Source organism: Nelumbo nucifera, chromosome 8 (assembly GCF_055504915.1).
Source record: "Nelumbo nucifera cultivar China Antique chromosome 8, China Antique-T2T, whole genome shotgun sequence".
Lineage (NCBI taxonomy): Eukaryota > Viridiplantae > Streptophyta > Magnoliopsida > Proteales > Nelumbonaceae > Nelumbo > Nelumbo nucifera.
The window spans coordinates 35,466,119-35,538,207 of NC_142656.1; the positions used below are offsets into that span (position 1 = coordinate 35,466,119).

A 72,089-nucleotide genomic window follows, 5' to 3' on the forward strand; every position below is an offset into this window, starting at 1 on the left:
GCTATAAAGATAAAGTTTGATGCTTCATGTTCTAAAAATGGTTTATGCTCCACCATAGGGATTGCTAGACACCATTTAGGTAAAATAGTTGATTACAAAGGTTACTCCTTGGGTTTCTCTATCATCTACGTGGCTAAAGCTTGCCCTACTTGGGAAGTGCATAATTTGGCAGCCAATTTTTCAGAGTTTCCCATTACCATTGAGGGTGATTCTCAGCTTGTTATTTCATGCCTTAAGGGTCAAGTTACCCCCATGGAGATTAAAGAACATCACCTAGGACTGCTTAGAGATGAAGGATTAATTCGAGAATGGAGTGTAGTACAAACATGTTTTCAGGGTAGCCAACCAAGCAGCTGATTGGATCGCAAATGAAGCTCTTTGTTCCCCATACGTACTATCTCTTTTAATCTTTATAAGCCCCTGTCGTCTTTAGATTTCATTTGTTTTACTGATTTGTTGGGACATGATACCTCTCGTCTTGTGTAGCCCCCTCTGTTTCCATAATAATGTAATCCCCATTTTATATGAGAGAATTGAAGTATGAGGAAAGTGGTGCAAATTTTGCATGAAGTTTTGGGATACAAATTTTACACTGCTAATAAATACGAATGAGACAAGAAGTACAAATTTACTGATCAAGCCATTGTTGGACCTATTCCACCACTTCTGATCTCAATATCAATTAAGGATGGCAATTTTTTCCATCCTTGCTGGGTATCAGGCCTCTCCAATCCTATCGGGCCAGGGATGGAGATAGCCTTGGCAAGGGCAGAGACATGGATGGGGATTATTCCTGTTAGGGGATGGGAAGTGAAGTTTCTACCCCTTCCCAACCCCGATTATATATTAAATATTATTTATATTAAATATATATTATCTTAAATATTATTAAAGACCAAATTTCTTGAGAGCAAAAAACCATGTGAACATTGTTATAATGCACGACATGCAACCCACACATTGGAGACGTCACCCCATGAATTTAACATACACAATGTTTTAAAACCAACTTGGAATCATAATCGTTTTAGCCACCAGTTTCTTGTCAGCGATTCAACCGTTTGGTTCAAATGGACATTCGTTCCAATTTAAAAAAATAAAAAATATAATTAAAATAAAAAACGGTCAGAAACCGTTGTCAATGATTAACCGCCTGGGTCAATGGGTTACTGACCAAGTCAATGGATTTTAGGCAAAGAACAGATTAACGGTGAAAGGGAACTGATACTTGAGCCGAACAGTTCGACCGTCCAAATCAACACCGGTTCGAAAATACTGAAGTATATATATATATATATACGGCATATATATATATATATATACGGCTGGATGTCGTGCTCTTGAACTGTTAGCACGGTTTTTGCTATGGGGACATAATTGATGCGGGAAAATCTTTGGATTGAATTAATAAAGGGAAACAAATAAAAAGCAAAAGCAACGAAAATGTAAGATGAGTCACCTACGTATGATCTAGTGAATCATAACCGTCATATAAAACATGTGCCCAATAGGATCACTTCAAACTTTTACAGATAGGAACCCAGTCGAATAAAATTTATTAGAGTATTGGGAATGATGGATTCGTCACACATGGTATGCTTTCCACCGTCGTTTCAAATATAGAAACAGGTTGGTTCATAGAATGGCGGGAGAGGAGACAAAGGCTCTGTCTAGGAAAAAGTTTTGAGTTAATTTCTTAAATTGTTCCTGTTTCTAAATTCTAATTTCTGCAAAATTTCTAATTTTCTCTTATTTAATGCGTTTAAATATGCATTCCTATAGCCCAAACAGCTCTCAAGTTCTGTTTCTTGCAGAAACTCTTGCTTCGAGCTCCTCCAAATTGTAAGCATCTCTTTGTACTTTCTGTTGCCTTTCTTTCTTTCTTCCTCTCTATTTTTCTTTTCATCCTTCAGTTCTCATTCTCTTGCATATCATTGATGTTTGGTTTTGCTTCTTATACTAACAATCAAGAAGCCCAGATATTTCTTTCTTTTTCTTTTTCTTTTCCCTTCAGTTCTCATTAACTTGCAATCTGTTGAAGTTCCTTTGTGTTTCTTTTAATAATAATCAAGAAACCCAGAAATATCTGAAGCCTTTGTGCACGGAAGGAGAAGGCTCGAGGGCGTGGAGGCTTCAGAATTTGCTCCCCAGAAGCCTTTACGTTAGCCGGCTCCAATCTGCTCTGTCTTGATTGTCTTGTAGCAAGCTTCCCAGCCATCATCCATACTAATGTTTTATTGTATTCTTCGTTTTGATTTTTCTTGTGTCGATCTTCTCCCTTTTCTTGCTTGTTTTGATGTTCACTGTCAGTATTGTTTTATTTGGCATTCTTATTTTCAGCTTCATTGTTAAACCACTAATTGAATTACAGTGTTCAGGGATTACTGGAAACTGTTGCTATCTTCTTAATATGGCTAATCCAGGCAAGAGAGAAAAATTTGGAGATGGTTCTCCCCTCAGTAATCCCACCCAGAAATCTGGGTCCAATTCTACTAAAAATGTTGCACAAGATACTCCTGGTGGGTCTAATTCAAATAATGAATGGGAGGACAGGAACAAACGCTTTACTGATGCAAGAAATAATTCAGACTATAGAGCCACAGGACCTGCTTGTATGTGCCTTCAAAAGCAATCCTCTTCTTCTAATCTATACAAAGTTTGCATAAAGTCTGAAGGGCAATGCTGTTGTAGCAGTAGTAGACAGGAAGTTCCAGGTATCTATCTTCTCTCTATTGTACATGGCATATGTTTCGGTTTTGGTCATTCTTTCTCTGCAAATCATCATCTACAGGTGGACTCCCCACCTTCAATGGAAAGCTTGCCTACATGGATGAAAAGCTAATATAGCTGTTTAATCAATCTAAGTGTTGGTTTCTTGGTTTCTTACAGGAAAGACTGAAGAAGCTGATTGTGAACTTAAATTGATAGAAAATATTGATGATATCTTGGGTTCAGCTGAACTGCAACATCTTTTATTCCAAGGACATGAAAATGAAAATATTGCTCGAAATTTCCTCCACCCTGAAATTGGGAGTAATGTTGCAAACCAAGATGATCGTATTAAGCATAAACTAGCTCCTCATTCTCAAGTTATCGGTATAATCTCTGCTCTAAATACTACTCATTTATATCTTCCTGCTAGTACCAATTCAGATATAAACCTGAAAATTTCAGGATATATCAAGAAGCATCATCACCCTGATTTGCTCTTTACAATCATTTGAGGAATAAATCACTAGTATACAAAGAAAAAGGAGAAAAAACTCCTTATATTGATCAGTGGGGATTCATGCAGTTGCAGATACTGTGTCTTTGTTTTACTCTCTCCTGGCTTATGTATATCCTGTACATCTGCAGATTTGTGGAGAAGGTGCATTTTCTGTTATCAGAAAACAAACAGTGATTCTGCCAATGTTTCTAAGCTTCCATGCGGTCATTATTTCCATACCCATTGTTACTTCAGCCTATCCATACATAAAGTAAGGATTAAAGAATGCCGATTCTGCCGCCTCAAAAAGCATTGAAAGTTCCAGAGACAGTGCTATTGAAGTAGAGTTTTTCTCGTCTTTTTTCCTCTCTCCATTATTATTCTATTTCATTTGCTCAACATGCAACCATCAAATTAAGAGGTTAATTGCAAATCAATAGCATAAGTTTGACAATTTTTTGTAGCTCAGAAGTTATATTGTTATCAGCTGTAAATACGAACTTTGAATTCTGTGAGACTTTCACTATGGATCGAGCCCGGTGTTTTAGTTCCAGTGCCTATATATATATATATATATATATAGAATTTGGAGGGGCCACACAATACGGGGTAGCCCCACCCCGCAAATAGATTTTAAGGCTGCGTTTAATGTGATGAAAAAACGCAATAGGTGAAGAGTGTAAAGTTTTACATCGATAAGTAGATATTGTATTTATATCAATAATCGATGTAAAACTTTACTTTTGATAGGTTTTACATCGATTATTCAATTCATCCAAACGTATACAGAACTGAATCGGAATGGAGTTTTAGGTCGATTATGATTACACTCTCCTTCCAAATGCGAACAAAATCAAATCGGTATAAACTTTTATATTATTCTTGATTTACATCAATTCCAAACGCAGCCTAAACAACTAAGAATATTATCAAAGAGAAATAATGACATTAGGATTAGAAAGAACTTTCTTAGCCGTCCAATCTGCAGTTTGATTATAAACACGTACTGGTACTCCACTCCACGCCACTGATGCTCACTGATCTTTCTGCAATTTTCTAAGATCGTCCCCATCCTCGATGGGCAGTCCAAATTCTTCTAAAGGCACGAGATGACTAGCAGTGAGTTTCCATCGATTAAGATGGGAAAATCTCTATAATTCAATGTGAGCTTCTCTAAGCTTTGTCCAATTGATGGAAGAAGTTCTTATATGATAAGCTTTGACTTCCAAAATAATGCATGCCGCGTTCCACACTATAAAAGCTACTGCACACGAACCATTTTCCCTCTGAGAAGCGTCAAAATTAATTTTGACAGCCTCCTCCCTAGGGCATTTGCATGCAATAAATCTCAAATTCCTTTGTTTAATCTCTCCCCTTGAAATTCTCATTTTGACCATCATGAAACAAGTTGAGAGCACGAGGGGCATTTTTATTATTAAAAATTTTATTATTTCTATTTTTCATAAGAACCTAAGTATGATACCCTTCTCCTTTTTTTTATTATTTATTCCTACCCCATCCAAAATTTCCCACCACATTTTAACATTGATATTATTCTCAGACCCACTATAGATTCTTCAATGGAAAACCACACTTGCTTAGCTATTGGGCAGGTTCTAAAAACATGGTCTACATCCTCCTCATCCCCACAAAAACTACATGTTATGTCAGTTTGAAAACCCTTGTTCCACTTTTTTTTTTTTTGTGTGGGGAGATTTTATTGAGAAACAAAAAGGATTTTATTTTAGGGGGAATATGAAGACCCCAGATCATACTCACTCAGTTGTCATTACCTCTAATGCCTCCATTAGCCAAAAAAGCTTCATTGTAAGCTGACTTCACTCTAAACATACCATTGGTTTGATCTTAAACCACTAGGAAGGGGGAATTAAGTCCTTTATTTTTCCTTCACGCCAAACTTTTCTTCCATTGTCAATCACTTCATAGACTTTCATTTCCTCATTAATGGGTTCAGTCCTTTGCACTACCTCACTCGAGATGGTATCATCAATCCATCAATCATTCTAAAAGTTAATGGCCGATCCATCCCCAATGGCCCAATCAATCCCTTCTAAGAAGGTATCTAAATTGAATGATACCATGTCATGCCCATGATATGGAATTGGGATCTGCTCCTCACACAGGGCAACTCATAATGACCTCATAGGCACATCCCACCATGTATTGGAAATATCTCCTGTAAATGATAACACCGTGTTGTGTTCCTGTGAAATCGGTGTGAGGCGCCATGTGTGAGGAGCAGATCCGGTCTCCATGATCTGCCTTTTCTCTCCTTGGCACTCCAAAAATCATTTCTTTCTAAATATTTATTAGATGCCACACGGACCCACAGGTTCTGGGGTTGATTCAGAATTCTCCACCCCAATTTAGCTTGATTTGCATCATTAACCCATCTTAAATTCTTAACTCCAAGACCTCCCCATCTCTTGGGAGCACATATTTTCTTCCAACCCACCTGATAAATCGGCTTTTTCTCACTCTTGTTTGACCAGATGAATTCTCTATTTTTTTTATTTATTTCATCAATAATATTCTGTGGGATTTTAAAGGAACTCATAACAAATTAAGGCATCATATTAGCTACCAAATTTACCAAAGTCAACCTCCCCGCATAGGAGATGTTTTCTTTTTCCAATTTGCCAATTTGCTATTTACTTTCTCCTTCATGTTTTTATAAGCTTCTTTTGTTATTTTCCCATCAATTAAGCTAATTTGTGATCATACAAGCCTCGAATATTTAAAGGACTGATGAGGTTTTGGGCTGGGTCCAACTCGAACGCTTGGGCCTTAAAACTCATGTATGACATAAACTTCGGTTGGAAGATAAGAACTTTGGCAGCTCAAGCCAAGATTGAGGCCCAACCCAACCCAAGCACGCATTAATTTATATATAGATATATAAATATATAGAGAGAGAGAGAGGAGCTACATAAAACTAGGGGTAGCTCAGACCCCAAAATCACATCTACAAATAAATAAAATATCAATAGGAAGATCAGAAGGATTAAATCGAAGAGGAGAATCCCGGTAGAGAGATTTGCGAGCAACCCAATCTGCAGTTTGGTTGGCGTCACAATGTATATGATGATGATACAACATTCTACAATATGTCACTTCTATTATTTTCATTAGAGAGCATTAGCAACATGTCCAGAACCTTCGGCTTAATCTCATTCGGTTCTTTTCTTTCTTACATTCCTCTTTTTTATTTTTCATCCTAAGGAGAGCATCGGACCTCGAAGAATACATACCACATGCATGAAACAATATGAAGGGAAAACCTACGTATGTGTGTGTGCCATTGGTAGAGTGAACGAAATCTAAGAAAATATGCTATGAATGACATGGCTGAGGTAGGGTAGGACCTATTATGGAGATAACATAGGGTTGTTTAGCAGGCATGAAGAGGTATAGAATTGAAAGGTTAGATAAATGAAAAGATGATTAATTGTCATTTCACTTGATTGGGAGACCTAATTTTTATTTTATTATCCTAATCGAACCCAAGCGCCACTGCCCAGGCTGCCTACATACCCCTCATGACGAATCAGACCGAAGGAGCAGAGTAAGCTTTCTCTTAACCCATTTATCTGATTGGGAGGTAGAAGCAAGACACTTATGACCCGAAGGTCTGACTTGTTGATAAGCAGCTTGTACTTCATTTACTTCACTAGGCGGTGGAGCATTTGTAGTTAGACCTGTTCATGGGCCGGGTGGCCCAACGGGCCGGCCTGGCCCCCGGACGGGCTTGAACAGGTATATGGGCCCGCGGGCTTAACCTCGGGCCAAAAAGCCCGGCCTGCAATAAATTCGAGCCGGGAAAATAGCCCGACCCGACCTATAATTAAACCTAAAAACCCTAGTCGAATACCCCTCTTTTTTTCACCACTTTCCCTTATTTTTCCAGTAGAACCCTTCTTCTCCACATCCTTTTTCCCTTATTTATATTCTTTTTTTAATGTAAATAAATTTTGAATTTATATTCTTTTTTTAATATAAATAAATTCTAATTTATATTAATTATTGAATAGGGAAAAATTCTAATTTTTTTATTAGGTCGGGCTTCAAGCTCGGGCTCGGGCTTCAGGTTTTTTATCAGGGCTGGACTCGGGCCCAAGTTGTAGGATTGTTGGTCGGGTCGGGCTCGGGCTCGGGCCTAACATATTTCCATTAATGAAGAGTAAAAGCCCGGCTTGAGCCCGACCCATGAACATGTCTATTTGTAGTCGAACCGCGCCTTTCCGATCAAAAGTCATGCCCAATTCTCTTACCAATAGTTACTATGCTCTTGAAATCCTTGAAATCCTAATACTTTATAAATGTAGATAATGGTGGCTCTAAGGTCCTCAGAAATAACCCAATCATTTCTTCAAAAGGGATGTGAATCTTCAACTGAACAGCAATAGATCTCCATCGGTATGCATATTCAGCAAAACTTTCCTCGGGTGCTTTTTGCATGCCTTCTATTGTCTCTTTGGTCAAAGCCTAGTCTATGTCGTAATCAAACCATTCCAAAAAAGTTATGGCCATCTAATTCTAGGTCTTCTTATCTACTTCAAGTGGTGTGAACCATGCTAGTGTTTCACCCTTCAAACTCCGCTGGAAAAGCTGAATGTTGATCTTCTCATTTGCTCCAAGTTGAAATATTTCTCCATAGTATGTGCTCAGATGTACCCTAGGACAACTTTTTCTGTTATACTTCTCAAACTCTAGAATTTTAACCCCTTTTGTCAGGTCCAACCCTAATACATAACTCATTAAAATCTGGTGTGGGAGGGAATATGCTTTAATTCCTCTAGATCTTGCTTTAACTTGAATATACCTTCACAGATGGGCACTACACTCAGTGGCAATGTTGTGCTTATTAAACGCTGGTGTTGATCACCTATCTCAATGTATGATTCTTTGGGATTCTCTAATCTCAATAACATGATGTTCTTTGAGACTGATGTCTTAACTCTTTTGGAACTAGATGTCATGGTCCTAAAGAAACTTTCTAATTCAGAAATGTGATCAGTAGTTTTCTTCCTTTTTATTTGTTTTTGCTCTTTTTGCTTTTTATTAAAAATTTGACAACTAAAGGAAATGAGAAAACTGCTAAGGACTATGTAGTGGGAGCTTTTGCCTAAGGCCACTAAGGCGGGATATGTAGAATGCTAAATGTATGTGAAAACCAGGCAATGACAACAAAATATCAAGAAAACAATGGTAAAACTGGTCTGCCCCAAGTTTGGAACCAAATAAGGTGAACACACGAGCAGATAAAGAAATATGCAAGAAGCTAGGAGTGGACAGGCCACCTATGAAGAGGGTAAACTGCTATGAATTGGCTATCTAATCAAAGAGTCCAAAGAGTAATAATGGAAAGGTGGAAGTTTAAGGAGCTGAGTATGATGGGATATTGGTTTATCGGTCTCTAGTTGCACTATGATGAAAATGAATTGGTTAAGGATGGCAGGTAGAGGCAATTAAGGAAGACGCCTAAGGCTGCTCTATAGAAGGAAAGGCTGCTAGTGCTTCTATTGCCAACCAAGCTAAAGGAATGCAAAATGCAATGTGATGCAAACAAGGAAAAAATTGACTTAACTCGAATTAAAACAATTTGCACTAAGAAATTTATTTGAGTTAAGTTTGAAACAGGAAAAAAAACTCAAACTATTCTTTGTAATCATCTTTTGCTTCACTTCATATCAATTTTCTTTTTAATTTAAAAAGAAAAAGAACATGATGAATTACTAACTAGCGGCACCCAATTTTATTCAAGGACCTCGAAAAGTTTGCTCTAGTCTAAAGTTCACAACTGTAACTAAAGCATACAAAAGGAATTTTATATTCTTTTTTATTTTGCCCATTTGCATCGCTTTCTCCCATTTTCTCCTTTTTATTATTATTGTTTATTTACTTTTATTTTTTATTTTGTCTTTTTCTATATATTTTTTTCTTTTTTTGATTGATTTTTTTCTTTCTTTTTCTTTTTTTGATTGATTTTCTTATCTTTTTGTTTTATTTGTTTTCTTCTTTTTGTATGATTTTTTTATATATACAATATTTACTTTTGGTTCCTAATCAAACTTTCTTGATGTCATCCTAGTTTAATATTATTTTTATTTATATATTTTTATTATTTTTATTATTATTACCTAGAGAACTTCCTCTACTATTTTACTGCTACTTTGTTTTCTCTCTTTTTTTATTGATTTTATCCATTTCCTCTTCTTTTCTTCCTTTATTCTGTATTCTTCATCATTTTTATTCATTCCCTCTTCTCTTTGTCATGTTTATTCTTTTAATTTTTATTTTATTCTCACAATTTCCTCTTTGTTCTTGATGTCTTTACTAGACCAGTAAAAATTCACACCCCTATAACCAGTTCTAACATCACCACTCCAAAGTAATATAAACCCTTTTTACAATGGACATCACGATTTTGTCCTTGGATAATTCTATCTAGAGGCATTTTGACAAAATTGATATCTGCAAAGATTTCCTCGATAGTCTTAAAACCATGTATGAGGAGCAGAGTCGTTCTACAAGACAAAAGGTTCTCAAACAATTGACGACCACGAGGATGACCGAGAGGCAACCAGTTCATGACCATGTCATGCGGATGATAGGTTATATAAATGAACTGGAGGCTCTTGGCTCCCAACTTTGACTCTATAGAGATAGATTGAAGAGGATAATTGGATTATCCCAATCTACTTACATTGACAAGATCGTTAATAGATACAACATGCAGAACTTCAAGAAGGGATTTGTTCCTTTCAGGCATGGAATCACTCTCTCCAAAGGAATGTCACCTAAGACTCCTAAGGAGATTGAGGACATGAGAGAGGTTCCCTATGCCTCAGCAGTACGGAGCATCATATATGTTATGTTGTGTACTTGGCCAGACATTGCTTAGGTTGTTAGTGTTGTAAGTAGATATCAATCATACCCAAGACAAAAGCGTTGGAATGCTGTGAAAAACATACTAAAGTACCTACGAAGGACTAAAGACTATTGTCTTATCTTCGATGGTAGTTCACTACAGATGGACGGTTATATTGGTGCTGACTTCTAGAAGATAGAAAGTCTATATCTAGATATTTGGGACCCAGTGTAGTAAGAAAAATAGTCCACAACCGAGGCCAAGCGTATTGTCGTAAGTGAGGCTACTTAATAAGTAGTATGGATGAAGAAATTCATCTTAGAATTTGGAATCCTACCATATCACCCACTCCACTGTTGTATGACAACAGTGAATTTATGAGAGATTGTTAGTAGAGGGGACATCCAAATTCAGGAGGTAGCATCAGCGAAAAATGTGGCAGATCCATTGACTAAACCACTGACACAGGAAGTGTTTGAGAAACACATGAATAATATGGGATTGAGGCTTGTTTCATGTTTATAAAAGTACACTATTGTTTCATGTTTATAAAAGTACACTATTGTTTCATGTTTATATTGGTATGCTTTTGTGAAATTACCCCTTAAACTAGACACTTATGAGACTCATATTAATTTAGATTGTTTTCAATCATTGGATAGACTTGGAGAGTTTATCCTGCCAAGGCTGATACTGATGTGCTTCCAAAGAAGTTGGGGCAGCTTGTCACAACTGCTAGGGTTAGACCCAAAGCACTCTGCAGTGTGTGTTTGGATGAAACACTAAATACGAACCATTTTCTAGTTATACCTTGGACCTTGGAGATTAATAGCAAAACTAGAAAGTTACACATAACCCCTAGACTTGATTATGGTGCTGCACTAGGTGTTGGATTAGACTATCTTTGGTATGTCATTCAATGAAATCCATCAAGGGTCAAAATCTGGGTATGTTGGTGCAGTCTGAGAATTCACTTGAGTGGATGATCATGGTGATAGGATTGGCCCCTTTGTCAGACAAAGTGAATGATAGGGCTTACACTCTCTCTAATGAAAGCCTGAACTACTCGTAGTGTATTTCAACTGTGTTTGAGATTTGATTGTGCAAAATATATTTATATGATATATATATATATATATATATATATATTAATGTTTTATGAAAAATGATTGCAAAATGTTTTAATTCCTAGGATCCATCCAAGCAGAGAGTGTGACACTGTACCTTGCAACCAAGGGGGAGAACATTCCCTGTCGGGCAGTGTTGTGATCATTATGGGCCAAGAGGTTAAGTATAAGAGACCATTACAGGGCTGATTACCTGATGGGGTTTATTTTACTAAAGTTCAATATCCTTAGGTCTTCATAGGATAATTGATTTCAAGTATCATTTAATTGTAAATGTTGGGCCCATAGTGATGTGCTTAGTGGTTCACTGCGTTTAGCAATAAATTCAGTTAAGCATTTTCATAGAGGTTGGGTCGAATCCATGTGGACTTATGTGAGGTAATTGTGGGGTCCTACGCCATACAAATCAGGCCTAAGTTGGTCTTGCAACATCTTGGGTCGTGAGCCTTTGAAGGAAATGGGCCTAAGGCCTAAAATTAATAAGATTAAGTAACCTGTCACATGACAACTTGCTCTGGGTCAAATCTGGGTTTGGAAATGTATATGGAGCACTCATCCTCTTAAGAGGATAAGGCTTATCTCTTAATAGAGTTCAGATCCAAATTAGATTTGGATAATTTCTTAATTTGATTAAGAGAGTGCTCAATAAGGAGATAAAAGAAGAAGAGGGCAAACCAGACTAGCTCTCTTGTTCTCTCTTCTTCTCTTTTGTCTTCAAAAAAACCCTATCATGACCTAGGCTTTCAAGGACTGATAGAGTTCAGTTTCTTCTGATTTTTGCAAGAAAAAATCAGAGGAATTTCAGGCTCACCTTCCCTAGTTCGATCCAAGTAATTGGGTTACAGTTTTGCTGAAAACTGTGTTGTTGAACTGCTTAACCTATGCACTATGCCATCTTCAGTGGAGGTTGGTTTTAGAACTGATTTGGGCATGAACTTCCACATTGGGATCTATGTTTGTGGTATCCGTATCAGGTATAAATCTCTCTCTTTGTTTGGTTTCAAATCTGCTCCAGTTCAGTGCAAGACCGATCCTGAAAAATGTAGTTTTTCAAAACATAAGGAATTCAATTCCCAAAAGGATTAGGAAATTTTGAAATTTCACCCAACCATCTAGGATGGTTCAGCCATCCATATGATGGATCCTAACTCTTCCTATAGAAGAGAAAGACTACCATCAAATATACAAGACCTACAAGAGCTTGGGAACTCTAGTTTATAGCTAAAGAGAAAGTCACGTTGTTGATCACATGCAAAGTTTGCGAAAAAGTCTGTAGGGATGTTACCTTCTCTAATAATATGCACAAAGGATACATGAAAATTCATCAACAAGCTATGAATCTTGTTCACAATGTAAAGGGATTGTCATGGAATGGAGCACTTTCCATTGAGAATGTCAATGGCTATCTTAGAGTCGCTCTCAACTACTAGATGTTCAAAGTGCATAGAACACGCTAACTGGGCAGCATGAGGATAGCTTTCAGCTCTACAATCAGATTTGTACAGACCCCAAAGAAATAAGAAAACCCCCAAAAGGAAGTCACCCATTTCATCTCTAAATAAGCCACCACAGGCACCTAGGCCTGGGTTCCCTCTTGACGCACCTCTAGGAGGGGTCCACAACACCATTCTACAACTGTGGGTCTAGGGATTGATACCCCTAATTTGAAGAGAGTCTTTCCAAGTTGGCTCACTTGAAGGGGATGACCATTGTAGCTCCAGAAGCCAATGACAGATCTTCTAGATAATTATGGGCTTGTTTGGCAAGTCTTTTTGGTAAGATCTTCTGGTAGATCTGACAGTCAGAAGACGTATTGGACCTTTGCATGAATATCTGAGCAGCCCAAAGCTAGTTTGGTAGTATCACATCTTTCTGTGCGTCTTTCTGTGTCTTTTCGTGCAAGAATAAAACGCGAAAGATGCGAAAAACTTCATTTGGAGCTTCCCGAAATCAGCCCAAAATGGGCTTCTCTCATCTTTTCGGCACTCTGGCTTTTGGCAACTAGATCTTCCACGAACCAAACGGGAATAGACTGGAAATCGGTCTATCTAGCTTGTAAATAGCCGAAAGACCACGTAGAAAGACGCACTAAATGGACCCTATAGTGTTCATGTCTATATGATTTCCAGATTTCCTAGATAATAAGCATGGGAATCACCTAGATCATTTGTCCATTCTGAGAATTTGACTGATTGCTATTGAACCAGAAAAGTAGGCACGTTTGAACTGACTAGAAACTTATTAAAGGAACCTCAAACATATTAGAAAAAAAAAGCCCCATATTTTAGAAGCTAGAATACCATCCACCAAGAGATGATTTGTACTTTTAATCTAATGGAGTGCAATCCGGACGCTCCCAGCCGGATGGTAGCTCGGATGTCAATTGCTTAGTTAGACGGTCGAACTACAAGGAAACAGAGCTCAAAGGACCCGGGGTGGCTTACCTGGTGTAGGCGCTCCGATGCTTAAGTTAGTATTGTATGTGTGTGAGCTAAAAGTTTGATAGCAAGTAGGCTCGTGAGCAATAAATCGTGCGAGCCTTGTATTATTGGGGTTGGTGCCCTTATATGGGTGAGTTGTCGTGGGTCTCATGAAACACCTCCGAGATCTTTGACATGTGCTATTAAGAGTTTGTTTCACACTAGGAAGTGGACTTTGCACAAGCCAATAAGACTTATCAAGTCTGTCCGACCCGAGCAGGATAAGGATAAGGCCTACAGACGTACGACATGATCCCGAAGAGGTCAAAAACAGTTGGCTTGCTTCTAGAAATGGCTATCTGTCACTTTGGCAAGTCAGGCCATCCCAAATTGCTCGAACCTTGGTCTTGGCTGAGGTGTCCGAGGTGACCAGTCTTGCTAAGGTGGCAAGAAGAGTCGAGTCAATGTCCAATTAGCAGGTCGCTTCAACGTGTCCGTACATGAATAGGTCAGGCCAAATCACCCCTCATCAATTGCTCCCCACTCCTCGTGCCAGGGGTCTTGACCCGGTACGAGGAGTTCATGGCGAGCTTAGGTAGATTTGGCCCGGTCTTCGTCCTCGTTAGGGTCCGGTCTAGAGATCAAACTGCGATGACCCAATCGACCCAACCACAGAACCAGATCACGTATCAGGGACATGCGGACGTCACTTGGATTACAAACTCCATAGACGTCAAAACGTGCGTTCAACCAATTTTGACCTTGAAGGTCGTCCGACTGGTGTTACAAGAGCTGTTAGATTACGATGATCTGAGCCGTCCATGATCGACTACAACAGATATAAATAGGAGCCTTGGGGTCCCATTCACCTTGTCTTATTTCGGATTTTTGCATTATGGAGGTCGTGCACTAGCTTCCAGGTCTGTGCTCTTTGTCTTGTCTCCAAGGTTGTCTCCTTTCTTGTTTCTTAGGTAAGTCGTCTTCCCTTGCCTTATTTTCCTGTTTTGAGTTCGCTTCTTGATATGAGTGGCGAGTCCGATCAGGCTGAGGAGGGCACCTCGGTCCAAGACTTAAAATCTGGCCCGACCAAGATGGTCACGTCGGCACATAACTCAGAGTCCAATCCGGTCGAGGCAGAGACCTCGGTTCAAAAGCAGAAAGCTTCTAGTAAAAAGGCTTTGTCTTCTCATCGTGTTTGTCCTTCTCGGGAGCCAGATTGCTTCAATCCTTCCATCCTAACACCCCAGAAGATTCGTGCGCTAGCGGTTCGTTATAAGTTCTCCGATCATTACGGTTATAGCTTGCCTTTGGAAAATTTTCCCTGGGAACACGATGACAGCGAAGTCGCCATCTTTGAGGGGCACTGGGCTCTGACTTCCTTTTCACCCCCTTTATTGTTGAAGTCTTGAACTTCTTCGGTGTCACCCTTGACCAACTTCATCCGAACTCGGTTCATACCATGGTCGGCACCATTTCCCTGTTCCATGATTGCGACCTCCCCCTAGACATTGACACTTTCACCACTCTCTGCTCTATCAAGAAGAACCCTATCAGTTCCAAGGGGGTGGATAAGTTTAGTTATTACATAGCTTACCGCCCTAGGTATAAGTTGCTCCATGAGTATCCTTCTAGGGTGTCAACTTGGAAGAATATGTATTTTACTGTGGTTGTTGAAGGGGGTGGCCTTTCCCAACTCAATGGAGAACAACCATCAGTGACCCTGGAGACAGCTTAAGTAGGAAGATGAGGAAGAAGATGCGATCCATGGTTGAGCTCGCCCTGAAATTGGAAGACTATTTGGCTGAGGACAAGCTTGTCAAGGCCGGGCTGAGTCCTCCGGGTAGGTCGCCACTTCGGTACACACACACTTTGCTTTTTCCATGCTATCTTTTCTTGTATCACTTTGTCTAATCTAGTACTTGCTTTCCACAGGCGTTATGACAAGTGTTTCGATGACTAACCTCTTCGCTAGCATGAAGAAGAGGAAGAAGAGAAAGATGTCCCGAGGTGACCCTTCCCAAGCACCTTCGGTCAAGCCGACTGCACCTGTTCAGACCGAGGACCCTCCCGTCATCAACTTGGTCGAGAAGGACCAAGAGAAGGAGTTGTCACCTCACCGGCCTAAGGCAGTTCCATCGTCCGAGCCTCAGAACGTCCATCCCAGGGTCGGTTCTTCTAGTGAGTGCCCTGAGATGGTCCAGAGTATCACGAATGCCCGAACCAACCTCATAAAGAGTAAGGAGGTGACTTTTCCCACGGAGGTCACTACGTTCGCCAAGCTGCCTCATGCTCAACTGGGTGCTAGGGCTTTGGGTCACATCATGATGGTATGTCCTCAATCCTAGTACTTTGCTTCTGTTCACCCTGTCTTCCGTACTTAGTAAAATTTTCTCTTTTTTGCAAGCAAACTCCATGATCCATTACCTTATGCAGCAGCTCGATGAGCATGCGAGGCAAAGGCTGAACGAGCTGAGGCAATGGTCACGGAGTGCCAGAGCAAGATGTTGAAGGTCGTCGATGCCATTCAGAAGGTAGAGGCCGAAGTGCTAGCAAAGAAGGAGAAGAATGAACAGCTGGTGAAGGAAGCCAAGGAGTTAAAGGTTGCCTGCCAACTGTGAGGCTATTCTTATCCAAGACATTAAGGATGTTGGGGTCACTAATGTTAATGCTTACAAATCCTCACTGGAATATAATCAGATGAGGGAGGAGCTCGGTTTGGATGCCTTTCAAAAGGGCTACAAATTCTGCCGCTAGTTGAGCAAGTGCAAGTTCCCCGAGCTTGACCTCGGAGTCGTCACCATGGTCAGAGTCACCACCGAGATGGTTTTGGAAGCTAACCAAGTGCCAGACTCTAATGAAGAGAATGATGACGATCTCAATGTGGGAGCAATGGAGAAGGGCCTGGATGCCGTAGTTGACGATGTCGAGGAGGCCGATGAGGTTGTTGTTCTATGGAAATTGACCTGGCGAGAGAATCTCCTGAGAATGCCAAAGGTGGGGCGAGGAGCCCCATTATGAGTAAACTTTTCCTCTTTTCTTGGACCTCCCTATATATATGATATCTGCTAAGCCATCAAGCTCGGTTAGTAGACTTTACTTTCCTCTCTCTTTTTTTTTCTTGTTGAATGTACAAATAACCCCTCTTAAATGAAATTCTCTTTTTTTTTTGCCACCTCATGTACAATGAATCAACGAACAAATTTTTCTAAGTGTGGGGTTGCCCCGAGGTACTAGGTTTCTAACACAACTAGGCATAGTAAGGAGTAACCCGAAGTAACTATAAGCAGCGGTGAACAGGCATTGAAGGGTATGTGACCCGAACTGCTTGTACACCAATGAGGCATAAGTGTAGTTGGCCCTTATTGCCCATATGCTTAGAAAGCGATTGGGTCTTAATTATTATTGGCACCGAGGTCATTATTAGTTTGGCACCATGACCCTTAGGCTTCCTGAGTGACTTGTAGTCCACTCTCCGTTGTGTAATTTAGCCGATGTGCGGCCTGACCAATTCGCCTAAGCAGGTGGTCATTTGGACTTAGAAAAATTTGGTGGATGTTTGGTTCCCAAGCTCACAAGTAGTATCTCCTTAGGTTGTCAATGTTCCAGGCACTAGGCACTTGCCTCCCTTCCAATGTCTCGAGATCGTACGTCCCTTCGCCAAAAACCCATCTTACTTCGTATGGACCCTCCCAGTTCGGTCCGAGCATACCTACATCGGGCTCAGGGACCATCACTTTCCTGAGTACAAGGTTGCCAACTTGGACCTAGGGTTGCTTAACTCAGGTGTTGTAGTATCAAGCTACTCATTGTTGGTAAGCCGCAGTCCGGATGTAGGCCAAGTCGTGTACCTCTTCGATCAAGTCAAGGTTCATCCGCAGCTCGTCGTCATTGGCCTCCTTGTCGTACGCTTCTAACCACAAGCTTGGTTCTTCGATCTCAGTTGGGATGACAACCTCTACACCATAAATGAGGTTGAACGGTGTCTCACCCGTTGCAATCTTCATTGTGGTCCTGTAGGCCCATAGGACACCAGGCAACTCATCGACCCGCAAACCCCTAGCTCGTGCAAGGCGTTCTTTCAGTCTGCGAAGAATCACCCTGTTCGTCACCTCGGCCTATCCATTCACTTGAGGATGTACCACCGTCGTGAAGTTCTACTGAATCCCCATCTTAGCGCACCAATTTTGGAACTTGATGTCTTCTTACTACTTCCCGTTGTCGGAGATCAACAACTTAGGCAGTCTAAATCGACATACTATGTTTCTCCAGAATAAATTATGTACATTCTGGGTTGTGATTGTTACTAAAGGCTTGGCCTCCACCCACTTCGTAAAGTAATCAACCGTCACAACCAAGAATCTTCTCTGCCAGGTTGCAGGTGAGAACGAACCGAGGATATCTATCCCCCATTGGGAAAAAGGCCACGGATTGGTCAGATACTTCAGGTCGGCGATGGGCTGGTGCAGTATGTTGGCATGCCTCTGGCATTTGTCACACACCTCCGAACGAGCTCTAGTGCATCTACTTTCATGGTAGGTCAGTAATATCCTTGCCTTAATGCTTTTTGGGAAAGCGCCCTGCCCCCCAAGTGTCCTCCACAGAGACCTTTGTGGATCTCATGTAGTACCCACTTGCTTCTGAAGGTCGTAAGCAACGCAAGTAGGGGAGCGTAAAGGACTGACTAACGCTCTACCCTATACAGTCGCCCATCAATGAGAACATACCGGACTGACAGACACTCTACCCTCCACGCTGCATTACGCTCTACTGGTAGGGTCCCGTGGAGTAGACAATTAACAAGCGGGTCAACCCAGCTTGATTTTGCTTGCAACATGGGATCGACCTCTTCTTCCACCCTAACAATGCTGGGTCAAGGCAAGTCTTTGATGTACACCATCCTCATAGTGTTGCCACTAGTGCCGGCCAACTTCGAGAGTGCATCAGCCTTGGCATTCTCCGACCTCAGTACTTGCCATATGAACTGAGTTGAAGCTGGGCAGGAGTTCCCTCACTTTGGCCAAGTAAACCATCATGGCAGGTTCCCGAGCCTCGTGCATACTCCAACTTCACTCTGCTCGACCCATACAATATGACTCCGGCTCCGCTTCCTCATTGATTAGACAAACCATTAATGTGGAATATCTAGGGCTCCTCATCCCAGGTTGGGGTTTCCTTGACTGAAAACAGTGCCGTGCTGGTTGAGGTCTCCGATGTGCTGGTCATCTTAACCACCTCAAGGATCGTGTGCTGAATGTGCATTCATCGACAAAATCCACCAAGACTTGAGCTTTAATAGCTGGGTGTGGCTCGAACTAGATGTCATACTCGCTTATCTCGATGGCCCACTTCCTCAATCTGCTAGAGACCTCGACCTTTTGAAAAATGTGCCTCAGTGATCTATCAGTAAGGATGACGATGGTATGGGCTTGGATGTTAGGGCATAGCTGTCGAGCTGCAATTAGACCTGTTCATGGGCTGGGCCAGGCCGGGCTTTCACTCTGTATTAACAGATTTTTCTAAGGCCCGAGATCGAGCCCGGCCCTCATAAAAAGCCCAAACCCCGAGCCTGGGCCCGAGCCCGAAATTTATCCTATGTTGTTACTACTACTGAAGTGGCTGAATAGAGAGAGAGAGAGAGTAAGAAAGAAATTATAAAGAAAAAAATAAAAAAAATGTATATATTAAATTATAAATATATATATATTTCAATAAATATTATATTATTTATATATTTTATATAATATATGTATTTATGTATTTTACATAATATATAATGCTGAGTTGGGTCGGGCTGGGCTTTTTTGAAAAATCCCGAGCCCGACCCGTAACACAGTCGGGCTTACTGTGTTAGGCCCGAGGTCAGGCCCGCGGACCTAATTACATGACCAAGCCCGACCGGGGTGCGGACCGAGTCGGGCCATGCCATCAGGCTACCCGGCCCATGAACAGGTCTAGCTACAATGACCAGGGCATAGGCCAGCTTCTCGATGTCAAGTATCTTGCCTTAGTTGCCTGCAAAACTTTACTTATATAGTAGACGGGCCTTTGGACCCGGTCTACTTCTCTAATTAGTACTAAGCTGACCACCTCATCACTCATAGAGAGGTATAGTCTAAGCTCTTCTCTAGGTTCAGGTCGGATTAAAACTGGTGGGGTACTCAGATATTTTTTGAACTCATCAAATGCGAGCTGGCACTCCTCGGACCATTCAAAGTCCTCGTTCATTTTAATAGACACCGACCAACCAATTTAGACATAAACCGGTTCAAGGCGACTACTCGGTTTGTTAGCCTTTGTACTTATTTTATATTCCGGGGTGGTCTCATATCTAAAATGGCCTTTATTTTTTCCGGGTTTGCTTCAATTCCACGCCGGTTCACTATATACCCAAGGAACTTGCCCGACGTGACCCTGAAAACACATTTGTTCGGATTGAGCTTCATGTTAAATTTTCTTAAGGTTTAGAGAAAATGATCTAAATCATTAAGAAAAGAAGAAGAGAGTTGGGTCCTCACGACCATATCATCAACATAGCATTCTACTTTATTGCTTATCAAAGGCTCAAAGATCTTATTTACAAGGCGCTAGAAGGTAGCTTCAGCGTTTTTCAGTCAAAAGGGCATTACTTTATAACAGTATAGCCCTAGTTCGGTTACAAATGTGATTTTGTCCTGGACGGCTAAGTCCATCCTGATCTAATTGTAGCTGAAATAGGCATCCATGAAGCTCAGCAACTCGTACCCTGAGGTCGCGTCTACCAGGTGATCTATCCTTGGAAGGGTGAAACTGTCCTTTGGGCAGGCTCTGTTTAGGTCGGTGTAATCAACGCACATGTGCCATTTGCCATTGGCTTTCTTCACAAGGACTGGATTTGCTACCCAGCTTGGATGTTGGACCTCTTTAACGATGTCTACTACAAGGATCTTCCCGACCTCCTCATCTACTACCCTCCACCGCTCTGGGGCGAGGTTTCTTTTCCTTTGTCTAACTGGCCTGACTAAAGGGTCCACATTAAGCTTGTGAGTTATAACACTAGTGTCAATGTCGGGCATTTCTACTGTTGACCAAGCAAAAACATCTAAATTACTTAGTAGAAAACTTACCAGCTATGACCGAAGCGGTTCGTTTAGGCAAGCTCCGATCTAGAAAGTCTTCATGGGCTCGATATTAGAGACTGTGACTTGGACTGTCTCCTCCATCGGGGCAGCTCGCTCCTCGGTGTGCTTAGGGGGCGGTTCAAATCGACGTCATCTGCCATCTTTGTATTGCCCTTCAGCACGGCCACGTAGCAGTTCCGTGACTCTAGCTAGTCGCCCCGTACCACCCCCACTCCATAGCTTGTCGGGAACTTCATTGACAGATAATAGGTCGACACCACCACACGAAGTGCATACAAGATGGGCCGACCTAAAATGATGCTATAGCAAGACGAGGTGGCGACCATGAGGAACGTGTGCTCAAATCGGACTATGTTGGGCCTGGTCCGTGCTTCTACTAGTACCATGATTCTTCCAAGGGGCTTCACCACGTCTCCGTTGAAACCAACCAAGGGAGTGTCTACTGCCTATAGGTCCTTCCGCTCCAGCTTTAGCTTGTTGAATGCTTCCAGAAAGATGATGTTCGTGGAGCTACCTAAATCTACTAGGATCCACTTCACCTCGAAGTTGTTGATTATCATCTTGACGACGAGGGCATCATTGTGCGGATACTAGATCCCGCGAGCGTCGTCCTCGGTGAAATAAATCACCTCCTCCACCTAAGGGTGCTTCGGTGGTTTCTCATCTTCATGCTCAAGCTCCCAAACTGCCGCCTTACCTACTGCTGTGCTACAACTCGCTACAATAAACCCGCCGGTGATCATGTTGATCACCCCGCGAATCAATCTATCTTCTATTGGTGGTTGTCAAGGTGATTGCTGATCGCATTCGTTCCACCTGCTTGACTCTGTCGCGTCTCTCCACTGCTCGACAGGTCGGTGCTCCACTTCTCTATCTTGATACCTAATGAATTTCCCCCAGTAACCGCGACGGATCAGCTCCTTGATCTCATCCTTTAGGTTGTGGAAGCTCTTTGTGTCATACCCGATGTCCCAGTGGAAGTGGCAATACCGGTTCCAGTTCCTGATGGCGGGGTCTCCTCTCATTCTGGGTGGCCACTTAACGTAACCAATATCTTTAATGGACATTAATATCTCTCCCACTTGGCATTCAAGGCGATGTAGTTGGATCTCTGAATTGAAGGGTTTCTAGATCGCCAACTTGACCTAGAGCCCCGAGGTGGTGACTTGCTCTACCTACTGCGCGGTGACCTACTTCGTGTCGGCGACTTGCTCTTTCGCCGTTGGTGTTTGCTGCTACTTGGCTCTTCCCTTGCCGTTTTCCTTTTCCTGGCCTAGTGCATCTCTAACCGGGACCCCAGAGTCTCTTCTGCCTTAATGGATTTGTCGGCCTCCTCGACTACCTACCGAGGTGGTGATGGATGTTGACCTAGTACTGAGTCCCGAGGTGGAGTCGGGCCCCGAGGAGGCGTTGGAACTCAAGACGGCACCAACCCACGGGGAGGTGTCCAGTGTCCAGGCTGCTAATTCTGGTTCTAGTTCTACTAATTCTAGTGAACTGGACTTCACACTAGCCGATAAGACTTATCGAATCCGTCCGACCCGGGCGGGATAAAGATAAGGCCTACAGATGTGTGGCATGATCCTGAAGAGGTCGAAGACAACTGACTTACTTCTAGAAATGGCTACATATCACTTCAGCATATCAGGCCATCCCGAACTCCTCCGACCTCGGTCTTAGCACTCGAGGTACCCGAGGTACTACTGAGGTGATATGAAATGCCGAGTCAATACGAATTAGCAAGTCGCTTCTACATGTCCGTACATGTATCCTTGGGTATCACCGCCTTCATAACTGATTTACAAGAGAATAAACGCAAGTTGTTCGACATCAATATCCAGCTATCCTGGCCAACAGTACTAAGCTTTATACCCCAGCCGAGGAGATTGAATTAAGGGTTAATAAAATCTAACTAACTCTCTACACGTGGATGTAATTGAATAAATAAATAAATGAAAAAGGAAAAAGAAGACGAGAAAACAAGTACTTATTTTTAAATGCTTAAAGAAAACAAATGACATGGAATAAAATTAATGAAGCCTAGATCCCATTGCTGATTGAGATGGATGATTTTCTAATTATGACGTAGGCACTAAAAGTTTATAATATGCAACTATGTCTAAGAGATTATGGAAATGAGTGCTACACTATGAAGGCTAAAAGTGGTTGCATCCAGTTCAATCTAACGAAGTGAAAGTAATAGTGCATATGTATAAACATAAGGAATAAGAACAAAGTTATCTATCAAGAAAAGGGAATAAGAACAATCTTAATTCAATTAACTAAACTACACTAACAACGAATAAATAATTTCAGAACATCAACTGAATATTTGCTTACATCTAGACATAGCTTATTTCGATGGAACTGTGATAGTTTTCTTGTTAGATAGTTTTGTATGCCCTTAGTATTGTATGCCCTTAGCTTCAATCAGAATGATGTACTTTATGAGTTTATTGTAAATGAATAAAAGTGCATATTTGATTCATGTTCCCTTTGTATGTTTCTGTGTAATACCCATAAACTGAACACTTAATAAGACTCGTGTTAGTTTAGAATATTCACAGCCAGTGGATCGGTCTGGGGAGACCTATCCTGACAAGGTTGACACTGTGGTGCCACCAAGTCGGTCGGGGTGGTCTGTCTCAGCTGCCAGGGTGAGACCCTAGGCACATACAGTGTAGGATTAATTGAATCTTTGAACTGGACCAGATTTCCAGTATTGCCCTGAACCTTGGAGATTGATGGGCAAAACTGGAAAGTTACACCCGACCCCTAGACTCGATTATGATACTGCACTAGGTGTCGGATTGGGGTGTCTTTGATGTACCATTCAGTGAGATCCTTAGCGAGGGTCAAAACCTGGGTATGTTGGGACAGTCTGAGAATTCATCTGAGTAGGTGATCATAGTGACAGGATCAGCCCCTTTGTCGGACAAAGGTAATGATCGGGGATGCTCTCTCACTGATGGAAACCAAGACTGTCGGCAGCCGATTTCAACCGTTGAGATTTGTTTTGCAAAGTATATTTTATATGAGATATAAAAGTATATATTATGGTTTCTAAAATGTTTGCAAGAAAGTTTTAATTCCCGGGATCCATATAAGTAGAGAGTGCAACACTGTTCCTTGCAGCCGAGGGAGAGGTCCTCTCTTGTCGGGCAATGTATGATCATTATGGGCTGAGAGGTTAAGTGTAAGACCATTGAGAATAATACCTGATGGGCTAATCTTGCATCTGCCCACAGTCCCTGGGTGTTACAAGGTGGTTTGGCCCAAGGACCACTTAGTGTAAGTGTTGGGCCCATAGAGCCTATTTGATGGGTTTTAGGGGGTGCATTGTCCATAACAGTGTATTCGGCCAGGCCTTGTAACAAAGGTTGGGCCGAACCCATGTGGCTGATGTGTAGATCAATGCTTGGGTCCCACGCCATACAAGGAAGCCCAACTGGGCAGCAGTTAGGAAGGTTAAGTGAGCACATAAGCTTGATGGGCCTAAAGCCCATTTCGAATTGGGCTATTTTATTAGTTAATAATGGGGCGAATTCTGAGATGGATTAGCAGATAGGATAGGGTCTTGACCCTATCCACTCATAGAGTCCAGATCTGAATGTGATTCAGATCTAGAAACCTCCTAATGAGATTAGGAGAAAGTTAATCTAATCTACAGATAAGATAAGGGTTTATCCCTATCACCTAAAAGGGGTCTTATCCAAATATGATTTGGATGAGCCGCTCCTAATTGGATTAGGAGCTGATCTTTTAGGTTAACAAAAGAATGAGGGGGCGGCAGCCTTTAGGAGACACACAATCAGATTTTCTTCAGTGCTGAAATCACAAGAAGAGAGAATTCTGCACCCTGCGAATTCTTTCTTGCCGCCTCCCTGTTCTTGCCGCCCTATTTTGCCAGTTCGATCTCCACTAGTGGGAGAAGTCAAGATTTGATCTTGACATCAGTTCTTGGAGGAAGAATTGATAGGAAGCTGTGCTCACGTGCCATCCTGTTGTTTCTTGCGAATGACAGAGTTCTTGGAGAAGAACATTGTTGATTCTGCTCCATCCTGCACTGCGTCATCTTCAATGGGAGCAGATTTTGGATCCTTCCTTGGGCGTGAACACCTCAATTGGGAGATACTGTTTCTCCGTATCAGATATAATCCTCTCCTACTCCTTTTGGTTCAGATCTGGTTTAGTTTATGGTTCAATAATGATCCTTGAAAATATGATTTTCTAAATAGGGAATGCAATTCCTAGTTGAAGGGAGAGAATTTTTTGAAATTCGCCCCCTTATTTGCTTACATCTACACATAGCTCATTTCGATGGAACTGTGATAGTTTTCATTCTTCCGTTTGTCTTACTTTTGTTGCTTGGTGTTCTTCTCAAAGTTTGCTCTTAATCGGTGTAATGTAACCCACTTCTCAAAGTTCGCTTTGTGTTCTTCTCTAAAGTTTTATCTAGGGACGTAATGAAGTCTCCCTCTCTAAGCTCTTGTTGTGTTTAATTTGGGTTGGAGAGGGCTTCTATTTATAGAGAAGTTTGGGTTTATCTAGCAATAGATTTTGATGTCTGGAATTTGGTGTTGGAAGATCAATTGTTGTGGTTAGAGTCCTTAGATTGGAAATGGGAGTCTTAGAGGTTCACCTACAAGGAATAGACATGTGGAATTAGATTGTAATTCTAATTTTTCTTGGATTATGAGAAAACTTGCAAGATAAGATAGAACACTTCACCTAAACTCCCCAAAAGATGAGATGTTTGATAGATGCATGGCCCATGCAGGTGTGTGACATGGCATAGGGAGAAGAGCAGCAGATTTCCTCCCTTTTCTTTTCATTTTCTTGTTAGTTTATTTTTGTTCTATTTCCTTGTAACCTGTATGTAGGAATAGGTCAATAAAGCCAAGGTGTTGGCCTTAGGAAGTAGTCAATTTGGTTAAGTAGTTATTACTTAAGAATAGGTCAAGTTGTTAGTGGTTAAGTAGTTATGTTCCTATGGCTTAGGGATAGGCTAATTACTAGAGAAGCTAATCCCTTAATCAGTGGCTATGTTAGTGGAAGGAAGTTGAGAATTTTCTTGTATTTAAACACCACCCATCCAACATGGGAGGGTAGTTGGAAGTTAATAAAATCTTGTGGTCTTATTCTCACCCTAAGCAGAATACTCTATCACTCTAGCTTTGACTGGGACCTATCATTGGTATCAGAGCTAGGCATCATGGCTACTAACAAGGAGAGAATTGAGAGCTTAGAGGTTGGACTTGGAGGACTCCAAGATAGCTTTAGTCGTATGGAGGCGGGAGTAGCTGATAAGTTTCATCAGTTAGAAGATGCTATCAACAAATTATCGAAAGCTCTACTCTCCAACCGTGTTGCATCGACTACCAACAGCCTCAAATTTAAGGCAAACTCTCCTACCGAGCGTTCTCACAACATGAGAGAAGAATCTCGAGACAACTCCAAAGTGGGACGACAATTGTTATCTTCCAAACTAGTCAAATTGGAGTTTCCTCGATTTGCAGGAGATGACCCCACCGAATGGTTCACAAGAGTAGATCAATTTTTTGAATACCAAAGCACTCTTGAATCTCACAAGGTGTCCTTAGCTTCTTTCCATTTGGAAGGCGAGGCTAATCAATGGTGGCAATGGTTGAGAAGATCCTATAAGGAAGAAGGCAAAGAGGTGACATGGAAAATTTTTCAAGAGGAACTTTGGGCAAGATTTGGTCCTACCAAATGTGAAGACTTTGACGAAGCATTGTCAAAGATTACATAGGTGGGCTCCTTACGTGATTATCAAAAAGAGTTCGAACGACTGGGAAATCGGGTACAAGGGTGGACTCAAAAGGCATTGGTAGGCACCTTTATGGGAGGTCTTAAAATTGAAATAGTAGATGGGATTCGGATGTTTAAGCCAAAATCCTTGAAGGAAGCCATCAGTTTAGCTAGGATGAGAGATGAACAGCTAAACCGTCAAGAGAAGGCTACATGTCCATTCAATAGGACCACTATCGACTCTTCTCCAACGAAACTGAAGTCTGTTTCACCAATGAAACGACTCACTTGGATGGAGATGCAAAGGAGGCGTGCTCAAGGCCTTTGTTTTAATTGCGATGAGAAATTTGTACCAGGGCACAAATGCAAAAGGCCGCAGTTGCTGTTGCTTGAAGGAAATTATGACGAAAGTGAGACAGATGATGAAGAGGGAGCGCACACCAACCTTCGACGAGCTATGGAACAGATACATCAAATTGGACCTTGAGGACAAGGTCCCTCTGAAAGACAGGGGCAATGATAGCATGGCCCATGCAGGTGTGTGACGTGGCATAGGGAGAAGAGCAGCAGATTTCCTCCCTTTTCTCTTCATTTTCTTGTTAGTTTATTTCTGTTCTATTTCCTTATAACCTGTATGTAGGAATAGGTCAATAAAGCTAAGGTGTTGGCCTTAGGAAGTAGTCAATTTGGTTAAGTAGTTATTACTTATGAATAGCTCAAGTTATTAGTAGTTAAGTAGTTATGTTCCTATGGCTTAGGGATAGGCTAACTACTAGAGAAGCTAATCCCTTAATTAGTGGCTATGTTAGTGGAAGGAAGTTGAGAATTTTCTTGTATACCACCCATCCAACGTAGGAGGGCAGTTGGAAGTTAATAAAATCTTGTGGTCTTATTCTCACCCTAAGCAGAATACTCTCACTCTAGCTTTGACTGGGACCTATCAATGATTTAATCTCATTCGTAGCATAAGTCACCTAATTTTTGAAGGATGACAAAATTACAACTATGCCATTATATGGGGGATGCTAATTAATGTTACGATTGACCAAGAATGGTTTGAGTTTGGGTCTCAAGATGGGTGGATAAATTGTATTGGATTTGAGTGATTTTTGTATCATTGGAATTATAATTTCAGGCTCTACATACTTACGGTTTCGGATTTCTGTCTTAATGTGAAATATGGTTGAGGATTGAAGTGATTCCAAACATACGATCAAAATCATTCTTCGCATTGGGTCTTAGGGCATTGGGTTAAATGGTGTTAGTTTTGGGTAATCATATTTGTATTCAGCATCCCAAGGTCCACGTATCTGTCAAGTCAAATTTGTAACATTAGGCTTTTGATTAAAAAGATTCCAACTAGGGCTGGGATCAGTTCTGGCTCTAGGTCATAAAACGATAGGGTGAACAATGTTTGGTTTAGGCAATCGTTGTATTGTTGGATTCACAATCTCAGGCTCTATGTATCTATCAAGTAGATTTTGCAATAATAGGCTTAAGATCAAAAAGATTCCAAACCAATGGTCAAGATCAGTTTTGGCTCTTTGGGTTTGGGCAATCATGGTATCGTTGTATTCAAAATTTCAAGGTCTATACATTTGTCCCAAGGGTTGGGATCGATTCTTGCTCTAGGTAATAAAGTGGAGGGATAAATAGTGCCAGCTGTGGGCCATATGGCCCATATTGGTATCATTGGATTCAAAATTTCATGCTCTACATATCTATTAAGTCAGATTTGTGACGTTAGGCTTGGGATCAAAAAGAATCCAAATCCGAGGGTTGTGGTCGACTCTAAGTCTTAAAAGAAAGAGGTTAACACTGTCAGGTTTAGGTAATTTTCGTACTGCTTGATTCAGAATTTTAGGTTTTACATATTTTTTTAAGTTGGGTTTCTGGTGCTAGGCTTGGGATCAAAAAGATTCCAAACCAAGGTAAGGATCGGTTCTAGCTCTAGGTCTTAAGATAAAGGGGTGAACAGTGTCGTGTTTGGGCAATCTTAGTATTGTTAGGTTTGGAATTTTAGGCTCTATGCATTAGTTAATTTGATTGGGTTAATTTGGTATTCAAATTTAGCAAAAGTTCCAAAATATCCTTAGGTTGACTGAGAGGTTGGCTGAAGCATTTCTTGTATATTTGTGTTGTAGAGAAAAAGAAAAAGATTAAAAAGTGCAAAATGGGGTGTTTATAGATTTTCCTCTTTGTAATCCAAATCAAAGTTTAAGGAAACAATCCATTATTTTGCAGAAATGGGATGAAATAGCTTTCTCGATTTCAAAATAATGCTAATCAAAAAACCTTTTCAAGACTATATGATAATTAAATAAGAAAAATGATGATGATAGGAAATGATGCCCTTCTATAGTATATTTGGATAGTTGGCTAACGCATTTGGCTATTGACAGAAAGATTTTAGTATCTCACAAGTCACAAGGGCCAACCTTTGGATCTTCTTGAATGAGTTTTTGAAATGAAATCTCTCACCCAGAACATTTGTGTAGCTATCTAGGACTAAAGTCATCCCTACAACCGAGGAATTAAAAATTCTTTTGCTGACCAATTCCTTAAAATTTTCTGAGATGCATGATTTGAAAATAGATATGGAAAAGAAAAAAAAAATGATTTTTGTCGATGAGAAAATTACATTTTGCAGAATGACGGATAAATTCGAGAAACATCCAACAAGTTCTTACACCCGAACCATGCATGTTTGACATGAACATGTCAAAATGGGCTTTTAAACTTGGAGACCAAAAAACAATCTTTAATATTGAGAGATAAATCAAGCACTTGGGAGCCAATGGGACTCAAGACTTTCATTAAAGTTACAAGGCAATGATAGCGCTTGCAAGAAGCAGCATACGTTATAAAGGCTTACAAAGGGGGAATAGAGCAGATAGCACAAGGTTCAATGATTCAAAAACCTACGATTGATTCTGGGATCCCATATTTCCATCTTCAAGAGGGAGTGATCAATTCAACGATTGGGTGTATTCGATCAATAAAATAAAATCATCAAGGTCATCCACCATATTTAACATATGCATTTTCACAACCATAGATTTAGCATGCCATATAAAAAAGTACATTTAGTTGGGGATGTCTTTGGGTCTTATAGGTAGAACCAGAACTGATTATTCATCGGGGCAAAAGCAAACCCATAATAATCCCAACTAATAATCGGGTCCTGTCAAATCTCACCGGATAGGCCTGATTATTCTGAAAATTATAATTATTTGAATAATAATTTAAAAATGATGGGAAAATACTGCATTGTTTATATGTTAAAACATATGTTAATATTATCATATGCATATGCATTATCTATCAAATTTACAATTTAGGTAAACGCTATATCCATTTAATAAAATAATCAGTTTGGGACAAGGACCAAATTATTAATCAAAATAGAATCATGAAATCAGAACCAATTGAATTCAGTTCGGCTTGGGTAGTCGGGCAAAACTAACACATTTACAATCCTGGTTTTTTAGTAATGTATTTGCAGAATTTGCGGGAATTCCCAAGTGTGCATATCTTTGTACAACATTCATGCATATTGCGATGCTTATCAACTTACAACCAAGTTTTTGGGATAGTGTTGTATATGATTGACTAGGAGTCTAGGACCACTGGTAACATTGAAGTAGAACACAAACAATATATCGACGGAGACGTTAACACATCCATCAATCTGTTCATATATCATAGCTGATTGAACTATTGACCAGGTTTGGGCCAAAGGCCTTAGAAGGTCTTGAGTAAGGAAATCCCGGCCCCTAAACATCGATGACCGATCCAAGATAAAAGCCTCCACAATCCTCCCCAGTCCCCAAGATTTATGTACTCAATCCTAAAAGATGTACAAAAGAAGCATAACATTCACTTTTGACATGTGACCAAACAGTACTCATGGAAAGCATCATTATTAGCTAGAAAGTTCTGGTTAATGATTTCACCGACAGCAAAAAAATTAAAAAAAAAAAAGATAAAAACTCAGAATTCATCAGGAAGCGACCCCAGAAAGCAAAAGTTCCTGCAAAATTCCAGACAAATTTTAGTAAACGTTTTAGGGATGGCAATATCAGAAGAAGATTTGGCTGTTTTTATAATGTAGTTCTGGTGTCTGTGATACGAGTTAATGCTACATTTCAACTCAATTAATGCTCATAGGTTCAAAAACTGGAGGTATTGACCTTGTAGGCTCAGATTAGTACCTGTACAGATATGCACCAGAGTCGTTTGATCCTTCAGCTGCCTAGAAGTACCCTCTGAGGATCCAATTGACCACTGCAATAACTAGAAGGAACAGCAGAAAGTTCCTGCCTTCCTCTCCACTCTTCCCCAGGTTTCAGCGTGATGGGTTTCTCAACAGCTGCAGCCTCCACACATAGCATATGCTTGTATTCATCATCCCCAAAGTCGGCCATGGCCTTTGCCTTCCTATCCCAGGGATTCCACACCACTGCAGAAGAAGGGAATTCAGTACCAACACTCTAGGAAATTAAAGGCGGTGTTCGAAAACATCATTGGTTTTGTTTCTGAAAACAAAAACTGCCACATCAGCAAAATTATATTGGTTTTGCTGACATGACTTTTTTTTTTTGTGCAAAAGAAAACCGACGGAAAATCTATGATGCCGGAAAGGAAAGATGTGATATAGGAAAGGATTTGGCCAATCAAAACCCCCATGATTTTTGATGAAAACCCATTTGATTAGTTACCACTTTTATGATGCTGGTTGATTGGTTAAACCAGTGGATAAAATGATCGTAACCTAATATACCATGTTCAAAAACTGGATAAAATGATCGTAACCGACGGAAAATCTTTCCAGCATCATAGTTGAACCCAAATTCCAAGTCCCAAGTGAATTTACTGAAGTTTTAAACCAGTGGATAAAATGATCGTAATCTAATATACCATGTCAAAAAAATCATCCTTTTCTTGGTCCCAAATTTTCTGTTTTTAAATGGAAACCAGCATCAAAGTTGACCCATCTGGGTAAGATAACATTCACACGTAGTGTGGTGGAACAGAACACTTCTGTTCTGTTCATAAATAGAACACTTCCGAACAAAACATTTGCCTCTACTGAAGAAGGGGAGATAAACAGAAAGGTAGCCAGACCAAGGCAATCTAATCATAAACAGGATATAATCCAAACACCAGCAAGAAAAGACAGAAAAATCATATTTTTTCTTTACATTTTTGCATTGAACAATACAAATATAATTGTCATTGGCAAATGTTTGTTACATTGTTACCCAAAATAGTTCAAATAAACAATGCCAGGTAATTGGGCCATCTGAACTAGGGATGTGCATTGTTCGGTTAAAACCGAAAAACCAAACAGAAATTTTCAGTTTTGGTGTTTTCGGATCAGTTATTTTTGTTTTTTGGTTTTTTCGGATCTGTTGTTTTGGTTTTACAAAACTTCTGTTTTGGTTTTCAGGTTTGGAAATTCAATTAATCAAAAAAGCCCGAATTAACTAAATTTAATTATTAATATAAAATATCTAAGATAATATTAATGAAATTTAGTTTTAACCAAAATTCAGTTTCAGTTTGTTTTCTGTTTTACAAGTTCGGTTCTTAAAATTTTGGTTTATGTGGTTCAGTTTTTAACCAAATAAACTAAATGCTCTCCTATTCTGAACACTGATAACATACATCTATGGATGAATCTACCTGCAGGGGGGCAGCCCTGGTCCAGGTTTTGTGAATTAGCCAGGGCAGACCTGTCCGGGCTTCATATTTCTGCAATAACCCAACCAGGCTAACATTCAGGATGTTCTAATGTAGATTGCCTGGTAATCCCCACAGACCCCACAAAAAATTCATGCATAATAATTGCAATAATCCATGGCAAGATCATCCTTCTAAACTAGCATAGGTTGCCTTTTAAGATGCCTGGTCCTCAAGCTCTGAATTCAAGGAACATGTAACTCATAGAAGCAGATGAACATAATAGAACTCACCAGCATCTGGAAGTCCATCTTTTCGCAGAACAAACGTTCTCTTCTTTTCATGGTCCAGAATTGCAATCTTTGTTGGTGTGCTTAGATAAATTTTGTCCACCTTTTCCCAACAAGACATTAATCATAACTTTAAGTTCTATGGTGAAAAATAAATAAAAGAGTTCTTAATTCAACTACATAAACAAATACTTACTTCAAATTCAAATGTTATCGCATCACCTTGTTCAGTAAACCGTTGCTTTTCCTTTAGATTGTCCAGATAATCAAGTGTCTCCAATCCTTCTACCCGCACTTCACTGAACTAAAACAATTTAAGTTAATGGCTTGGGATGTTGACAGTAACAAAACAATCAAGTGTCTCCTTGTTCAGTAAATGTTATAGCATCTCTAATCTAACTACAATAGGAGCTCGGGAAGTTGACAGTAATAAAAATGAGTTAACGTCATTTTTAAGCTATATAAACTAAAGGAAAGCAAAGTTGACCTTAGTTTGCCTAATAGTTGCATACTTAACTACTGCAAACTGGAAGGTTATATATAATGGTAATATAGATTGCCTGAGAACAGCAATATCTCCTAGTAAATTATCCTCATATACAGTTGGTAAGCATTAACACAATCTATACAAATACTTGGAAATATGCAAATCTGATGCACTCTACACATACAAAAGAATGACAAAACACCACAGAGAACAGCAGTTAAAACAATTCATTACTATACATAAATATTACTGAAAGAATGTAAGGATCTGCACAGTCAGCATTTAGCTCAAAACTACACAGAACAGTAGTTAAAACAATTCATTACTATATATGAAATATTATTCAAAGAATGCAAGGATCTGCAGAGTCAGCATTTAGGCTCAGTTTGGAAAGAGTACAAATACAAATATGTACAGTGCAAATACATACAAAATATAAGGTTTTGCACTCTACAAATTTGTATTTGTACTCCTTCCAAACTGAGCCTTAGCAACAAATTTTATTAACCTCGCTCCATGCCAAGAATCCAATAGGCAAATCACCTGCTGACAACTTTTTCTTGTCTCCCCCTTCTACTGACAGTACAGTATTACCATCCATACAACAAGGCCCAGAAAGAGAGGATTCAAGATCTATAACATCTCTGATGCCATGTTATAGTGAGAAGAGCCCGTGTCATCAGACCATCAGACCAAATATCAATTCTGGAAATGGGAACTGCAGACCATCAAATAACCATCCCTCAGATTTGCAGTCCCTTGCTCTTCAAGAGCAATAGCCAGAACCACCACTGCCGAGGGTTAACTTTCAGCAGCACTGCTGCTTCTTAGAACCCTTCCATGTTAGACTCATGACTGCAAGCACCCTACCAACACACACACAAAAAAAAACAAAAACAGAAGCAAAGAAAAAATATATACCCTTTCCACCCAGCACTGAAGCACCTCTGTTGCTTGCATTAACTTAGAAACAAGGGTAATCCAATGCCCATTATAATTAAATCACCTTTAGAAGAACACCTTCCTTGCTGTTACTGATAAAAAAATAAAAAAAATAAAAAAAAAACACCTTCCTTGGTTTGATGGGTAAGGTAAGGTCACACCGTTGCCCAGTAGAGGCACTAGGCAGACCAACAGCAGCTGGCAATTAAAGGGCAGATTTCACAAGGGGATAGGAGAATTTCACACCTAACTAGGCTCCAAAATAGTGATCTGGCATTATAGTACACAAGCAGCAGCATTAAAACATATTTCAAGTGGGGCCACCTCCACCAAAAAAACAGGAGCAATGAATTTATTGTTTGCACCAAAATCCCAACATCAATTGCCAACCTTGTAATATTGCACAGCCTCCTACAAAAGAGTCATACTTGTACAACATTGTAGAGAATTCTATGATATATGAGTTTTGCTTAGGAATTTAAGTAGCATAAAACATTTACAAAGGACAGGAATATTGCAATCGAGAAATTCTGGAATTGTCATTCGAGTGCCAACTCAAAATGTGTACACAAGCCAAAGTTTGTGATTGTACCTGATATCAGACACAGAAAAATAGGTATGATAAGCAAATGTGAATGAAAATGATTTTCCATCAGTATTGGTATTTCTGATGCGGGATGTCAACATTAAATCCCCTCCAGATCCTAGTGTTACCCTTAGACGAAACTCATAACTGCAAAAGACCAGAGAACACATTTATACTTCAGCCATAAGGAAAGAGGATTCATAAAGCAGTAAGCAGAAAAATACAACCACAAATGTAAGCCTAAAACTAAATCTGACAAGATTTCTATATTATTAGTTAAGTATATGTATACCTGTGAGGCCAGATCTTCATATCTTCTTCAGATGGCCTAAGGATCAGATCAACAAAAGCCTTGTTAGAGCTATTTGTTGGAAAAGGAGGTGGATCGTTGTCAATAGTCCAAAACCTGTTCCTTGCAAATCCATGTTGTTCAAGAGATCCATGACTTGCAAACTGCATTGCAGAGCAATTTCACAGAAGCAAGACCAAAAAAATCAAAACAAAGCAACAAAAGAAGTAAATGCAGGGAAAGCATACCTGAGGAAAGCATATTGGAATACCACCCCTTATCGCCTTTGGAGGCTTAAAAATGGCCTAGGAGTAAAAAAAAAAACATTTAGAAGGGATTTGGAGATGCATCCAACAAATGGAAAATACTGCAAGTTAAAATGTTGTACTCGCTACCCACAACCTAAAATGACAACTCTATTTTGGCAACAATAAATCGGTACAAGTATGTAATCGGATTATCATCAAACCAGCACGAGGAAAAATACAAGATACAGCCACTGTCATATGCAGTTACTCTATGCAAATGCAGAATAAAGTGATTAACCAGGTAGAAGCCATGGCAAAGAGATGTAAACCAAGATTGCACATATGGGATTGATCACGTTGCCATGACCACTGTCTGGTTGACCACTTTCTTAAGGCCCACTGAATCAATCATGGACTTCTATTCTTTAGATCTACTGTCTCTTGATTTCTTACTTTCAAGCCAACTTAAGATCCAAAAATCTTCCAGATATGTTTTCTCTTCGTACAAAGATCCTAAAACAGTTCATAGTCATAGAACTGTCAAGAGGGCTTTGATAGTTCAGATAGATTGGCACAAATTATGCTTGCCTTATGGGGTGATGAATCTCATCACTTGTGTGGAGACATTGGGTGCCTGTTAGAGAGCAGGTTCACTGAACATGACTCCTAATAGAATACTTGCATGGAATCATTAGTCAATATTTGTTTCTAACATCCCAGTCATACAAATAATCCTGCAACCAGAGGCATCATGGATATCTTGTGTACGAGGCATTATGATTTGATGGTGCAAATACTTATGCCCTAACCGAGGGACTTAAACATGCACATGTCAGTTGTAGTGTCTTATGCATGGTGGTATGTGAATGCACAAGGAATCTATCACTATCCATGAAGAGAGAGAATGCCTTATGCACCTGAAATTGGTAAGACTTGGGAAGTCCTTGACCAAGGCAGAATGGTGAAGGGAAAGAGTTCAATGAGACATGACTGAACCAGTAGGGTTTGATTTATTCTCCATGACCCTTTTCTCTCTTGGGACATAGTATGGTAAAATGATTTGGCTGTATGATAACTAGAGATGAAAAGGTTCAAACTACTAAATCAAGATGGTAGGGTAGCCATGACATACCACTAGGTCTCACTCATGGTTTGTGGAACACCTATGAATAGGTTGATTATTCACATCCAAGGGAGTTTAAATTCAATTCATCCAAAGTATTGCTCTATTCAACACACAGTCCTTCAATTCCTGGCTGCTCCTTTCCTTCTCTTGAAACATTCTAGCATTCATCAATATCGTTTTCTAAGAAAATGGTGCTACATAGGCACCACATCAAAGAAAACGGTGCTTCAAACAACACCCTCTTGTTAGGTATAGTTTTTCCAGAAAAAACGTTGCTCCAGATCACGCCATAGAAATTGGGAAAGTGTGGTCTGAAGCAACACCAAATTCAATGTTTCTAGGAAAACAGTGCGTTGCTGCCAATGATGCAATGACATGGCATCAATGTGGCATCATCTTGGACGTTGGATAATATAGATCAATGTTGAAAACGTTGATGCCAGCACTGGTACCAAACAAAACCAGTGTTGTTTTCTCAAAAAACGACTATGTGGCAGCACCAATTCCCAAAAAAAAAAATAAGCACACAACTCCACATGCCCAGCACCATTTTTCTCAAAAAATGGTGTGATGTTCCTAGCACCGATGTCAATCACCTACTAGGTGTAAGAGGCCATTATAGGGTTGATTACCTTATGGGTTTTATCTAACATAAGTCCATTATCCTTGGGTTTTCATTGGATAGTTGAATCCAATGATCATTTATGTTTAAATGTTGGGCCCAAACTGAGCCCAAGCTTATCGGGTCAGGGGTTCACTGCCCCTGAGCAGTGGATTCAACCTAACCTCTTCCATAGGTGGGGTCAAACCCTTATGGACTTGTGTGAGACTTTTGTGGGTCCCAACAGGCCCATAACTAAGGCCCACTAATAACAAACAAAAAACATAAACAAAATTAAATAAGAATAAGAACTATGGCCCATTTGGCTCATCATCTCTACACCCCCCTCAAACTAAGCATAGATTCAATCAAGCCCACTTGCCCAACTTGCTTACATAGTACTATAACTATGAGACAATGAAAGCAAGACAAACTTCTCTGAATGCCACTCTTTCTCTTATAAAATGCCTATCTACTCCAGTGTGTTGTCTTATCATGCTGAGTCAGATTGTGAGCTATATGCTAATTGCAACTTGGTTATCACAATACAACATTAAGGGCTTATCATAACAACTTTGAAACTCCATGGGCCATAGCCCTATATTCTACCCCAACTAAAGATCTAACTACCACAAACTACTTACTTTAACAAGAGACAATATTTCCTACCACCAGATGTAGATCTTCTATCATCAATACTACCTTCCCAATCGGCATCTATATAAACCTCTAGCTTCATGTGTCCATGCCTAATGAAGAGAATACCTTTTCCCAAAATTCCCTTCAAATAACAAAAAACTTGTTCCACAGTAGCCATATGTGTCCATAGTTGTCAAGGCGACGCCTAGGCCACAAGGCACCCTTGGAGGGTTGCCTCGTGTAATTGCCACGCAGTTTTGAACAGTGTGTTATAAAATACTTTTATATTCTTATTTTTTGAGGTTATAATTATAAAATAGACATTACTAAACTAAAGTATTTTTTCTGTGTTTATTTACTAATTTCTTTTTATTATTTTCTTATTTGTTAGGGTTTAATCAACACAAAATGTTGCATTGAAACCTCAAAGACTTCAAAACCTAAACCAATAAGGAAGAACTTAAAGTGTTGTCTAATCAACACATTTTCTTCTTCTCCCTCTTCTTCCACCTTTTCTTTTCTTCTTTTCCTATAATAAAAATAGGGGTCCAGTCCCTATATATTTTTTAATTTTCTTTTCTTTTTTCTTTTTTTCTCATGAATATGTTGGAATATGTTGCTTTACTATATTTTAACATGAAGTTTATACTTTTCTTATAAAAATTATGGATGATTATTAAAGAAATATGTTTCTACGGAACTACCCAAGAATGTCTTTTTACTTAAAAAAAAAAATATCCATTGCTTAGGCGACTAGCTGACAAGGCGCTCCCCTATCACTTAGCCTTGTTTTGGTGCCTTGAAAACTATGGCTGCGTCATACAAAGATACAGGTGATAGCTTATGGATGACTTCAATTCCTAATAAATATCTCAACTCCCCTAAATCCTTACTTTTAAATTCTAAATTAAGGAAGTTCTTGAGCGCCTGAATTTCCTTTGTATCACTCACTGTAACGATGATATCATCAACATAAACAATAAGGTAACTAGAGTACCTCTCCTCTTAACAAACAGGGCATGGAAAGAATGTGTCTAAGTGTAGCCAAACTCAATAAGTGCAACCCAAAATCTATCAAACAAAGTTCAAAGGGATTGCTTGAAGCCATAAAGGGATTTTTTCAATTTGCACACATTGCCCTACATTTCATTACCATACATGCCTAGAGGGAGTGACATATAAACCTCTTCAATTACGACCCCATTTAAGAAGGCATTCTTAACATCAAACTGACATAACAGCTAATCATAACTCATAAGTCACAACTCACTACCAAGGACAACAGAACTCTCACTAAGGTCATTTTGAAAACATAATTCCATGCACATGTATAAACACTTGGAAACTAGCTAAGCCCTATACCTCCCAATACATCCAAGGTTCAAAATTTTAATACGAATCGGGTCAAAACGACCAACACGTACCGTATCAATGGCTTCCCGATACACCTTTACAGGGGGTGTTTCAAGGACTGGGCCTAGTTCAAGGGGTAGACGGGCCTTAAACCAACCCCCTTTGAACCAGTTTCAAAGAAAAACTACAAAAAAAAGGCGAGAGGGGTAAGATGGTGCTCAGCTCCGTCATGGGGAGCCTCGGGGGGAATAGTAACTTTGTGGAGGGAGGACTTCGTAGAACTAGTAGAGGAGCTAATAGGAAACTTCACTGTATCCCTAAATTCAGAATGGTGGAAGATGGATTTATTTGGGTGCTAACAAATGAGTATGGTCCAAATAATCACAGAGAGAGGAATGAGTTATGGGAAGAGCTTCATGGAATTCAAGGTTTGTAGGAAGGTCCTTGGTATCTAGGGGGCTTTTAATGCAATAAGATTCACAAATGATCAAATAATCCTAGGCAAGCCATTACAACTAGTATGAGGAAGTTCAATGACTTCATCAATTCCTGTGAGTTACGGAAGCTTCCTTTACTACAAGCTACCCACACTTGGTCCAACTTCCAAGAAAACCCAACCTGCTGAAAGCTTGATAGATTCATATTTAATGATGGTTGGGAGAGCCACTGGAGAGGTTTCGTGGCTAAGGCCCTACCTAGGATAACCTCTAATCACTACCCTATAGAAGTAGGACAAGAACCTCTTGGTAATGAACATAGACCATTCAGGTTTGAAAATATGTGGCTAACACACCCGGACTTCTTGCCTTAAGGTTAAGGAATGGTGGAGTGAAGAGATGAGAGAAGTGAAATGGGATGGAGTTAGATTCCACAAAAAAAATTAAAAATGTTGAGAGGCAAAATAAAAGAATGGAATAAGGATCAATTTGGAAGAGTGGAGAAAGTAAAAGCTAGATTATTGGTTCAGATTGAGGAGTTAGATGCAAAAGAATCCCAAGGGATGATAGATGAGCAAGACAAAGAAATGAGGAGGAAACTGAAAAAGGAGTTAGAGGAGACTTTGTTGAGGGAGGAGATCTCTTGGAGACAAAAATCCAGACATAAGTGGATCAAGGAAGGGGATGAGAATACCAAATTCTTTCATGCTTTGGCTAATGGGAGGAGGAAAAATTTGATACTAAAGCTTGAGGTTGATGGTGTGGAGATAACCTCTCAAGAGGAGATTGCCTGTAGGATTGTAGATCACTTCAAATCCATCTTTCAAAGACCCTTCGAGAATCAGTTAATAGTAGGGGAGGAGAATTGGCCAACTTTGAACCAAACAAATAAGGGATGGCTGGAAAGAATGATTAAGGAAGAGGAAATTAAACAAGTTTTTTCTATGGATAGGGCTAAGGCACCGGGTCCTGACGGATTTACAATGGCATTTTATCAAGGCTGTTTGGACATAGTCAAAGAAGACTTAATTGGAGTATTTAGAGAATTTGAGGATAAAAATTTTGTGAGTCCTAGAATCAATGCCACCTTTATGGCCTTAATTCCCAAAAAGAATGATGCCAGACACCCCAAAGATTTTCGGCCAATTAGCCTGGTGACAAGCATCTATAAGATTCTGGCAAAAGTGCTCTCCAGGAGGATCAAAGCAGTTCTCCCCTCTCTCCTTAGCTTCCTTATTGCAAACAAGAGTGTGGAAGAGATAAGGAGATCGGGCAGGAAAGGATTTGTTTGCAAACTAGACTTGGAGAAAGCCTATGACTTAGTGGATTAAAGTTTCCTGTTGGAGATGTCAAGAAGACGTGGATTTGGGGATAAATGGTGAAATTGGATAAGATGATGCTTAAACTCTTGTCGTTATTCAGTGTTGGTGAATGGGGTGGTTAAGGACTTTTTTCCAACCAATAGAGGCTTAAGACAAGGGGATCCACTCTCCCCTTTCCTCTTTACACTTGTTGTTGTTGTCTTTAGTAGGATGATCTCCAAAGCAAATGAGGAGGGTCAAATAAAGGGATGGAGAATAGGGAGCAGAGGCATTCCATTAACTCACCTTCAGTTTGTTGATGATATTGTTATTTTCTATGAAGGGAATGAATTGAGCAAAGTGGAGAACCTTAAGATTTTAATAAGTACTTTTGAGAGGGTCTCCAACTTGAAGGTAAATTTTGATAAAAGTTGTGTGGCCGGAGTAAACTTGGAGAATAGGGAGATTGAATCCATTGTAGAATGCTTAGGTTGCAATATTTCTTCTTGGCCTTTGACATACTTAGGGCTACCCTTAGGAGGCAACCCTAAAGAAAGTAGTTTTTGGGCCCCTATTGTGGAGAAATTTGATATGTGCTTGGCGGCTTGGAAAAAGAATTACATTTCAATAGGGGATAGGCTGACTTTAATTAAGGCTACACTTGCCAACCTTCCAACCTACTTCCTTTCAGTGTTCAGGATTCCTCCAAGGGAGGCTAAGAAACTGGAGAAGAGAATGAGGGACTTTCTATGGGAACCGGGAGAGGTGAAAAAGGAACACTTGATCAGATGGGAGATAGTTAACAAACCAAAGGAAGAAGGGGGTTTAGGGATAGGGAACATAGTGCTGAAGAATGTAGCCCTTCTAGGGAAGTGGCTATGGAGATGGCCCCGAGAGAGAGAGATTATGGCATGAGGTGGTGGCAAGCATTCATGGTTGTGTAGGAAATGGTTGGGATTCCGGGATATCTCGCCAAGCTACCCTTACTACACCTTGGAAGGCTATACAAGGTATTCTCCCTCGCTTCCTCAGATTCATCAGGTATGATGCTTGTTTTGGTAATGCTATTATGTTCTAGGAGGATATTTGGGTGGGTACTCAACCCCTCAAAGATTGTTTCCCCTCGCTCTATTCCCTTTCCCTTCACAAACATGAGCCAATTGCAACTTTTCTCCCAAGCCCGTTAAACCCCTTATCTTTAAACTGGGACTTTGGGTTTTGTAGAGGGTTAAGGGATGGTGAGTCGAGTTGTGTTATTGAGCTAATTCATTTACTAGAATTTGTTTTCTTGGACCCCACTTCTTCTGATCAAAGGGTTTGGACTCCTCTTCCAAAAGGTACTTTTACTTGCTCTTCTTTTCTAAAATCCCTTAGTTCTAACCCCATTTCCCAAGGATTCCCTGTCAAAGAAGTCTGGGCACGACTTTTTCCCCAAAACATTGTTGTATTCTGCTGGGAAGTCTTCTATGGGAAAATCAATACTTTGGAAAACTTACAGAAAAAGAGACCCTCTCTTTGTCTTTTCCCAAATTGGTGTTCCTTGTGTAAGGCCGAGAATGAGGGTTGTTTCCATTTGCGGATCTCTTGTTCCTTTGCTACAGTTATATGGAGGTGGAGCCTTTGTTTATTTGGAGGTAGGTGGTCTATGCCTTCTGATTTAAGCTTGTTATTCAACCCATCTGTCTTTGTTTGGCACACTAGAAGAAGTAAGGTCATGTGGAAATGTGTTAGGGCAGCCACCTTGTGGACTCTTTGAGAGGAAAGGAATGCAAGAATTTTCTTAGAGAAGGAAAGAGGGTTAGATGAAATGAAGGATTGTATCCTAAAAAGAGCAATCCATTGGCTGAAAACTGTGGATATCTTTGATGACTTCTCCTTTGATGACTTGTGGAGGAATTGGCTAGTAATAGCTAACACTTCAACAAAGAATGATAGAATTCTGTCAGAATGGGTTCTGCCTTTGGAAGGTGTCATCAAGCTGAACTTTGATGGAAGCAGCCAAGGCAACCTCGGGCCTTCAGGTATAGGGGGTATCCTGAGAAATAAGGACAGCAACATAATTTCCCTATTCTCAGGACCGGTGGGAGTGGGGGATTCCACAAGGGCAAAAATCCTTGCTGTAGGACAAGGAATTCAGATCGCCAACCAGCTTGGGGTGGAGCATCTCCTAGTTGAAGGGGACTCTCAAGTGGTAACAAGGTGGCTCCTAAACTTGGATACCACCATTTGGGGCTACAAAGATCTCATCAAAAAAGTAAAGTGGTTAACCAGCAATACGAGAGTTGAGGTAAAATGGGTTAGTAGGTCTGCTAATTCTTTGTCTGATGCTTTAGCCAAACAAGGCGTTTCTAGGGAAGATCTTTTTTGTGCTTCTTTGTAAGTTGTTATTAATTTGGAAAGTTGTACTTAACTAGCCCGAAGAGGTTGCAACTCATGCCTTTCCTTGGGGACTTTGTACTATTGTTTATTGCTGATTAATAAAATTATTTCAATTATCAAAAAATAAATAAAAGGCGAGCAAAGATACAAGTCGATACACCGATAGGGCCGTATCGGCCTGTATTGATATTTTGAACCTTGGTACCATCAACATGATACTTAATGGTGAACACCACTTACATCCCACTAGTTCCTTTCGATAGGGCAAATCTGCAATGTCTCAAGTACTATTCTTGCGAAGTGCTTCTATTTCAATTCTCATAGCCTCCCTTCATTCTAGCTTAAACAAGGCCTTTGTAACCGACTTGGGTATAGAGTGAGAAGAAATTGAGGCTAGGAAAGAATAATATGAATGTAACAAGAAGTTGTAAGAAAGGTGTTTGGAGATACAATGTGTTGTACATTTTCTCTTACCTTTTCTCACAACTATAAGTCCAAGTGTAGGAAGGAAGGTGTTGGAGCAAGTGGTAAAGGACTTGTCCTCTCTTCAAGGACTGGGAGTGTTTGAAACTCAACTATAGATGGAGGAACAACAAGTTCATGTTGTAGCCTATCTTTGGTACCACATCTAAACAATAGTGAAAACTGAAGAACTAGCAGATGGAGGAGCAATAGGAATTTGAGAACAAGGAGACGAGGACTTTGCCAAAGAAACAAACAACTCAATAGAATCCTTCCCCCTCAAGAGAATGACTATAAAAAGGAAGTGACTCAGCAAAAGTGGCATCCATGGAAGCAAAACGGGTGCCACTAGTGGGATCAAAATAGCAATAGCCCTTTCGAGTCTTGGGTTCAAATTTATGTCTCTAAGAGCTAAGAATATGGACATAACAAGTGCAACCAAAGACACACAAATGAATACAAGAAAATCATCTCTTAGGAAACAGAACTAAGGGAGATTTGAACTCCAAGACTCAAAGAGGCATGCGGTTAATAAAATAGGCAATTATCATAACTACATCACCCCAAAATCTCACTGAAACATAGAAGGCAAAAAGGATACTCCTGGCTACTTCAACATGTCAATTCTTTCTCTTTGCCACTCCCTGTTGCTCTAGAACAAGCACAAGAGCTCTAATGCACAATCCCAAATCTCTCAAAATATTTAGTAAGGTCCTTATATTTCTTAGAGTTGTCTAGTCAGAATATTTTGATGTGGGTTTCAAAGTAGGTAAGAATAGGCAATCCAACATGAGATTGCATAAGATAAAACCAGGTATAACGAGAAAATCCATCAATAAACAGAAAAAAGTATTTATAACCAAACATGCAAGGTAAATGGTATGGCCCCTACACATCAGATTGAACAATATGAAAAGGAATTATAAATCATTTATTACTTGTAGGATAAGAATTTCTCAAATGCTTTGACAACTCACATGACTCACAAATTAGACTTAACAACTTAGTTTCTTTAAACAAAGTTGGAAACAAGAGACTCAAGGAAGAAAAAGATGACTTAATCAGACATAACAAAATACGATTGACTAACTCTGACACGTTAGAGCCAAAGGTTGCTCTTTGATGTGATATTTGACTTTGTTTAGGCATATCCAATAAGTATATCCCACTTGCCTCATGGTTACTCCCAAATCACCTTCCGAGATTTCCTATCCTGAAAACCACAATAAGAAGGGAAAAAGGTTACACTGGAGTATTTTGTCAAATTACTAACTGAAAGCAAGTTGGTATTAAGCTTAGAAACATGAAGAATTGGAGATAAGCTGCGGGTATTTGAAGCTCTGATGTTTCCCTTGCCAAATATAAGAGTAGGAGAGCCATCAGCAAGGGAGATCTTGTGTCAGCCAGATAAAAGCTAGCAAGTAGAAAATAAATGAGACACAATAGTAATATGGTCAAAGGCACTAGAGTCAATTATCCAAGGGATCCTACAATTACTTGAGATAGAAGCATGATTCGTAGTGTCACAAATACTTGAATGAGCATACATAGAAGAAGAACCATTTCCTGAGGAGGTAGTAGCTGCAATGGTAGATTCTAAGTGGCTGATGAGTTGACCATACTTCTCATACTCTGCTCTAGTGACTACAAGTTGTTTGCCCACTAATTTTTCATCACTGGAACCTTTTTCAACCTAAGAAGAGGTGGCTACATTGCGTTGCCACCTTCCCCGCTCTCATTCTTCTTACCATTATTATTGTTCTTAAATTTAGGAGGAATATGCTCTGGATGTAGCTTCTAACAGGTAGCTTTTATGTGCTTTAGGTTTTTTGTAATACTCACACACTAAACCTTTCTTCTCAATGGTAGCCTTGGCTTCTTTCCAACATTGGCAAAGTGATCAACTGGGACTTCTGCAACTTGCACCTATCTGCTACTCTCCTCACTACTAACCATGGCATAAACTTGGGATAAAGTCACTTCATCCTTTGCTAGAATGTCCTATCTAACAATATCATACTCAGGAGTTGAGTCCAATAAGAAACTCAAAAACTCGATTCCTCTTCACCAACTTCCGACAAGTCTCAACATCCTTAGTACACCCCCATAAACAGTCCCCAACAAGTTAATATCCTACCAAAGAGATTTCAACATAGAGAAGTAAACAAGTAAAGGCTTCTCCCTCTATCATTCTTTAGCTTATAAGCCCTAACAACATTCAACTTCTAGGAATAAAATCTTTGTAACACTATCCCACACTAGCTTTACAATATCCATCCATAGATAATTATGGTTGATATAAGGCTACATGGAATTTACTAACCAACCTACAACTATATATTTTTCCTACATCCACCTTTCATAGGCAGGATCATCCTCCTTAGGATGCTTCTTACTCCTAGTGATGTACCCCCATTTCCCTCTACTGTAGACATGAATCTTAATTAACAGAGACAATGCCAAATAATTAGTCCCATCTAACTTCACTTGGGTTACTACCCCCAACAAAGTCTCTACAGACCCTCCTAGGCCAAACCCGAAGTTTATGGTTGTTTTGTTTTCATCTCACTTCCAATTTGCTCCATTTGCCGAACGAAAACAAACAAAAATAAAACTAGGATGTTACTAGTCAAGACCCACTCCCCTAGGGCCAAAACTACCCTCCAAAACAGCCAAAAATAAGATGTCATCGAACCCAACAACCCAAAAATCTTTGCAAATTGGATTGATTTCAAAAGTAATCAAAAATCTTCTATTCTATCCCTAAGCACCATTCCAAACTCCTATACCCCTTGATCCAAAAGCTCTCCAATTAGCTAGGGTTTTCGGGAAACTCTCCAAGAACCAACTGAAGGGATGGGATATCCATCACATGGACGCCCAAGTTTTGCGGAAGGGACGGGGCGAATTTCAAAACTTTCTCCCATCTTTACAGGGAATTGAATTCCCTATATTTGAAAAACATATTTTTCAATGATCAATCTTGAATCAAGAACCAAACCAGATCTGAACCAAAAGGAGTAGGAGGGAGGATGTACCTGATACGGAGAAACAGTATCTCCCAATGGAGGTGTTCACACCCAAGGAAGGATCCAAAATATGCTCCCACTGAAGATGGCGCAGTGCAGGATGGAACAGAATCAGCAATGTTCTTCCAAAAGAACTTGACCCTTCGCAAGAATCAACTGGATGGCTTGTGAGTACAGCTCCAACCAATCTTTTCCCAAAAGATTGGAATCAAGATCAGATCTTGATTTCTCCCAAGAACTGGAGATCGAACTGAAGGTGATGGCAGCGGCAGGAAGGAGGCGGCAAGAGAGAATTCGCAAGGTGCAGAAATCTCTCTTCTTGTGATTTTCAGCTCTGAAGAGAATTGAACATCAATCGCTAACTGTGTATCGCCCCTTTCTTTCTTTCACAATCTTAAAGGGATCAGCTCCTAATCCCATTAGGAATTGCTAATCCAAATCATATTTGGATTAGAAGTCCCTTTAAGTGATAAGGGATAACCCTTATCTTATCTGTAGATCATATCAGCCATCTCCTAATCTAATTAGGAGGCTTCCAGATCTAAATCTCATTTAGATCTTGGACTCTCTAAGTGGATAGGGTCTAGGCCCAATCCTATCAGCTGATCCATCTCAGAATTCGCCTCTTTAAGTGACTGATCAAATCAGCCCAGTTTGAAATGGGCTTAAGGCCCATTTAAGGTTATGTACTTATTTAGCCTTCCAAGCTGCTGCCCAGTTGGGCTTCCTTGTACGACATGGGACCCAAACATTGATCTACACATCAGCCACATGGGTTCAGCCCAACCTTTGTTACAAGGCCTAGCCAAATACACTGTTATGGATAGTGCACCCCCTGAAACCCATCTTGTGGGCTCTATGGGCCCAACACTTACCCTAAGTTGTCCCTGGGCCAAGCCACCTTGTAACACCCAGGGATTGTGGGCAGATGCAAGATTAGCCCATCAAGTATTATCCTCAATGGTCTTACACTTAACCTCTCAGCCCATAATGATCAAACACTGCCCGACAAGGGAGGACCTCTCCCTCGACTGCAAAGAACAGTGTTGCACTCTCCGCTTACATGGATCTCGGGAATTAAAACCTTTTGCATATCATTTCGAAACCATAACATATATATCTTTATATATAAATATATTTTGCAAAACAAAATCTCAACAATTGAAATCGGCTGCCGGCAGTCTTGGTTTCCATTAGAGAGAGTGCATCCCCGATCATTACCTTTGTCCAATAAAGGGGCTGATCCTGTCACTATGATCACCCACTCAGATGAATTCTCAAACTGTCTCAACATACCCAGGTTTTGACCCCTGCTAAGGATCTCACTGATTGGTATATCAAAGACAGCCCAATCCAACACCTAGTGCAGTATCATAATCGAGTCTAGGGGTTAGGTGTAACTTTCCAGTTTTGCCCATCTATCTCCAAGGTCCAGGGCAATACTGGAAATCTGGTCCGGTTTAGAGGTTCTATTAATCCTACACTGCATGTGCTTCAGGTCTCACCCTGGAAGCTGAGACAAGCCACCCCAACAATTGGCCGCACATCAGTGTCAGCCTTGGCAGGATAAATCTCCCCAGACTTACCCAATGGTTGTGAACATTCTAAACTAACACAAGTCTCATTAAGTGTCCAGTTTAAGGGTATTACACAGAAACACACCACAGGAACATGAATCAAATGTGTACTTTATTCATTTATAATAAATTCATAATGTACATAATTTTGATTGAAGCTAAGGGCATACAACTGTCTAACCCCAACCTCAGGCCTCAAACAAGCACTGCAATCTTCTCCAAAAGCCTCCTCTAATTGGGCTGAATGATTGTTAACCAATCAACTCTCCATACAACCTATCTATGGGATTAAAAAAGGGAAAAAAAGGAAGAATGTAGGAACCTTGCTCCGATACCAAGTTGTAAATCCCACCCATAAAAATTTGAAATAAAATAGAAAAGAAAAGGAAGATTGAAGACGATGAAAGAGGGAAAATGTAGAAGATGGAAGAGAAAGGAGGAAAGGAAAGAAGGGTCAATCGAACCTCTATCCAGTCCCCCCACAATTATCTTTTATTCTTAGATTCTAAAGTGAGTACAATTACACGAATACCCTTGGTATGATGGCCAACACTAAAAACAATAATAAAAGAAAGAAAACAGGTCCGTTACTAAGGCCCACTAATCACAAACATAAAACATAAACAGGATTAAATAAAAACAAGAAAAATATGGCCCATTCGGCCCATCATCTCTACAACTTCAAAGATTTTTAAGTCCTGATGCTCTCCAATTATTTAGTACTTTTGACAAGGTTTTCCTCAATACTTCTACACTGGATTGTAGAATTTGGACAATCTCAGCTTCAAGGTTCATCCTGTGCCTCGTTCATTAAGTCCCTTGCCCCTTCACCTCGATCTAAGACCTTGCAAGTAAAAGATATTTGAAGTAGCCCAATTCAACTCAAAATTAGGGCTTTCTGTTTGGATGTTTATTTCTAAAATCAACATTGTTGAGACTCTGCAAAAGACCTTGGTGTTTATCCCACCATCGGTGTATCTTTGTAAAGTTAATGGAGAATCTATTCATCACCTTCTAGTCTCCCATTCCTGCTCATTGTGATTGGGCATGGTTCTTCTCTCATTGCATCTGGCAGCTTGACACCTCCCTCTAATGTGGTGGGCTTATTCAAAACCTCTACCATCCCTTCGCATAGAAAGAGAGGAAAAATAATGTGGAAATGCACCAGGGCAGCAATAACAATAAGAAATCATTGAAACTATATCAGTAAGGGTTGTGCATTGGATCAAAACTTCTGACAACAAAAAGTTGTCAGAAAAACTGTCAAACCCAATACAAGACAGACCCACTCAACTGTATTACAAACTATATTACAACTGAGCCCAGTACTTATGTTGTCTTTTGAACCCCTTTCTTTAGCTAAGCCATCTGCAAAACTATTAGCAGATCTCCTAATCCACTTGATTGGAATCGTCATATCTTTTGATAGCCATTTGAAGCACCTGAATTCATTTCTTTGCTTCCAAATCACACCTTCAACTTTTTTTAATCACCCCACAACCAACTTCAAATCACCTTCAAGAACCAACCTTCCAATTCCCATATCTTTAGCCATCTTTACTCCAAATACTGCAACAAAGAATTCTGCACTTACAGAATCACCTTGCTCAATTGGAGTTCTTTGAACCCTTTCTCAACAGAAGACATACATAGAAACAGGCAATGGATGATTTGTTCATCAGCTAAACAAAAAGATCTTGGGCATTGAAGTACACCCAGCACCAAATAACATCATCAAATTAAACTTTGATAGATATAGTTTGGGTAACACAGTACCTTCTGGAGTCAGAAGAGTCTTTCGAGAACACAACAGAAATATCCTAGCCATCCATCTTCAGAGAACCTTTGTACATGGAAAATTTAATAAGGGCATAACTGAAGCCAATAGTACAGAGACTGCAATAAGGAAAAGGCTAGTAACATCTTTTTCAGTGGAAGGTGAGTCGAAAGTAATAGTGGAATGACCCAAAGAAAACAGCATAGGATCCTAGCATTACACAGCATCATATTTAAAGAGACAAGGGCTCTCAAGGAAGGAATAGAAATTGAATACACTTGGGTACACAGATCAGCAAACTCTATAGCAGATACTCTTGGGTACACAAACCAGCAACATATTCCAGGTTGTCTGAGGCTTCAGTTTGCAGGGGAATGGTATGTCAGTAATTTTGGAAGGGGAGGATGGGATGATTTTGAATGTCAGATTGAATGATGCGAGTAATCAAGGCAAGGCATACAATCTGCAGCCTGAGAGCAGTGGGAAAGTCTACGAAAGCTGTAGCAGAGGAAGTTGGGAAGATGAAATGTTGTCTGCAAAAAGAAGATGAGGAGGCAATACTTTTGAAGGGAAAAGAGGTAAATCTGGAAGGGAATTGGGATAGAAGAGTCAAGAGAAAGACACATGGGGTCGGGTGACCTGGAGAGTAGAGAAGCCAAAAAGTCAAATAATAGGGCTTTGCGAGAAAAGTGGAACAGAATTTTTTAGGTAATGAGGAGGAGAGAGGTTTGAGTGGGGACCACTTCAGTTAAAAAGGTTTAAAAGAGATAGGAAGGGGTAACTGGAGGAAGAGGGTTGAGATTTTAAAGGGAAGGGGAAAAGTATTGAAGGCATAAAGTGAAAAGGGTAGGAGCTGCAACTGATCAAAGTAGAACGGCCAAGGAGAATAGCTCGAAGGTTGATTAGGTTTGGGTTATTACAAGGTTCAACAATAGAAGAAAGATTATAGTGGTTAGAAAGGGGAATGAAGAACAAGGGTGATGTGGTCAATCAAGGAGGAAAGGTCGACTCAAGTTCCAATGAGAAGTTAAGAGCCGCAGGAATTGGTCAACTCGTTTGTGGTTACAGATCAAGTAGCGGGGCTCCCAGGACCTTCCCAATACTTTCAATATTCAGACAGTAGATCTACAGATGTTCCAGTGAGGGAGTCAATTGAGGGATTAGTGGTGGCACACCCAGTTGTTGGTCAAATTGACTTAATAGAGGAGACATAGGGGTCATTTAGTCTTGACAAGGTACAAGAACCACGTTTCTCTAGTTTAGTTTCATGCTCAATCGCGGATCTTTCTACTCAGAGTAACACTGGAAATGAATTTAGTGGGGCGGATGTCTGTAGGGAGATAATTTCATGTGGCTGAGGTGGCTGCTCCAGGGGTGGAGGCTTTGTGATCAAAATCCTACTGTTCCTTTTGGTGGACTAGAAGTTGAAAGGAGAATTCACAGACTTTTGGTGCAGACTCAGTTGGTACGATTTCAAAGAGGAAAAAAGTAGATTTGGATTTAATAGTTGATAAGGATGTTCAACTTAGTAAGTTGTCGGGCCTTTCCCCTTTAAGGTGGCAAGGGGTTCTCTGGAACTTTCTTGGATTGGGAGAATAGTAGAAGGAAAATGCTTCAGTCAACGTAGAAAGTTGCTGTGATGACAAGGTGGAGAACATGGAGTAAGCTTTAAAGCTGGGCTGAAAATGAGGGTGATTTTTTTATCTCTTTTGTAGGGGGGGAGGGGGGGTTAGGAGATTGTGAGTTGAGATGATTCTTTTTTTTTTTTTTTTTGTTATCAGGATGTTGTATTAAGGCTGTAGTTGAGTTGTTTCGGGGGTTTTCTTTCTTATCTTGGGTGTAGTTTTATCACCTTTCTTATGTACTTTCTTTTTTCCTTTTAATGAATTTTTACTTTAGATTTCAAAAAAAAAAATAGAGGGCAGCTATTTTGGGAAGAATTGGATTTTGATTTCAAGTTTATTTGGGATTAGGTGGCAGTATCCATCCAATTAAGGGACTGCTTGTCAGCCTGTAAATATTTATTATGATTTGTTCTCAATATTAATAAAGTTATTGTTTAACTAATGAAAGAAAAAACATTTTTTGGATAAGACAAAGTAATAAAAAATAACACTAATTAAAGATCATAACGGCACCTGTTTACCTAGATTTTTTTGGCCCTATAGAACAAGGAAACTCCTCAATAGATTCAAGGTTTAAAGCTAACGAGTATTCATAGGGTGAATGATGTGTAGGTGAAATGATGTGAAGCTAATGAGTTTTCATTTCTGTACTGCTTTGTGTTGGGATTGTAGCAGTACTTGTTTGGCCTGCTGCCCTTTTCTGAGGTAGTGAGGAGATTACATTTTGCAATAAAAATGAATACATTATTTATCAAGATTCTACGTAAATAAGAAATAATACTACTCCCTCAACAAGTACAAACACCATTATAGGCATTTTGAATTTACAAGGATCGTAGAGAATCACTTGTCTCTTATGTTTCACACAGAAAGGGAGGAAAAAAGAAATTTCTTACCAAGGTTAAAAAGCACTCCAGGAAAACTTAAGACAATATAAACATTATGCAAATGTCAATATGTTAGGTTTAGAAGACAAATTACTTCAATCACATTACATACCAAGGTAATTCATGTTCTTGACATTATATAAGCTTGATATTAATATGATAAGCCATAAAGAAGCAATACATATCAACAAAAAAAAATACCTATTAATACCTTATTACTGACAAAAAGCAACTCTTCCCCATGATCATTCTTCCAAGATGTCACTTGACCTCCATACAAGTATACCTGCAACAAGCAGAAGAGTATGATTGCTCTTTTTATGGTAAGAAACGAATAGAAAAAGCAGTATAAGATCTTGCGAACAAGGCAGTGTAAGCCTACCCAAAACAACCTAAGAACTCAAATATTACTCAATTATGTAGCCAAATCTCATAATCCAAACAACCTAGCCTCTAAAATCAAATAAAAAGGAAATGCATCAAATACTTACAAAGACAAGTAGAAACAGAAGGGTATAATTGTTATCAACTTTCAAGACAAAGAGATGCAATGCAGATAAAAAACACAAGGGTATGATACTATGATCATTTAATTTCCGAAATAAGAAAATAAGTCTAAATGCAGAATAAACAGTTGTTAAACTTCTATTAAAAATGTATAGAAAAAATAACATGTAATAAATGGAGGCAATGCAACAAAAATCACTTTTTTTTAAAATAAAAGAAGAAAATTATTGAAAAATAAAAGCAGATTACAACACTACAGGGGTGTTAAGATAACACCCGAACCCTCTACCAACCCCAACAAAGCTTACAAAGACACAAGACTAACCAAAGAAGAACTAAGAACCCCCCCCCCCATACAGCAAAGCTCACAGAGACACAAAACAAACAAAAGGAAAACTGATCCCTTCATACAACAAGGCTTTCAATGCTTTCAATGGCTCAAACAGACAAAAAGGAAAGACAAAACCACCCTTCAAACATGGGCTAGTCTTCAGGAAGCTTAACACTGGTTTTTTCAAGTTCATCTTCAAAAGCAAGGAAGCAAGTAATATCCTGTTGAGTGAACAGAACAATGCAACAAAAATCACAAAAATGCACTTTGAAGAAACAGAGAAATATTTCCACATTATTTATGAGATTAGGTGTCCCAGGGTTTCTTCATTTTCAGAATAGATATCCCAGATTGCCAATTAATACCAGTGTCGCATGGACAAGGACATGGAAATCATAATCTAACATCATGTCCCAGTCAAACTTGGCAAGAAGAAAATACAAGGACCCATGGATAAATAATTGAGAAGTATATTAATTTAGTCTATTTTTTGGTATTCTAACATTATATAGCTATAAAAATGTTAGAACTTTATCATTTTTACTTAAAAATGGTTTCTAGAAAAAATGACATTGACTGTGTAGACTGAGACACTGGTTATTTATTTATGTCAAATAAGCAAGTAAATAAAAAAAAATGTTATGTTGAAGTGTCAAACAATAATCCATGGAGTGTTAGAATACAACACATGTCTGATATAGAACTTCATCCGCTCAAGAGAACCCAAAACACTGATAAATACATGACTTAAAAGTACTGGCTAACAATAATTACCTCTTATAGTAGAAGGAAAAATAATACTAAAGCAAAAAAGAACAGGAAGTATTGCAATGTCAACAGACAAACTTATTCGTTCTTTTCTACCAATAAGATCAGAGCACTCCTGCTTGCTCTTCACGTAAGACATGAAGCCCTACTCAGATGCCAAACTAAAACCTATCTGACTCCACAATTGAGTTTAATAATGGCTCAACTAAAACCTATCTGACTCCACCTACCAAGAGTTTTATGGCACATGATCCCAAAACCAATTGTACTCCAAACGATGAACAGCGTGATCACTTACCGTTTCATTCTGCAAAACCTCCAGACTGTTGAAGTCACATGTTAATGCACTCTCACCATCCATTGGTTAGAAAGCTTCATTAGTAAAAGTTGTCCTATATGAGCCACAACATCCTGAAGAATTGCATATTGTTTTTTTTTATAGGAAAACGAATTGCATATTGTTGTCCAAAGCTTATGTTACACTGTTTACCAGCATTCCATCTGCTGCTATTTTAACCAAAATTTAGTTACAAAAGGTTACAGAAATGCCCAATAAGGCAAGGATAATTTAGACATCATAACATAATTTTCAAACTAATAAAACTTCTCATTAGCTTTATTAGTTGGTGCCATTAACTTTTAGATTGTAAATAGCAACAATCAAAAAACAAGGCAATCTTATTGCGGATCAAGTGGGCATGATGTTGTCATCAAAAAGTTCTCTGCAAATCATCCATGAATTTATCCCAACTCAATATCAATGAACCCAGTCTTCAAATTCAAAACAAGAAAACAACTGTAACACATACGGGAGAAAAACACATAGAACTCCCAAAACTTGCAAACCCCCTTATAACAACAACCAACATCAGAGGCCGGAGGAGTTAGAAACTTTGCAGATGATGATAACAAATAAACAAGGAATAAGCTCCTCAGTAAAAACACAGTTTCACAAACTAAAAAGAAGAAAGAAATGAAGGAAGTTCTATAATTGATGGTGCTGATAAAGGACAAAGCCAAATGCATGTCATTCGATCATGCAATTTCTTGGATAACAAGTGGTGTCAACAGGAATGGTAAAAACATTCAAGAGGGCGTCCATCAAAATTGCAACAACAGTCGGTGTCTATGGACACAAATGTACCTACTGGAACCAAAAATCATCCTTCCCCGAAAGCTAACAAAACAGATCTATCTTATGTGTTAAATTGTAGTGTTTATTGTAGGGGTATTTTAGTCTTTTCTGTAATGTTCTCTCTATTATTTATTAGTTCGATCTCCACAGGGTTCCAGCTTTCGTTCTTCTCCTTATTCTTCTTCTCTTCTCTCTGAACTTCTATTCCGACTTGTTCTGGGAATTTTATACACTTTTTCCAAATCTATTCCATATTTTCAGGTCTGATCACATTATGTCAAACCACGTACTCTCCTAAACCATTTCCTTCAAGAGATCCAACACAATTGCATGCATGCAACACCGCAACTGACAACAGAGGGCTCGAACATTGATTATAATCAACAAAAACAACACTATACATAAGCAAGATTCAAAATCTAGTACCGAATTCACCATACAACAAATACAATCAATCATCAGGGACAAATTAATAGAACATCATCCCAACCAGATACTTCAAGAACCGAGAAAGAAAACACAAGAAACCAACAGAATATCACATGAAGCAATAGATCCGCGAAATGAACAAGACTAAAAACATCAAGAACCAAAGATCCACCACAATCCATCCAAGGCATCAAAAAGTGCATTGGAAAACAAGTTCATTCAATCAAGATTATCCGCCCAATTCAAGAAACAAACGAGAGAGACTAAAAGAAATGGAACGAAATTCCTGACCTCGGCAGAGCTGCCGCGAACCTCTCTCAGAACGACCTTGTCGAGGCCATTAATGCCCTTACAGAGCTCAACTGAAACCCTTTCGCTCGACATCGCTCAAAGCCCATAACAAGGCGAAAACCCCTCGAACTCGCTTCACTCTTCTGTTCTCTGCCTTCCAACCTACAAATGGCAAAAAAATCTTTCAAACCTCACAATTTATATCCCTCAATAACCGAACCTCTTTCCGTATAAATAGAGACTAGAGAGAGGAGAGAGAGCGCTACCGTGGTGTGATGTGAAAGATACAGTGATTATTTTTCGCTTTTTTCTCTTTTTCTACTCAAAGCACTTTTGAGGGGGTTTGAGGTGCTTTCTATGTTGAACAGGCGACGAGTGGACGAGGCCATCATCTGACGAAAATGCCCTCTTTATACAAAAAAATGGCTACCATACCTCGTGAAGTTGATTGGGCTGTATACTGTTGCTTGTAATCTCTGACCATACACGTAGCCCATAAGGAACATAGCCCACCAGTTCAACGATAAGGATCGCGTAGAGGTCGAAGGCTGATCAAGAGGTGGGGCCCACTACATGATTAGTCATGCAGAGGACTCATGTCTCGGATACTTGTGTCGTGAACTTGTGAGAACAAATACTGCCAAGTATTTGGACACGTCAGCGAATAAAACGAAGAGACACAGAACACTGCCATTATCCAAACCACACACTCCACACTTCCAGATCTCTGGATCTTTAATCGGGTATAACCCGAGAACCGAAAACGTTTCCGCATACCCATTTCCCTCTTCTCTGGTGCGTCTTTTCCGGCTTAAAGAACAGATTCATGATTGTTTACTCGTTATCAGATGCGAATGTTGAAGTGATCCAATCTCGGGAAGAAGACGTTGATCTCTGAGAACTGAGATGCGTTCGTGTTGTTTTCAGTCATAGAAGGGATTACATATTTTAGCAGAGAACGATCCAACAGAGTACTCTTGGATTGAATTCCGGTAAAGAAGTTGTCGATCAAAGTTTCAGAATACGCAACTGACAGCTCTTGCTGAGAGTGTCATACCATAAGATGTGAAGAGTCCGGGAGCGGGACTCCATCAACGCTGATTGTACTTTGGGAGCATTAACACGAGCAGAAATCTTATTGCGAGGCGAGACGTATACCGGCAATAAATTCATTCTCCATTTATAGCTGGCCAGAGGGGGTCGCCGGAGATGGGTGGCCGGAGAGAGGAACTAAGGAAGGTACAGGGAAGGCGGTTAGGACAGATGGCAGCCCGGGAGAGTGTAAATGATGAGAACAAAGCCAGGAACAAGATTCGGTTAGAAGAGAAGGAACTGAGAAGCAGCGAGGAAAAGGTGCTGATGATGCCTGCACGGCTGCACTTGATTTGCAGCTAACGGGAAATCAGATAGAAACTGACGTCCTTGTCCTTGGCCCACCTTCTAATTGTCTCTTCTGCTGTTCTGCATGAAAAATGGGTTAATTCATTGTGCTATTTTTTATTTTTATTCTTTTCCTTAATAATTCATCGGGGATTTATCAAAAAAAAAGAATAATTCAGTGGAGCAATAGTGATTTAATGGGAAAATTCCCTATTAATATCCGTACTTTGGGTCTACCGTCACTTTGGTCCTCGTGATAATTCAATATTTCAATTTTCAAAATGTACCAATTTGATATTTACCACTAATCAGCGGCTAAGTGGCATTCGAGAAGACATAAATGTTATTTGAGCTTCATCTAATTTTCCTTATCAATTATCTAAATGTTGATAAAAAATGAACAATTCCAATCTTCTATCAACCATCCAAGTGAGACATGACCTAACGGCCATGACTATTTTATAAGCAATTCGTTCCCTAGAAAATCACCGAATGGTCAAAAAACTTTTCATAAGCAATTTGTTTCCTAGAAAATCACTTAATGGTCAAAAAAATTTCATGACTACTTCATACGAAAACACATTTGGTTCTGTTTCATGCCACATCAGTAAGAAAAAATGTTTCTCCCAAATAACATATTTGGCAGCGTAGCGTATAAATTTACTTCGAAACCTGAATAAAATGCATAATTTTATTCTAATCCAATGGAATAAGTATAACAAAACTCACTTCGAAACCTGACTAAATAATTTAATACATATGAATTTACAAATAAATAGCAATGTTTAACGTTTTAAGCAAATGAAACATAAATTTAAGTAAATATGATATAAAGCATAGAAAATTAGAAACAAGCTAGATTTAACTCCAAACAAAAATAGCTGAAAAAAATAAAAAAAAATGTATTTTATTAAAATTATTACTAAAAGTATGAGCAAGCATAAACCTTTTGCAATAAGTACATAAAAATTACTTCTATTTGCATGAATACTTTAACAAATATTAAATTTACAAATAAATAGTTGGGATTAAAAAGTTTGAAGTAAATAAAACATAATTTTAAAGCATAGAAAATTAGAAAAAAATCATTCAAATATATATACATATAAAAAGTTTATTCAAAAGACAACATTATTTTATTAAAAATAATTTGCACATGGGTTTAAATAACCGCATTAAATATACACAACACTTCAAATAAATAACCACATTAATGATTTAAAGAATAGAAAATTAGAAAAAAGTAAGGTTTAAAAAAGCTTTAAAAATTTTAAGAATTCTAAATAAGTAACATAAATAAATTTAGGTCTCATTTGGTTCACAATCGGAATCGGAATTGGAATTGGAACGGCCCATTCCCATAGTCTGTTTGGTTCAGACAAGAATGAGAAAGGGAATGGAAATACGTAGGAATGGGATTTCATTCCCTAGGGAGGGGCAGGGAATGGCTATTCCCTAAAATGGAGGAATGCCATTCTAGCAATAATGGGAATGGGATTCTGATTCCATCCAACCAAACAGTTGGAATCGGAATAATCCATTCCGATTCCGATTCCAGACCCCTATTCCCATGAACCAAATAGAACCTTAACATGGAAAAGTGAAGCACTCAAAAAATGCATCTTTTTGTTGAATGAGAAAGGAAATAGTTTCCCCTCAGAAGGAATTGAAGACTCATCATTCTCTTAAATTTTCCGTGTATTTGGCATAGTGTGGAAAATAAATTTTGAAAGATTTAGAAGTATACTACATATGAACCAAGAGGACCAATGTTTTACATCATTTAATTATTTGGGAACTCTTAGTATGCTTCATATTTTATCTAATTGACGTACCACTCTAAGACTCCAATGTAGTCCCAATCAAGGTTTTTAAAACTAGACTAAATAGGGAACTATTCTAGGTCTGGTTCTCATGTTGAATGGTCTAACCGTCCAGTCCAAATAGACAGCCTACTCTAGGAGAGAAAAAAAAAAAGGCCAAAAACCATTGTTCGAGTCAATAGTGTTGAAGGGATGAGAGATTCATCATATGGATGGCTGAACCCTGTAGGAATATTGGGCGAAATTTCAAAAATTTCTCTCTCCCATTTGGGAATCGCATTCCCTATTTTAGAAAACTGCATTTTCAATGATCAATCTTGAACCCAAAACCGGACCAGATCTGAAACCAAAAGGGATGAGAGGGATATACCTGATACGAAGTAGCAATAACTCCTAATGAAGGTGTCCACGCCCAAAGAGAAGACCAAAATCCGCTTCCACTGAAGATGACATAGTGTGTAAAGAAGCAGGATCAGTAGGATAGCTCTTTAGCAAGAACTAGGATTCTTCAGCAAGAATCGAATAGGGGCTGGTGAGCATGACTTCAGATTGTTTCTTCATTGAAGAAACAATATCAAGAACCTTTCTTTATCTATTCCACAAGAGGAGATCAAACTGGGTAGGAATGGCAAGAATAAGAGAGAATTCTACAGGTTGTTGTGTGTTAAAATCGAGGAATTCACCCCCTATTTATAGTCTTCTTTGGATCAGCCTCCTAATCTAATTAGGAGAGAGTTTCTTGATCCAAATCTGATATTTGGATCTCGTCTCTTAAATGGATAAGACTTATCTTATCCTTTCAGCTAATCCTAATTAGATTTTGCCTCTTTTTAATTAACTAGTTTAAGCCCAGTTCGAATTGGACTTTAGGCCCATTAAGCTTATGTGCTCACTTACCCCTTTAACCTACTGTCCATTTGGCTCTCTTTGTATGGCGTGGAACCCAAACATTGATATACACATCAGCCACATGGGTTCAGCCCAGCCTTTGTTACAAGAACTGGCCGAATTCACTATAGGAGATAGTGAACCCTTGAGTCCATCACCATGAGCTCTTAATGGGCCCAACATTTACACTAAATGATCCTTGGGTCTAGCCACCTTATGAAAACCCAATGACTGTGGGCAGATACAAGATTAGCCCATCAGGTATTACTCTCAATGGTCTTACACTTAACCTCTCAGCCCATAATGATCAAACACTGCCCGACAAAAGAGGACCTCTCCCTCGGTTGCACTCTCTAATCACATGGATCCCAAGAATTAAAACATTTTACAAACATTTTGAAGCATTTGAAATCAACTGTCGTCATTTTAGGTTTCCATCAGAGAAAGTGCATTCCCCGATCATTCACTTTGTCCGACAAAGGGGTTGATCCTATCACTATGATCACCCACTCAAGTGAATTCTCGGACTGTCCCAACATACCTAGGTTTTGACCCCCTCTAAGGATCTCACTGATTGACATATCAAAGACAGCCCAATTCAACACCTAATGCAATACCATAATCGAGTGTAGGGTCAGGTGTAACATTCCAGTTTTTCCCATCTATCTCCAAGGTGCATGGCAATACTGGAATTTGGTCCGGTTCAGGGTTTTAAGAAAACCCACACTACATGTACCTCAGGTCTCACCTTGGTAGGTGAGACAAGCCACCCCAACCAACATGGCGGCACATTAGTGTTAGCCTTGACAGGATAAATCTCCCCAAATCTATCCAACGGTAGTGAAAATTCTAAACTAACACAAGTCTCATAAGTGTCCAATTTAAGGGTATTACACAGAGACACACCACAATGACATGAATCAATTATATACTTTATTCATTTACAATAAATGTCAAAAGATACATCAATCTGATTGGAGCTAAGGGCATAACTGTCTAACAACTCCTACTTGCACTTAGGTCCAATCGGGTACAAGTTGGAGTCCCAGACTTTCCACGTGTTTCTTAAATACTTTCTGTGTTAGTGGCTTAGTCAATGGGTCTGCCACATTATCCGTTGATGCTACCTTTTGAATCAAGATGTCCCCTCTACCAACTATCTCCCGCAGTACATGATACTTCCTCTCGATGTGCTTTGACTTCGAGTTGGATCGTGGCTCCTTAGCCTGAGCTATAACTCCATTGTTGTCACACAACAGTGGAATGGGTTATGTGTTGGACGAAACTACTTCTAATTCCTGAATGAACTTTTTCATCCAAATGGGTTCTTTAGTAGCTTCACTTGCGACAATGTATTCAACTTCAGTTGTGGAGTCTGCGGTGGAATCTTGTTTGTTGCTTTTCCAGCTAACTGCACAGGCCCCCATCGCAAAGATGTATCCAGATGTAGATTTTCTATCATTTGGATATGACTGGAAATCGGCATCAGTATACCCTTGGATCTGTATTGAACTACCATCGAATACCAGACAAAACTCTTTTGTCCTTCAAAGGTATTTCAGTATGTTTTTCATAGGTGTCTAGTGTTCTTGTCCTAAGTTAGACTGGTATCTACTTACCACACTCACTGCCTGAGCAATGTTAGGACAAGTGCACAGCATGGCATACATGATGCTCGCTACGGCTGAGGCGTAGGGAATCTCCTTCATGCCCTCAATCTCCTTGGGAGTCTTGAGAGACATACCCTTGGAGAGAGTGACTCCGTGTCTGAAAGGAACATTTCCTTTCTTGGAGTTCTTCATACTGTATCTCTTAACAATTTTGTCAATGTAAGTAGATTGGGGTAATCCTATTATCCTCTTCGATCTATTTATACAGAGTCGAAGTTCCAAGATATAGGTGGCTTCTCTAAGATCTTTCATGGAGAATTGCTGTGAAAGTCACACTTTAACCGTAGTTAACATTCCTACATCATTCCCAATGAGTAGAATGTCATATACATACAAAACCAAGAATGTAACCTTATCTCCACTAGTTTTCCTGTAAACACAGGGTTCATCTGGATTTTGCTCAAAGTCAAACTGTTTAACAATAGAGTCAAACTGGATGTTCCAACTCCTACAAGTCTGCTTCAATCCATATATAGATCGGTTAAGTTTGCATACCATGTGTTCCTGACCTGCAGCAATGAATCATTGCATACATTCAGTAAGATCTCCCTCTTTCTAAGTGTACCCTTTCACCACAAGATGAGCTTTATAGGTCTCAATGTTACCATTTGGGCCCTTCTTCCTCTTGTAAATTCACTTGCAACGAATTGCTTTTACCCCAGAGGGTGGGGTCCACAAGAGTCCAAACCTTGTTGGTCTCTATCAAGTCCATCTTGACTTCATGGCATCTACCCACTTCAGGGAATCTATGTCCAACATAGCTTCTGCATAAGTCATGGGATCATCCTCACTTGTCGTGGCTTCCACCAAGTAACTTTCTTTGTCATAGTCGTAATGAATTGAAGGCCTGGATACCCGGGTAGACCTTCTATGTTGAGTATCTGGAGCTTGTGGGACATCTCCCATTACTCCTGGGCTTTCCTCCTCTAGAACAACTTCATGTTGAAGATTCTACAAGATGTAATCTTCTTCTAAGAAACAGACATTTCGACTGCAAAACACATTTTGTTCTTTCGGATCATAGAATAGATAACCTACAAAGCCTTTGGGGTAACCTACAAATAGGCAACGACTAGTCTTTGATTCCAATTTGTCAGCACTAGTTCTTTTAACATGTGTCTAACAACCCCAAATCTTCAAGTGTCTCATGCTTGGTTTATTCCCAGTCCAAAGCTCATAGGGAGTCTTCAGAACAGATTTGGTTGGAACCCGGTTCAGCACGTAAATGATAGTCTTCAATGCGTATCCCCAAAAGGATGTAGGTAATTCTGAGTGGATGAGAAGTAATTGGACCATATCCAATAGGGTCCGGTTCCTCCTCTCCGATACATCGTTTAACTGTGGTGTAGCAGGAGGGGCTAATTGTGATACTATCCCATTATCATTTAAGTAGTTCCTAAATTCATCAGAGAGATACTTACCACCTCGATCTGATCGAAGGGCTTTAATTTCTCTCCCTAACTGTTTTTCGACTTCTTGTTTGAACTCCTTAAACTTTTCAAAGGATTTAGTCTTATGTTTCATTAGGTACACGTAACCATATCGAGAATAATCATCGGTAAAGGTAATAAACGTGTTGATTATGTGTCCTAACATTCAGGGGACCACATACATCAGTATGTATAAGGTCAAGTGTGCCTATAGATCTTTTAGGCTTACCATTAAATGACTGCTTCGTCATTTTACCTGAAGGCAAGGTTCACAGGTTAGAAGATCTTCTACAGTTAGAAAATCCAAAGGACCATCATTTACCAACCTTGTGATACAATCTATGTTAATGTGGCCAAGTCGGTAATGCCACAGGCACACGGGACTAAATGTATCACAATTTCTTTTATTGGGTATTATTTCTGACGTAGTTTCAGTAATGTTTGTTTCTAGAGAGGGATGGAGAACATAGAGACCATTATCAAGTTCCCCATATGCTAGGAATTTGTTATTCCGTTTAATAGTAATCACATTACTAAACAAAATAGAATAACCATCCATGCACAATTTTGAGACAAAAATCAAATTTCTTTTTAAATTAGGTACAAAAAGACAATCTTTTAGTACAATAGTTCATTCTCTGAAAACTAATTCTACAGTGCCTATGATTGTAGTTGCAATAGTTGTAGAAGTCCCCAAGTAAAGTGTCACTTCTTCATCACTCAGTCTTCTACTTATCTTGAACCCCTACAATGAGTTACACACATGAGTCGAAGCCCTAGAGTCAATACACCAGGAAGTAGAAGCGACCAACAAATTGGTCTTTATGATGAAAGAATCGAACATACATTGTTTCTTCGTCTCCAGGTATTAAGGACAATTCCTCTCCTAGTGGCTGGTTTGCTTGCAGAAATGATAGGCATTCGATGCCTTATCTTTCTTCTACTTTTTGGTTTTGCTACCCTTCTTTTGAGCCTTCCTTTTAGCTTTTCGCTTTTTCTTATCTGATTTGCCACCTTCAACAAGCATGGCTATCGGCTTATCCTTCTTGATTAGTTCTTCAACCCTCTGCAACATATTGCTGAGTTCCTAAAGGCTAACGTTTAGCTTATTCATGTTGTAGTTCATGATAAACAGATTGAAGGACGGAGGTAAGGAATTGAGGACAACATCAATTTTGGTGTTATGATCTAGCCCTGACCCAAGAGCCTCCAGTTCATTGATATAACCCATCATCTTTAGACAATGGTCATGAACCTGTTGGTTCTCGGTCATCTGTGCAATCATAAACAATTTTAAGACCTTTTGTCGAGTAGAATGGTTCTACTCTTTAGACAATCCAATATATCCTTGGACACTTCGATCTTATCGAATTGTCGCTATATTGGATTTTCTATAGAAGCTATAATATAACATCGGGCAAGAGAATTTTTCTCTTCCCATTCTTGATACTCTTTTCTTCGGGCCTCAGAAGTCCTATCACCCGGATGATCCGGAGCAGGGTTCTTAGCAATTTTGTCCAATTTCTCGAACGTCAGAACCAACATAAGGTTTTGGAACCAGTCAGCATAATTAGGGCCCTTGAGTTTGTTATCATCCAACAATTTGGTGAAGTTTCCGTTTGCCATTTCTGGTAAAGGCAAAGCAGATTTATAAGTCCACAACCTAACTGATTCATGTCATCACATAGAAAGGGCTTTTAATCTATGTTCCATTTCCATTTTGGGTATCTCTAAGATTCCCTCAAATCTCAATGATGGAGACAGTTGTGTCTCTGGAAATGTGGGAAACCAAATGGGGTGCATGGAGCCAACTATTTCAGCTGCAACACCCCACCACCTTCTGTGAAGGATCTCATCCACTCATCTTATGAGCTTTCCCTTTGGCCTCTGTCAAAGGTTCATAGCCATTTTAGGTTAAACCTTTCTGTCTAGTAAGTGTTCACCCATCATGTTCATGAACGCCAAGGTACCTTGAGAGAGTCTTTCATTTTAGGATAGGCCCTTCCCACATCGCGTATGACGCCCCTATCATTTTATGAAGCAATCCAGCCAACTGCATTAGCAGATGGATAGCCCAATTTTATGGTGCATCTCTACCCACTAATACAGCTAGCCTTCATACTAATGATGGAAGGCCTTTAGAGAATTCATCATATGAAATTCCCTATCACATGCACTTATATTTAATGGAGGGAATGAAATCCCCCTAAATCTAATTTAGGTCAAACCAAAGTGGCTCCTACTGACTTTCATAAAGCCAGATTCAAAGTGGGCCCAAAACAGCTAGGGTTCCGAGGTATTCCTCTTGGGGAGAAACTGAAGTGGGCTCCACTGAGAAGGGAGATAATCCAATGATCTTAAGGGCACCATGGCAATGATGTGCATTCAGCCATGGTGTTCGAAAGAGCCACTATCGAATTAACATGGGCCATGCACTTATGGCCCATGTACGTAGCACATCACATCACATACATCACATGCATGAAATTCATAATTGATCAAATCAATTAACTAAGTGTAAAACCTATAATTAAAATTAAAAACCTTTTCAGCCCAGTTAAAGCCCATAATTTTATCAAATAATATTATCTAGGTATATGGGCTGAACTGCAAAGAGCAGTTTGGCCCATATAGCTGAATTGGGCTAAAGCAGTTTTAATAAATCAAAACTGGGTTTTACAGATGTGGGCCAAATTGCATCTTGCAATTAACCATCAACCCCTCGGCCCACGAAGAAAATTTTAGGGCTGAGAACAGCCCCCATCGAACCACAGATTTGGTCCAATTTGGTTCGAATGGGTCTACGGTTTGATATTTAATTCAAGATCCAATTCAATAAACATGATCTGAAAATAAAGAAACTAATACATGACAATCAAGAATCAGTAAATAATAGCAAGAGGGCTGTTCGTAAGGCTGCAACCCTGCAAAACAAAAATTAGTTCACTGTTTGCAATTTCCAAAACTGCAAATCATAGATCGCCGAACCCAAATCTGCAAAATTTTCTCCTTAGCGCTTCCAGCATCGTCTTTAAATGAAATAAAATGGAAAACCTAATTTTTCTATTAATATTATATCATATTCGAATTATACATTCCGTCTAAAATTAAAAATAATAAAAATTAATTACAGACCAAGAATGAATAGAAAAAACATAGATGCACAGATTTCTTGCGCTGTAGAAAGATTTCGATCTCCTCCATACGAACAACCCAAAATTCAAGAAATATAAATAGAACAATTCTAAATATATATCAGAATAATAAAGATTTATTTTCACATCATTCGCCCAAATCTGGAAACTGATTTCCCAGAAAAATCGCTAACTGTGCAAATCGTTAGAAACTGTTCTACCTGATTTGTGCAGATCAAATCTGGCTCAATTTCGGTTCAAGAATCAAACCATGGCTCTGATACCACTGAAGGGATGAGAGATCCATCATATGGATGGCCAAACCCTGTAGGAAGGTTGGGCAAATTTTCAAAAATTTATCTCTCCCATCTGGGAATCGCATTCTCTATTTTAGAAAACTACATTTTCAATGATCAATCTTGAATCCAAAACCGAACCAGATCTAAAACCAAAAGGGAGGAGAGGGATATACCTAATACGAAGTAGCAATAACTCCCAATGAAGGTGTTAATGCCCAAGGAGAAGACCAAAACCCGCTTCCACTGAAGATGACACAATGTGTGAAGAAGCAGGATCAACAGGATAGCTCTTCAGCAAGAACTATGATTCTTCAGCAAGAATCAAACAAGGGCTGGTGAGCATGACTTCAGATTGTTTCTTCAATCAAGAAATAATATCAAGAACTTTTCTTGATCTATTCCACAAGAGGAGATCGAACTGGGTAGGGATGGCAAGAATGGGAGAGAATTCTGTAGGTTGTTGTGTATTAAACCCGAGGAATTCACCCCCTATTTATAGTCTTCTTTGGATCAACCTCCTAATCTAATTAGGAGAGAGTTTCTTGATCCAAATCTGATATTTGGATTTGGACTCTTAAATGGATAAGACTTGTCTTATCCTTTTAGCTAATCCTAATCAGATTATAAATCAGATATTGCCTCCTTTTAATTAACTAATTTAAGCCCACTTCGAATTGGGTTTTAGGCCCATTAAACTTATGTGCTCACTTACCCCTTTAACCTGATGCCCAGTTGGCTTTTTTTGTATGGTGTGGGACCTAAATATTGATCTACACATCAGCTACATGGGTTCAACCCAACCTTTGTTACAAGGCCTGGCCAAATTCACTGTAGGAGACAATGAACCCCTGAGTCCATCACCATGGGCTCTTAATGGGCCCAACATTTACACTAAATGGTCATTGGGTCTAGCCACCTTATGAAAACCCAAGGACTGTGGGCAAATGCAAGATTAGCCCATCAGGTATTACGCTCAATGGTCTTACACTTAACCTCTCAGCTCTTAATGATCAAACACTGCTCGACAAGAGAGGACCTCTCCCTCGGCTACAAAGAGCAGTGCTATAATCTCTAATCACATGGATCCCGAGAATTAAAACCTTTTGCAAACATTTTGAAACTAATATATATATATATATAATATATATAAACATTTTGAAACTATAATATATATATATATATATATATGTATATCTCTATAATATATATATGATTAATAGACCTGTTCATGGGACGGGCCGGGCTTTGTATATCTATCAACAGAATACACTTAGGCCCAAGCCCGAGCCCGGCTCGACCATCAGGCCTAAGTCTTAAGCTCGAGCCCGACCCTCATATAAAGCTCGAAGCCCGAGCCCGACCAAAAATTTGAAAACATTTTTTTTTTTATTCAATAAAAAAGTGTTTTATTTATATTAAAAACCTTCAAAACTCAAAAATAATAAACATCTCACTATTACTTGGAAAAAAAGAGAAGAATAACAAAGAAAAATATTATATATATTATTTTTATTAAATAAAGTATATTTTTATTATTTAATATATAATATCAAGTCGGGCTCAGGCTTTTTTGAGAAAGCCCAAGACCGGCCCAAAAAAAAGTCAGGCCTGGTTCTTTAGGCTCGAGCTCGAGCTCGCGGGCCTAAAATTATGACAGGTCTAATGATTAATCAAGATGCCACATGACAACTTAAGCAGTCATATGACATGGGCGAATATGGGTTTGAATCACCCATTCTCATAAGAAGATAAGACCTATCTACAAATTGTCTAGATCCAAATAGAGATTTGGATTAAGCCACCTAATTCGATTAGGAGTGGTGTTGTTTAAAGATTAAGAAGAGAGAGATCGAACTGCTTCAGATCACTCTGCTTTCAGTTCTCTCTTTGCTCTTGCCGCCCCTTTAACCCTAGTTCGATCTCCAATTCTTGGGATTGATCTTGATCAGTTCTATCTCTGATTTTTGCAAGAAAAATACAGAGAAAAACCGTGCTCACCTCCCTTGTTCGATCCATATAGTTGGATTGCATTGCTGAAAACTGCATTGCTGAACTGGCTTCACTCCAAGCTTTGCCATTTTCAGTGGAAGCTGGTTTTGGGATTTGATTTGGGCGTGAACTACCACTTTGGGAGCTACATCTGTGGAATCTATATTAGGTATACATCTCCCTCTTGTTTGGTTTCAAATTTGATCCGATTTCGATGCAAGATTGATCATAGAAAAATGCAGCTTTTCTAAAACAGAGAATGCAATTCCTAGAAGTCTAAAAGAAAATTTTTGAAAATTTGCCCAACCATCCAGCATGGTTCAACCATCCATATGATTGATTTCACCTTCCCTCAAATAGTTCGATCACTCGAATCGGTGGCTTGCTGACCAAATCAACATTTTTTGGCCAAAAAGTGGTTTTGGGGTAAAATGGAACCAGTCATGTAACCGATCCAATCTAGTTTTGAAAACCATGGACCCAACACCACAAAAAAAATGTTTTTGTTCGCGGTCAATGTTGGACAGTTTTGTATGCCCTCAGCTTCAATCTGAATTGATGTACTTTTGATATTTAGTGTAAATAAATAAAGTGCATGTTTGATTCATGTTGTTTGGTATAATTCTGTGTAAGACTCTAAAATTGGACACTTATTGAGACTCGTGTTAGTTTTAAATGTTCACAGCCATTGGATGAGTTTGGGGAAATTCATCCTGCCAAGGCTGATACTGGTGTGCCACCAGGGTGAGACCCAAGGCACATGCAATATGGGATTACTCGAATCCTTGAACCGGACCAAAATTCCAGTATTGCCCTGGACCTTGGAGACAGATGGGCAAAAGTGGAAAGTTACACCTGACCCCTAGACTCGATTATGATACTTCACTGGGTGTCGGATTGGGCTGTTTTTGATATGCCAATCAGTGAGATCCTTAGCGGGGGTCAAAACTTGGGCATGTTGGGGCAGTCTGAGAATTCATTTGAGTGGGTGATCATAGTGACAGGATCAGCCTCTTTGTTGGACAAAGGTAATGATGGGGAATGCACTATCTCTGATGGAAACCAAACTGCCGGCAGTTGATTTCAATCGTTGGAATTTTGTTTTGCAAAATTAAAAAAAAATATATATATATATGTACGGTTTCAAAATGTTTGCAAATGGTTTTAATTCCCGGGATCCATGTGAGTGGAGAGTGCAGCACTGTTCCTTGCAGCCGAGGGAGAGGTCATCTCTTGTCGGGCAGTGCTTGATCATTATGGGCTGAGAGGTTAAGTGTAAGGCCATTTAGGATAATACCTGCTGGGCTAATCTTGCACCTGCTCACAGTCCCTGGGTTTTTATAAGATGGTTTGGCTTAGGGACCACTTAATGTAAGTGTTGGGCCCATAGGGTCCATGTGATGGGCTCAAGGGTTCACTGAGTTTTTCAGTGAATTCGGCTAGGCCTTGTAATAAAGGCTGGGCCGAACCCATGTGGCTGGTGTGTAGATCAATGCTTGGGTCCCATGCCATACAAAGAAGCCCAACTGGGCAGCAGATTGGAAACTAGTTAAGCATTGAACACTTAATGGGCCAAAGCCCATTTCGAGCTGGGCTGATATGATCACCCATCTATGGGGCAGATCTGGGATTAAAGTTAGCAAAAGGATTGGGCCTTTAACCTTATCCACTTTGGGAGACCAAATTCAAATTAGATTTGACTCTAGTAACCTCCTGATAAGATCAGGAGTAAGCTAACATAATCTGTAGATAGGATTAAGATCATCCTCTATCCAAATACTGATTTGGATTGGGATAACTCCTCCATAGGAGGTTTCTTAATCAAGAAGAAAAGAGGAAAAACCCTAAGAGAAAATAATCAGAATTCGAACTAAGGGTTTTGTGCAAGAAATCATCCTGCGAATTGAGATGGATCTCATACACACTCCAGAGAAAAGAGAAGCAATTTTTAGCCATTTTCATCTCAGGAGTTCTCCTCCAATCGCGCTATTTTTCTGACAAGATTGGATCTTTGAAGGAAAGAAATCAAGAAATCTGTTCTTGATATCAGTTTTGGAAAAGAAAAGACTGAAAAGATTTGGTGCTCGGAGTTTCCAGAGGGTTCTTGCTAAGGACTCAGTGTGTAGGACGCATTTTGCTGGTTTCGTTCCACTTATTGCTGTGTCATCTTCAGTAGGAGTGGATCTTGGTGTCCTCTTTGGGCGTGAACACCAACTTTGGGAGATACTACTTCTCTGGATCAGGTATAATCCCTCCGTTGTCTTTGGTTTAGATCTGGTTCGATTATGGTTCAAGTAGGATCCTTGAATATTGTATTCTTAAATTAGGGAATACGATTCCCAGTTGAAAGAATGTAGGAAATTTTTTTGAAATTCGCCCACCCATTCCGCAATCTTTATAGCGTCCATACGATGAATCCTACCATTCTTTCAGTCAAACTGTTGACACAAATTTCATGACCATCAACATTGACTTAAGCCAACAATCTATCGATGGTCTTTCTTTCCCGGTATAGCCACTGTTGGGGAAAATCATGACCGACATGAAATCTATACAGAACCGCCAATATAGGTGGCATCAACTTGGACCATTAAATTAAGCACTGCTGACAATTTGCTAGAATTGCCAAATCATCCGTATAAATCGCAAGGAAAAGTAAAAAATAAATATTTTGAAATGTATTATAAATACCGGCACAAGTTAAAATCATATTTTTTTTATATATGCCGGTTGTTTACACCACTCGCATTAACGACCTAAGTCAAGACTGTTTGCTTAGACACCAAACACCGTCGACATAGGCTCTGTAAAAAAAAAAAAAGGTCTGCTACATCAAGCGATGGTCTGAGCCGTCGGCTCAAGTTTTGCAAAAAAATGGCCTGTTTCTTCAAATGGCGGTCTAAATGCGGAAAGGGTGGTTTAGACAACGTGGCCCATTTTGCGTGCAGGAAATATTTTCCACATGTGATTTTATTTGACTCGTGTGAATAGATGATAATTGAGGGTCTGAATGGTATCCTACGGTTGGCGGACCTTATAAACATGTTAAAAAGTAAAGAATTGAAGAGCACAACCATGTCGCATCTCTTTATTTTCATGCGTTGGTTATTGGATCCTTTGTTTCAATTATAAAAAGCAAGGACTAACAATGATTGATCCAACACACAAACTCTTTATATCTTCGAATTCATAAATGGACTCCCTCGTTGACATTTCTTTACCATTTGCAGCATCATCCCTCCCTGGTTGCTACTCTCTTCGAGAATCCCAACGTAAGAGATGACAATGTTTTAAAAAATGATTCAACCGGAACCATTCTAGCCACCAGTTTCTGGGTTAATGTTTCGACTGTCCAATTTGATCAAATATCTCATTTTGACAAAATAAATTAAAATTTAAAAATGGTAAAAAACTATTGAATGGGTTGATTGTTCGACTGCCTGGGTCAATGGGTTGTTGACCGATTCAATAGTTTTTGGCTATGAACCAGATTTGGGGCAAAACGGAACCGGTTGCCTAGACGGTTCTCAGGTCAAATGGTCTGACCATCCAGGTCAATGGCGGTTCAAAAACCATGGGAGACAGATTGAGATTGCCCAGTTGTAAGTTGAGCCCCGCCACCTCATCCGCTTTGATAACATCCTCGATTGGAAATACAGATGTTGCTGCTACTTCTTGGTGTTAGTACACACCACTTTGACAGTATGACCACAAGCTTGGTATAGAAATCATGGTTTTTTAACTGTTGTTGACCCGAA

General features: G+C 39.5%; 1 protein-coding gene across 2 annotated transcripts; it reads right to left on the reverse strand.

Moving 5' to 3' along the window:
* Positions 1 to 30,197: 30,197 nt before the first annotated feature.
* Positions 30,198 to 56,047, reverse strand: LOC104590463 (Galactose mutarotase-like superfamily protein). 2 transcript variants are annotated; one of them, XM_010249139.3, is made up of 10 exons: positions 55,985 to 56,047; positions 55,719 to 55,880; positions 52,469 to 52,543; positions 35,065 to 35,121; positions 34,820 to 34,980; positions 34,534 to 34,674; positions 32,709 to 32,811; positions 32,516 to 32,615; positions 30,752 to 30,999; positions 30,198 to 30,570 (listed from the first exon to the last, which is right to left on the reverse strand). In XM_010249139.3, exons 2-9 carry the CDS (start codon positions 55,809 to 55,811, stop codon positions 30,785 to 30,787), a joined length of 945 nt encoding a protein of 314 aa, XP_010247441.1. In that variant the 5' UTR covers positions 55,812 to 55,880; positions 55,985 to 56,047; the 3' UTR covers positions 30,198 to 30,570; positions 30,752 to 30,784. The 2 variants fall into 2 exon arrangements, with proteins under 2 accessions (XP_010247441.1, XP_010247440.1); XM_010249138.3 differs by lacking the exon at positions 55,985 to 56,047 and having other exon boundaries at positions 55,719 to 55,961.
* Positions 56,048 to 72,089: the final 16,042 nt, after the last annotated feature.

What these genes read in the sequence shown, in the direction of transcription:
- LOC104590463 (XM_010249139.3), bottom strand. Translation starts at nt 55,811, where the DNA reads ATGTCGAGCGAAAGGGTTTCAGTTGAGCTCTGTAAGGGCATTAATGGC. An exon ending in TTCGCGGCAGCTCTGCCGAG is followed by an intron (nt 52,544 to 55,718) that starts GTCAGGAATTTC and finishes TGCTTGTTGCAG; the next exon opens with GTATACTTGTATGGAGGTCA. An exon ending in AGATGGACTTCCAGATGCTG is followed by an intron (nt 31,000 to 32,515) that starts GTGAGTTCTATT and finishes CTTCTTCTGCAG; the next exon opens with TGGTGTGGAATCCCTGGGAT.